Source organism: Carettochelys insculpta, unplaced genomic scaffold (assembly GCF_033958435.1).
Source record: "Carettochelys insculpta isolate YL-2023 unplaced genomic scaffold, ASM3395843v1 scaffold_0035, whole genome shotgun sequence".
Lineage (NCBI taxonomy): Eukaryota > Metazoa > Chordata > Testudines > Carettochelyidae > Carettochelys > Carettochelys insculpta.
This window is the reverse complement of record NW_027439072.1, coordinates 338,597-408,352: the sequence shown is the minus strand read 5'-3', so window position 1 is coordinate 408,352 and position 69,756 is coordinate 338,597. Positions and strand designations below refer to the sequence as shown.

Genomic DNA, 69,756 nt, shown 5'->3' with positions numbered 1-69,756 from the left:
ATTGATACTGGCATACATGCATTCCTCCTGAGAAAGGTAGAGTTGCTGTGGTGGGGTTCAGGGGTCCCCATGCACTGCACCCTGGCCGTAGGCAGGAGTGACTCTCACTCAGCAGGTAGAGTAGGAAGTTTATTAGGTGACAGAGGTCCAGTTTCTCACAGAAGAGTCAGTGCAGCAATCAGAGAAAGTCATTCCATCTCATCCTAGGGAAAGAAGCCTGAGGGGTTCCTCTCTGTGGTGTAGCTTCCCCCTTGCCCGGCTGGCTGGCTTCAAGCTCCCTCTCCCCTCCAGCTTCTAACTGCCCCCTCCGATTCAAAGCCAGATCAGCTCCTCCCTCCTCTTTGTTCAGGGCAGAGGTGTTACCTGCCAGCCTAGGTTATAGCCCCAGGGTCATCCATAGCTACTGGGAGTTGCTCTGCTTCTCTCACACACATCCAGCCTGAGTCTCACACATGCACTCCTCCCACTCCATCACACTTGCCTCTACAGCATAACCAAACTTTCACCATTTTCCACTGGTATAGAGTACAGCTTCGTGGTGGAGCATTTGACTGCAGCTGAAAAAGTCCCAGGTGCTCCTTCACAGATGGTTGTCTTAAGGGAAATAGATCTTCATCTCCAGTCCATTTGGGGTTTTCCCTGGATGTTTGAAATAGATTTAAACACTTATCATTTTCCTCTGCCAATGTACCAGCACTGAGCAAACCTATCCTTCAGCTGAGATCAGTTCCCAGCCTGCAAAGCTCAGGGTTCTGATCCATTGAACACACAAGGGTACTGTACATCACAGATATGCAGGGCCCTGCTCACAGTGGCCTGTGCTGGGCAGGAGAACCAGGCCCAAAGCCAGGGGGCTCAGGAATCTAACACACAAAGGCCACTTGGTTCAGACTGAGCTCACAGCACTTTGGCTTCATCACACTCGTCCAGCAGTGTCAGGGCCCACCCCAGGCACAGGAAGAAGCCTGTGTCTTTGACCAAGAAACATTCAAATGGCAGGGGCAGAGCTGCTGGAAGCCCCAGAAAAGAACCCAGCCCAGGACCAGGCAAAGCCCTCCCACAGTGGGGGCTGCAGAAAGGGCCAAAACATCTCAGAAAAGTCACTGACAGTTCCCAGCTGCAGAGCCCCAGGCCTTGGCCCAAAGCCCCCAAAGTGAGACATGAGTGAGCGACGCCAACACCAACCCCACAGCCAGGGGTTACAAACTTCTGTCATGGCTCCTTCCCCACTCTAGCAAGAGAAATGCAGAAGTGGGGCCCAGCAAAAGTACCTCCAAGACCTTATCTACCAGGTTTTGGTATAAACTTCCCTTCAAAAATCCAAAAACCTTAGACTTTGGGGATAAAATTCACTGCCACCAGCCAAGTAATAATAAGGAAACTGGGGAGAGACGACGTGGGAAATCTCAGCCCCAAAAGTGAGAACCAGGACACAAAAAACATTAACCAAAACCAGGTTAATAAAAAGAAAAAGGAAGAACTTTTGTTATTACAACATTTGTGTTGCAAACCTCATGACGAGATGGAAGAGTCACAAAGTAAAACACATGGGGAGTCTCCACCATGGGCCTAGAACTTAGTTACAAGGAGAGGAAAAGAACATTTCTAAAAAGCGCACAGACATCAGACCCCACTTCCCAAACCAGAAAGCAATAAAGCCCAATGGATCTATGTAAACTTTACCCGACTCACAGAAGATTGGAGGGTCTGTTCTTGGAGGGCGACATTCTGTGTCTCTCTCCCTCATGGCTGGAAAGAAGAAGAAGGAAAAAGACAGAGAACAGAGAGGGAGGAGCCAAAATTTAATTCTTACCTCCATTCCTCTTGGCCAACCCCACCTGGCTCAGGAGGTTAACCCTTTCACTCCCAGGCTGCTAGCAAACCCTCATGATCATAACAACTTGCCTTGAGAATGAAAGGATGAGAGGTCCCTGGAGTGACTTCTGCCCCAAAAGGCTCATTTACGAGTTAACCGTGGAGCTCCCACAGAGGCCAGAGTCTGGAGGATGAGGGGTTTCTTACCTGGAACTGAGGCCTGACATGTCCCCGGCTGCTCAGACTGGCCACGAAAAAGATCCTAGATCAAGAGCTGAACACTCAGAGCCACAAAACACACTCAGAGATCAGGAGGTCAGGATTTTCCTGTAGAGTTCTATGGCTTGTTAATTTTGGCACCAAAGCGGAGGGCAAAACTCTGCACAGCTAAGGATGTAGATGTGCGATTGTCGAGGTAGTGAGAATCAGTCAGGTGCCTGTACCCAGCCGTGCTGCAGCTGGAGAGGTTCCTACACTGTTAGAAGACGCAAGGTCAAGTTCTCCACAAGGGGTCTCTTACACAATGCAAAGCAGCACTTTCCCTTGCATGACCTTATTTCCATTTGCTGCATGCAGGACACATGGTAACATTACTCAGGTTTGAGCAAGCTCACGAGCAATCCAGCAGACCACAGGCAGCAGGGTCACACGCCCACCCCAGATATCTGTCAGGGTTCCCATCAGAATGTGCCCAGAAGCAATTTTTGTAATTTGTGTGGGAGGAAAGGACGGGAGCTGCTTCAGGCCACAGCATATGGGGTGGGTTGGAGGGATGACTTGGCCTATGTCTTTGCAGAGCTTTTCATAGAATCATAGAATCATAGAACACTAGGACCGGAAGGGGCCTCGAGAGGCCATCGAGTCCAGTCCCCTGCCCCGACGGCAGGACCGACCACTATCTACACCATCCCTGATAGACATCTATCTAATCTGTTCTTAAATATCTCCAGCGAGGGAGATTCCACAACCTCCCTTGGCAACTTATTCCAGTACTTGACCACCCTGACAGTTAGGAACTTTTTCCTAATGTCCAACCTAAACTTCCCTTGCTGCAGTTTACGTCCATTGCCTCTTGTTCTCTCCTCAGAGGCCAAGAAGAACAAGTTTTCTCCCTCCTCCTTATGACACCCTTTAAGATATCTGAAAACCGCTATCATGTCCCCCCTCAATCTTCTTTTGTCCAAGCTAAACAAGCCCAATTCTTTCAGACTTTCTTCAAAAGACATGTTCTCCAGACCTTTCATCATTCTAGTTGCTCTTCTCTGGACCTTCTCTAATTTCTCCAGAGAGAAATTATCTCTAGACAGTTCCCACTCAGCAGCACTACGGGCATAAAACAGGCTCCCTGCCTGCTCTAGCTCCACGCTGCCCCTAAGGTCGCGTCTACACTAGCAAGTACATTCGAAATTAGAACTGGAAGACCGAGCTCTTTCGAAAGAACCCGCTGAGCGTCCACACGCACCCTGCGCCCTTTCGAAAGTAAATTTGAAAGAACTCCCGTGTTCTTTTGAAGTTGAACCTCCGTTCCCAGGATGGGAAGAGCGCCCTCCTTCGACAGAGATCAAGTGTAGACGCTCCGCGGCCCGCTCATTCAAAAGGGAGGGTCCTCCACGGCGGCAATCAGCCGGCAGGCGGCAGCACCTCTCACAGCACAGACGGAGCTCTATGGTTCTAGTGTCCGACCACGCTTAAGAGGACGCAGGCTCCCAGAAACCCTCAGGCAGGAAGCTGAGAGCGTGGAGTTAGCAGTGAGGCCACACTGCTCTCCAGCTCACCAGCCACCACGACCGACAGCCAGTCCCCCACACCACCCAGACCTATGGCCAGCCACCCAGATCCCCGCCCACCCCAGGGGCCCTCCAAAGACAGCAGGGAGTTGTCCCAGGAGGTGGCCCAGGCCCTGAAGCATCGAGCCCCTTCCTGGACAGAAGCCAAGATCCTGGACCTCCTCTCCCTCTGGAAGGATGAGGAGGTCCTCTAACAAAGGGGGGTCCTTTGCCGCAATGCGGTCACCTTCCAGCGGCTGGCAAAGGGGCTGCTTGGCCATGGCCACCCCACCTGCACACTGGACCAGGTCCGGTCAAATGTAAAAGAACCGCGGCATGGGTATTGCAGGGCCTGGGACGCAGCCAGGCGGTCGGGGGCAGCCCCCACAAGCTGCCCCTTATACAAAGAGCTCCACTGCCTCCTGGGGCTGAAGTAGGCTGGACCTCCCACCATCTTCCTCAACACATCCGTCAGGGACACTGAGCCAGAGACAGCGACCGAGGGCGAGGAGCACCCGGGGTCGTTCGCCAGCACCAGGCGACCACGGACAGCACAGCCACTCGACCCCACCAGCGATGACAAGGGCTCAAGCAAAGGGGTTCTTGTCATTGATCTCCCATCCAGGCCATCCAGCTGGGTCCTGTCTGACTGTGCCTCACCTGCCTTCCTGGAGGGACCCCTAGGTAGGTGCCATGAACACCAGCCTCCCTAGTGCTCAGGGAGGGAGTCTCAGGTCCCACCTGGGGTGGCCACAGGCATCCCACAGGGCCACCAGTCCAGGTGCATGTGGACCCTGGACAGCGATGTTCCCCGGGCTCTCAGGGGGATGATGCGCGGCACTCAGCACCACATAGATGGGACAGCATCAGGGGCTGCCCAGACATGGAGGCAGCAGGGAAACAGCATCCGGGGGGGTGCGTTCCCCCAGGACTGTCAGCCAACTCCACCTCTGCAGAGACCCACCCTGTCACCTCTACCTCTGTGCCCCTCTCCTGAGCTCCCATGGGCAAAGCTGCTCATCATGGACTTCCTCCAGGGCCTGCTCCTTGTGCTTCTGCACCTCACCCCCAAGGGCCCTTCCTCTGCCTTCCCCAGCCCTCTGCCCACCAGAGCAGCGGCTGGGGGACCTGAGTGAAGAAGCAGAACTCAGGCAGGAAGAGGAGCAGGGCAGGCAGGGACTGGCACCACTGGTGAGTTATCTGGGCCTGTGGTGCTGCAGTAGCAGGTGTCCAGGGAGGGAGCCTGTGAGGCCAGAAGGCCTTTGTGGGGAGATGGGGAGCAGAGAAAGCCAATGGAGCTGCTGTAGGGGCTGGTGCCCTTGGCAGAGGGCTCCTGCTACTCCTTCCTGTGGGAGGTGTGTGTTGCAGAGTTGGGAATCTGGGGATCCTCACCTCCCCAAGGCCCACTCTGCAGCCCTTCCCTCTGCCTGGGGTGGTGACTCTGACTTGCTCCCTGCCAGCCTCTCAGCCTGGTTCCTTCAGCTCTTTGGGCCTCCTGCCCAGAGCAGCCACAAGAAGGAAAGCAGAAAAGACCTGCCCATGGCCAGCATGGGGCTTGAACCCACGACCTTGGCGTTATTAGCACCACGCTCTGACCAACTGAGCTAGCCGGCCAGGTGCTAAAAGTCTCACAAGGGGCCTTTTTGGAAATGAGCAACAGGCAGCTGCAGGGCCACTGGACGGAGATTTCCTCCCCTCCCCCACCAGCCTGGCCTCCCCTTTCAGACTCCCTCACCCATCCCCCACTGCTCTGAGCCCAGCTTGGAGTTCCCCCAGCCCCGGCTGCCCCTTGCCAGCTGTCCTGGGCCCTGCAGTGGGTCCCTCACATCCTGTCTCTCCCACCCCTTCCCACTGCCCTGATCCCCTTGTCCCCTTAGACCCTGCCAACCCCCCCACTGCCCTTTTCCCCTCCTCCCTCAGCCACAAGCCCTGCCCGGGTTCCCCTTCACACCTGCCACCTCTCCCCCCTGGAAGCCAAACTCCTCCTCCCTCTGCACTGCAGAGTAACCAGCTGAAACCTTGGGCCCTGCCCAGGGGCTGTGTCACAACGTCTCCCACCTGCACAATTCATGTCCACTGCAGGGGGTTTGCTTCCCAGCAAGGTTAGGAAATGTTGGGGAGGAAGCAAAAGGAAGCTACAAGAGGCACGTCGGCCAGGTTTATTGCCGTATTGGATACAGTAGTAGTTCCCTGTAGATTTCTTAGTCTAAGTCAGGGCATACTACAAATATGCACCCACGGTCAATGGACTCGGCTCGGTCAGTGGCGGGACTTTCCACTGCCCCCTTGGCCGGACCCAGACCACATCCCACGATTACATTCTTATACACAGGTAGAAACAGCTTACTCATCACTCCTGACATATTGAGGTACAGCCCTTCTACATAGCCAGGTGCCGCCTCTCACCTTGTACATGGTGGTTTGAACAAAACTCTATCCATCATATTACCCTTTTGCCCCTGTCATTGGGATGGGTCAGCCTGTTCTTTCTGATCTGTGGAATGTTCCAGGGTCAGGTGTTCTAGTACCATGTTCCTCTTTGAACACACCAAGTAGACAGGTTTCTGCAACATCAACCCTCTTCTTGCCCACTTCTGAGAGCACTGCCTTCCTTTTGCTTACAGATGCACTTTGCTTTCTGTTAGCAAAGATTTGACCATTACTTTGGTTCAGGACTAAACCGGGCCTGTACTTACTACAGATACTTCACCCCAGGTGGGATTTGAACCCACAATCCTTGGCTTAGAAGGCCAGTGCCTTATCCATTAGGCCACTGGGTTACACAAGCAAAGGGAAGCAATGAGGGATAAAATTCTCTCTCAAAAAAGTACATTTCTCACCTTGGAAGACAAAAAATTTGCTCTTTCTTTGTCTTTGTTCTTTCTTTGTTCTGAATCTGAGAAATGCCCACGCACTAACTCTGCAGTAGCAACAAAGGAGTGACCCACACCCAGCTAGATGTTAAGTTACCATCCCTGGCCATTCACCAGGAAGGGACATGTAGGCAACAGGTTCACAATGGCCATGAAAGGCAGCTGCTCAATGGGCTTGACACCATGAGCTGCTTGGCTCTGACACACACCGAGGATCTTTCTGGCACCCAGATGAGCGTGTAAAGAAAGGGACATTGACAGGATCATTTCTCCTTTCCTCCTGTACCTACACTGAAGGCAGCAACAATGTTGGAAAGACAAAGAAACTTTTGATGTGGCCTAACTGGAAAAGCATCCCAGGAAGCACAAACTGCTAGAAGTTTTGGGGAAGGGAAACCTTCCAATCTGGCTCAGCATGAGCACATTTAGGAATTAGACTGGAATTTCTCTTTTCTTTCTCTTGTAACAGTTCTGGACTCCTGCAACAATACCACCTGGAAACACATGCAACTGATCTTTTTGTGGGGAATAAATGCTTTTTAATGTTTCATCGAAGCTGCTGCAGTTTTGATTGACGTTTGGGGAGTCTATGAAAGGAAATGTGCAGGAAACTGGGCCTGTTGACCTCATCAGGTCCCTTCCACTTCCAGTACTCTATGAAAGAGACTGGAGGATAGTCACCCCTTTGATTTACTGAGGAACTCATGAAGGAGCTCAGTCTGATAAGAGGATCTACAGCTGTGTAGTGTAAGCCTTTCATCTGAATAAAACACCAGCAACCATGGCCTGTTTCAAAATCTAGGGGTCCCTTTTTCATTTATCTCACATAGAACTGGCTCAAGCTCCCACCCAGGAGCCTGGGAAATTTGCACAGCCCTGGGTGCCTCGCAGGGGCAATGCTTCCCCACTCACAAGCACAGACTCTGAGTGTAGGAAATGAGCTTTTCATGAAAGAGGCAGAAAAGTCATATGGCATAAGCTTGGGAAAATACCACACCCAGAGTTCACAACCAAGCCTCAAGTAAGTGTCCCCGCTCAAGCAGATGGAGCAGTGCCCTTTGCCTCTCAGGCTCAGCCGTCCTATACTAGAAAGAGCCAATCCACACACCCAAACATTCTCCCTACCCGCTTCAAAAGCCCCTTCTTACAAGTCTTCCCAGTCTGTGCAGGCCCTGACACATCACTTCAGACTTGTCTACACTCGCCCCTTCATAAAACTTGAGCATATGAGCAGACAGGAATAAGGGGACTTCGAAGGAGCCGGGGTCCTTTGGAAAAGGATCCCTGTCTGGATGAGTCGCGCAGCCGCGAGCCGCGTCATTGTCGAAGTGCCACAGACGCCCGCATGCTAATGAGGTGCTGAATATGTAGTTCAAAACAAGACAGGCAGAGCAGCAGCTGCTCAGAAGACACCCAGCACTGCAGGTCAGGCGGTCACTCATCAGCACCGCAGTGAAGGGGTATTAGGAATGGTAATGGAGTGAAGGGAATAAAGGGCAGAGACCCTCCCAGCAAAGCATAGTGAAGCCTCCTGCTAGGTTTCACCTCAGACTCTGCCTATCCCCTCCCTCTTCTGCCGTGAGCAGGGCACACGGCCGATGTTCCCTGGCAGGGGGTAACACCATCTCCACATTCTGCAACGTGCTTCTGACGGAGGGACCCCAGTCTGCTGCCTGCTCCTGAGCTCAGCTGCTCCCAGCTCACCCAGAGCACATGGCCTTGGAGCAGCAGCTGCCCTGGCTGCTCTCCTACCACAGACACAGAGCCCACAGGAGTCACCCCAGCTCCAGAACCTTCTGCCTGCTAAACCTGCCCACCGAAAGTGATGCAGACACAACTCCCCCCCGTCCCCTCCAGGGGTGTCTCCCTGTCAGGTGCATGGGTCACATGTGCATCACCACGTTCTCTCACCAGAGGCAGCCCAGCCTTGTGGGAGGGCTCTATGGGCATCACTGCCTGCATCACAATGCCACTGCCTGGTGCTGCTGGGGTCTGGCAGCCTGGCTTTGCAGTGCCTGCTGACCTCTGAACAGCTGCTGCTGGCTGGGTCACCTCCCTGCATCCAGAGTTTTGCTGAGCTGCATGGGCAGTCTCACCAGATCACACCAGCATGAGCCCTCTAGGGATCTCTGGGCACACCGCCTAGTTCTTCAGCACCAACCAATTGCACCAACCCCTCCAGCCAGCTCAGCCAAAGACCTAGATCCAGCAGGCATCATGAGTCACCTCACTTTCTCTCTCACATTGGATGAGAGAGGGAAGCAGCACAGAGCCCCAACTAAATCACCCCAGTCAGGGTCTGTTCAAGCCAGGACTGGAAAACCTCTAGGGATGAAGATTGCAACACCTGTCTAGGTAAAGCATTGCAGTATTTCACCATCCTCCTGGTGAAATAAAAGCAGCACTACTCAAATACTGGACTGTTACTGCTGTGACCTGCATTTGAAACCAGGTTGCTGCAGCCACAATGCAGAGTACGAACCCCTGTTCGATCACAGCAGGCTGCAGAAGGCCAGGATGGTGCTTTCTTTAACTTTCTCAGGTTTCACCTGACAGTCTGGGACCCAGCACATGGCCCCAGGCATGGGCAGGGTTCTTGGGTTCCTGATGCACAAGGCAAGGTGAATGCAGCTTTCCCAGCCTGGGACTCAAACCCTGAAACCTCCAAATAAGGTCCTAACCCTGAGAGAGCTGGGCAGGTCACTGAAATAATATAGGAATAACAGACAGCTTTTTGCAAGGCAGTAAACCTCATTCTCCTCCAACGGTGCCAATTCCAAAACAGAGATTTTGGAATGGGGCTGCATAGGCAGGTAATTGGGGCTATTAAAAAATAAGTTATTCAAAAACAGCGTATTCCAAAACTACTCTGCTATGCAGTGATATCCCCAGCATGGCCTCCAGGGTCTCTACTCACAAACAGGCTCTGTTTGTGCATGGAGGAGCCATTTTGAAATATGTTTTCTTTATTCTGGGGCTGCCTTGTTGCGTGAAGGCGTCATTGTGAACTAGATTATTTTGGAGGAATAATTCTGGAATAAACTCTTCTGAAATAACTCTGCACCTCTCTGCTCACTGCCTGTCAGCATCACGTAAAGCACCAGAATGTCCACTGTGGCCTGTGATAGCTGCACTGGGGAGGCTGGTGCCAGTGCTGGAAGCTCCTGAGGAGTGGGAGGGGATCTGGTTTGCTTGGCCTGTTCCCTCTGAGACCACCTGTGCTCCTCCTCCCATTTCACCTCTTCCTATCCCACCTCTGCCTCTTCCCCTGAGCTCTGCTGCCAGCTGCCTGCTGCTCTCTCCTCTCCTCCCCACAGGCCTCTCCCCGTTCCCCAAGGGCTGCCAGCCAACCCCACCTCTGCAGAGACCCACCCACCCATCCTGTCACCTCTACCTCTCTGCCCCTCTCCTGAGCTCCCATGGCCAAAGCTGCTCATCATGGACTTCCTCCAGGGCCTGCTCCTTGTGCTTCTGCACCCCACCCCCAAGGGCCCTTCCTGCGCCTTCCCCAGCCCTCTGCCCCCCAGAGCAGCAGCTGGGGGACCTGAGTGAAGAAGCAGAACTCAGGCAGGAAGAGGAGCAGGGCAGGCAGGGACTGGCACCACTGGTGAGTTACCTGGGCCTGTGGTGCTGCAGTAGCAGGTGTCCAGGGAGGGAGCCTGTGAGGCCGGAAGGCCTTTGTGGGGAGATGGGGAGCAGAGAAAGCCAATGGAGCTGCTGGCAGGGGCTGGTGCCCTTGGCAGAGGGCTCCTGCTGCCCCTTCCTGTGGGAGGTGTGTGTTGCAGAGTTGGGAATCTGGGGATCCTCACCTCACACAGGCCCACTCTGCAGCCCTTCCCTCTGCCTGGGGTGGTGACTCTGACTTGCTCCCTGCCAACCTGTCAGCCTGGTTCCTTCAGCTCTTTTGGGCTTGTGTCCAGAGCAGCCACATCAAGGCCAGCAGAAAAGACCTGCCCATGGCCAGCATGGGGCTTGAACCCACGACCTTGGCGTTATTCACACCACACTCTGACCAACTGAACTAACCAGCCAGTTGCAAAGGGTCTCACAAGGGGCCTTTTTGGAAATGAGCAACAGGCAGCTGCAGGGCCACTGGACTGGGATTTCCTCCCCTCCCCCACCAGCCTGGCCTCCCCTTTCAGACTCTCTCACCCATCCCCCACTGCTCGGAGCCCAGCTGGGGGTTCCCCCAGCCCCGGCTGCCCCTTGCCAGCTGTCCTGGGCCCTGCAGTGGGTCCCTCAGATCCTGCCTCTCCCACCCCTCCGCAGTGCCCTGATCCCCTTGTCCCCTCAGACCCTGCCAACCCCCCCCCCCACTGCCCTTTTCCCCTCCTCCCTCAGCCACAAGCCCTGCCCGGGTTCCCCTTCACACCTCCCACCTCTCCCCTGGCACCCAAACTCCTCCTCCCTCTGCACTGCAGAGTAACCAGCTGAAACCTTGGGCCCTGCCCAGGGGCTGTGTCAGAACGTCTCCCACCTGCACAATTCATGTCCACTGCAGGGGTTTTGCTTCCCAGCAAGGTTAGGAAATGTTGGTGAGGAAGCAGAAGGAAGCTACAAGAGGGATCTCAGGTGTGTCAGGTCAGCACTGGCGACAGCTGGGTTGAGAGGTGAATTACCACGGGGGTGGGGGCAGAGCTGGGTGTGCCTGGGAGTGAGACGCTCCGTGTCATGCACTAGTGTGTGCACAGACGGGGCTGGGGGGTGTCTCTGCAGCGGCAGGGCTGGGGCAGGAGCTGCTCCCGCAGACAGGGAAGAACAGAGCTCCTGCCGACAGGGAATTGTGTCTGTGTTACAAACGTGCTGAAGGAGCTGGCTGGCACAGGCAGCCCCCAGAACCACAAAGCTGTGAGGCACAGACTCTCTTCTGGCAGCCACAGCAGCACCTTCCCCACACCAATCACAACTGCCTTTTCCCGAGCTCCAGGCTGTGACTAGATTCTTTCCAACGTTCCTTTTCCATCAGCCTTTACCTTCCCCAGCAGGGAGAGAGATTGCCAAGGGAGGACATACAACAGGGAACCACTGGGCATCTCCTGTTTATGGGGCAGGTATGTTAGCCAGCTAAGCCACAATCGTCTCCTTGTTATCTTACTGCTTCCTGATAGGAAGGTAACTGTGTTCGTCTGTGTCTTAAACCAAAAAACAGCCCTGTAGCACTTGAAAGAAATGTGTTTTTGTGGGGCCAACCCACACGGCTGGACTGCCCACAACAACCCCACCTTCCCATTCCCCAGCACAGACATTGTGCCGGAGGGAAGCTGGAGTTGCTGCCCAGAGGACATTGAGGACGGGAAGAGTTAAAATGCCCCTTTCACTTTTTGTGCCCTCTGGAATGCACAGGTCAGAAACCACCAATCTCCCCTCCTCTCTCCCCACCTGCCCCAGTGCCAGGATCCCACAGGACACTGAGGATGGGAGGAGTTCGGGTTTTTGTGTTTTTTATGTGTCTTTCATGTTCCAGACCCTTGGGGTGCGTTTGCAGAGGGGGCTGCCAGGGGCAGGATATGAGCCCTGCAGGGCACTGGTGGGTGTGTCTGTGACATCACAAGGGCCTTTGGAAGAACCTCAGGGTTTGTTCTGTTTGAGACCTCCTGAGGCCCCTTCCAGTTCTATGACATGTGTATACTCATATGTATAAATAAATATATATATATATATATATATATATATATATATATATATAAACTCTGTAGTGTCGACACACCCGAAATAATCCCACACTGTGACTGGTTGTAATCAGGAATTTGTCTTTACACATTGCCAGTTCACCACCACTGTTATTCCCCAGGGCAGAGGTTTTCCAGGTTTGTCTGCACTACAGAGTTATTTCAGAACAGCTTATTTCACAATTATTCCTCCCAAATAAGCCATTTGATAATAAGGCTTTCACGTGACAAGGAAGCCCCAGAATAAACAAAACCTATTGGAAAACAGCACGTCCCCACACCAGACAGCCTAGCTCAGGTTACAGCCCTTGAAGCACACGGGCGCTATGGCAACACAGCAGCATTATTTCGGAATAAACTATTCTTTGAAAGAGCCCCAGTTACCTGTCCATACAGCCCCCATTCTCTCTTTTGGAATAGGCACTATTTCTCGTACAAAGAGGTTTAAAGACCTCAAAAAAAGCCATCCACTATTTCTAAATTAGTTCAGTAACCTGCCTGGCTGTCTCAGGCTGTGTCTGCACTGTGACTATCCTCCAGTCTCTTTTATGGAGTACTGGAAGTGGAAGGGACCTCACGAGGTCTTTAAACCTCATTCTATGAGAAATAGTGCCTGTTCCAAGAGAGAGAATGGGGGCTGTATGGACAGGTAAGTGGGGCTCTTTCAAAGAATAGTTTATTCCGAAATAATGCTGCTGTGTCGCCATAGCGCCCGTGTGCTTCAAGGACTCTAATCTGAACTAGGCTCTCTTGTGTGTGGACTTGTTGTTTTCCAATAGGTTTTGTTTATGCCGGGGCTTCCTTGGCGCGTGAAGGGGTTCTTATCAAATGGCTTATTTGGGAGGAATAATTCTGAAATAAGCTATTCTGAAATAACTCTGTAGTGCAGGCAAACCTGGAAAACCTCTGCCCTGGGGAATAACAATGGTGGTGAACTGGCAATGTGAAAAGACAAATTCCTTATTATAACCAGTCACAGTGTGGGATTATTTCGGGTGTGTCGACACTACAGAGTTTATATGGGAACTTCTCAAATTGGAGACTTTCTGTCTCCTTCTGCCCTTCAGTCCCACTTGTGCAACTCTACACAACCCCTTTGGTTTATTATCTGCCATTAATAATTATCTGCCATTCAGCGCAGAGCCGGTGCAGTCAGTAGAACACTTTACAAGCAATTGACTAACCCGCCAGTGCTTCAAAGTGCCTGGGCTACTTCAAAGGAATGGCAGCTTAGCCGTGGCTGCACACAAGCTGCTAACAAGGTGCTGAGCCTGATTAAAGACGGCCCAGCCCTGCCCCAGAGCCAGGGCTGCTACACAGACTGTGTGTGCCCTGCTCTGCCGTAGGGGTTGAGCCTGACTCATGAACTGTGGCCCTGCCCTTACACCTTGACTACCTATGTGGGACGTGGCCAATCCTGCCCCAGGGCCAGGGTCCATCGCCAAAGTCCCTTGAGTCCTCAAAGTTTGGAGGAGTTTAACACTTTGAAGTTGCCGGGAGCGGGGGAGAATTAGCTGAATGAGGTGCTGCGTATGCAGCACAGCACTTCATTGATGACGTCCTCACGCCCTGCTTACCAGCCTCCCTTTGAAGGAGGGCAGTGGTGGAGACAGACCCATTTGCCCCAGACTCCTAAATGGCTCCCCTCAAGGGCTGAGCTCACCCCCCGGGTTTAACAGGCCAATGCTCAAGGCACTGAGCTCGCCGGCCTGCAGAGCAGGACCTCCCAAGGGGGCTTTTTGGAAATGAGCAACAGGCAGCTGCAGGGCCCCTGGCCACTGAATGAGATTTCCTCCCCTCCCCCACCAGCCTGGCCTCCCCTTTCAGACTCTCTCACCCATCCCCCACTGCTCTGAGCCCAGCTGGGGGTTCCCGCAGACCCGGCTGCCCCTTGCCAGCTGTCCTGGGCCCCACAGTGGGTCCCCTCAGATCCTGACTCTCCCACCCCTCCGCAGAGCCCTGATCCCCTTGTCCCCTCAGACCCTGCCAACCCCCCCACTGCCCTTTTCCCCTCCTCCCTCAGCCACAAGCCCTGGCCGGGTTCCCCTTCACACCTGCCACCCGTCCTCCCTGGCACCCGGCCTCCTCCTCCCTCTGCACTGTTTGTCACCCACTGAGGTCTTGGGCCCTGCCACAGGCTGTGTCAGAACAGAGACAGCCCGTGGGTGCAGCCCCTGCCTGGAGAGATCCTGCTTCTGTGTCTTCACGTGCCGCTTCTTCCAGAAGTGACGTGGTAATGAGCTGTCCTGGAGATGTGGGTAATGTGGGTAAGTGTAAGGTAATGCACATTGGAAAAAATAACCCAAATTACACGTACAACATGATGGGGTCAAATTTAGCTACGACAGATCAGGAAAGGGATCTTGGAGTTATAGTGGATAGTTCTCTGAAGACATCCACGCAGTGTGCAGCGGCAGTTAGTAAGGCAAATAGGATGTTAGGAATTATTAAAAAAGGGATAGATAATAAGACAAAAGATATCATACTTCCCCTATATAAAACTATGGTATGCCCACATCTTGAGTACTGCATGCAGATGTGGTCTCCTCACCTCAAAAAAGATATATTGGCATTTGAAAAGGTTCAGAAAAGGGCAACTAAGATGATTAGGGGTTTGGAATGGGTCCCATATGGGGAGAGGCTAGAGAGACTGGGACTTTTCAGTCTGGAAAAGAGGCGATTGAGGGGCGATATGGTAGAGGTATATAAAATCATGAATGGTGTGGAGAAAGTGAATATAGAAAAATTATTTACCTTTTCCCATAATACAAGAACTAGGGGACACCAAATGAAATTGATGGGTAGTAGGTTCAAAACTAACAAAAGGAAATTTTTCTTCACACAGCACCCAGTCAACCTGTGGAACTCCTTGCCGGAAGAGGCTGTGAAGGTCAGGACTCTATTAGGGTTTAAAAAAGAGCTTGATAAATTTTTGCAGGTTAGGTCCATAAATGGCTATTAGCCAGGGGTAAAGTATGGTGCCCCAGCCTTCAGTACAAGGGCAGGAGATGGATGGCAGGAGATAAATCACTTGATCATTGTCTTCTGTTCTCCTTCTCTGGGGCACCTGGCATTGGCCACTGTCGGCAGACGGGATACTGGGCTGGATGGACCTTTGGTCTGACCCAGTATGGCCATTCTTATGCTCTTATGATGCAAATGAGGCATGGATGGAAATGTTCTGTACCTCATTAGCATATGGGCGCATTATGTGGAGTCCAGAAAAAGCTCTTCCAGACTCCAAAATACACGTTCAGACGTGCAGGGCACGGGGATCTTACAGAAGGAAACGCTCCTTCCAGAAGCCCCCTCTTCCTCAGTTTTTCTTTCCTTTTTTATTCATTAATTTTTAGTCATTTCATTTTTTAATTCCTCATGAGGGCTGTTCAGTATTTTCACATTATTGATGCATTTGGGGACAAAATTCTTTGAGACAAGATTCCAACATTTAATCTCCTCCTCATAATGCCATACCAAAACTAATTATTTTCTCCAGGTCAGACTGGGGGAGGTCTCGGGGGGGGGCGAGCTATTTTGTAGCATCACAAAGCAAGCAGTTCTGTCACACCTTAAAGATGAACACATTCCTGTATGAGGGAAAGAGCTAAGTGGTAGTTTCATTCATGGTCACAGTTAGATTATTGCTTTGGTAAGGGGACTGATAATAGGAAGATGGGTCCTCGAGCCTGAAGGTGTGTGGCCACCACCAGAAGAACTGTGGAACATGCAGCAGGGCCAAGGGATGGGAGGGAAGCTGGAACATGCATGGAACGAACTGTGATCTTCCCTTTCCTTTCAGAGATGGGGGTTCATGATGTCCTCATGCCACAATGTCTGGCTGTGTGTTTTCTTTTAATCATTCTCAGTTCTCCATATTTCCTTACACACATTGCTGGTTAGGAAACTTTCTCCGCTATTAATCTTTGTGCCTATATATGCTGTATGGTACTTCTATCTTTCCCAAATCCCATGTGCTTGTCTGCTAGATGTTCTTTTAGCAGTGATCTCAATCGCTCCATCAGTATCATCATCAGCACCTTGCCTTGATGATTCATTAGTGCAATAGTTCTGTGCACTTCCTTTCTTCTGTGTTGTCACTAGCACAGACCTTCTCCATTCCTTAGTGGCCTTTCCTTCTTTCCTTGCGACGCTACAGAGTTGGTGTATTTCCTGAATCACACTGAATCATACTTTCTGTGCTCTATTTGATCATCTCTCCCATGAGCTTATCATTTCCAGGGCTTTTGTTTTTCTTTAGTCGTCTCACTGCTCTTTCTACGTCCTCCTTCTAAATATCAGATGTAGCTCTGCTATCTGCACACTCCTGACCCCTGCAGGCCCCAACTCTTGGGCCTGACCAGCTTTGATGGAGTTTGGATCTTGTAATGCATGGGAGGAAGCTGAGCTTGTTCTGGGTGGAGTCACATGGACCAGGCAGGTAAAGGCCGTGTTTACACTAGTCCCAAACTTCAAAATGGCCACGCAAATGGCCATTTCGAAGTTTACTAATGAAGCACTGAAATGCTGAAATGCATGAGCAGATGGGAATAAGGGGACTTTGAAGTAGGTGGGTTCTTTTCAAAAAGGAGCCCCATCTGGATGAGCCACGCAGCAGCAAGCCACGTCAATTTTGAAGTGCGGCGGCTGCCCGCATGCTAATGAAGAGCTGAATATGCATTTCAGTGCTTCATAAGTAAACTTCAAAATGGACATTTGCGTGGCAATTTCAAAGTTTGGGGCTAGTGTAGACATGGCCAAAGAGTGGTGAAGGACTAAGCCCAGCCGCACCAGCACCCTGAGATCATGAATCTCACTCCAACCAGGAGGGACTGTGGGGAAGTCCTTGGCAAGGTGAAGTCAGGTGCAGCTGGTGTGTGGGGCTGTTTGGTTTACTTTTGTCTAAAATTGTGAGAAGTGACATTTGCTTTTTCTCAGAAGATGGGTTTGTTTTGCAAGGCCATCTGTTGCTCAGGGAGCAAGAAGTCTTGAGTTGAACTCCCTGATGCTCCCTCCAAAGAGTGTGTTCGTTGCTGTCCCTGACCTTGCGTTGCCAACATTTTTCTTACCCACAGTGTGGTTTGTGAACTGTCCTGAGTGTGTAGTTGGTTTCTTGCTTCAAAGCTGGGAGGAGAGGTTGGAAATGACCTTGGAAAGGTGAAGTTAAGTGTAGGATTTATCAGAGCACTGGGGGTTTATTGAAACCTGATTCTGTGGAAAGCCCAGTGCTTCATTTACAAGAAGGGCTTGTTGGTCTAGGGGTATGATTCTCCCTTAGGGTGGGAGAGGTCCTGGGTTCAAATCCCAGACAAGCCCTTGTTCTACCATTGTCTTATAGCTGACCCAGACAGCTCAGGGACTCATCTCATCTTGCATGATTTTCCTCTGTTCATTTGCTCAGTGTAATGGAACAGCTAATTGCTTCTGGGTGGCTCAGCTCTATCAAGATATGGTTCTGCCAGTGACTCCACCTCTCCTGTTCAGTGTGGCAGCCCCTCTTGCTGGTAGAAGCTGCAACTATCCAGCTTCTGACTCACCCTTTTGTCTGGATGACTTGGCCTTTCTCCCTTCTGAGCTACAGTCCTTCATTTCTCTGGCACTCCCAGTCACCCAGACAATCCTCTCATTCCCCGCCACAAGCCTCATCTATGCCCTCAGTGGAGTTGGTGGAACCCAGGCGCACCCTCCCTCTGGTTGCAGCTCAGCAGGGACCCTACACTGACCGCTTCTGAGCTTTTTCCTCCCACCTCTCCCTGCTCCTTCCCTGGACTGCTTCCTAGAACTCCCACTTCACTTCTCTGCACTGGCTATGAACCCTCAGCCGTAGCAGTGTTAGGAATGTGCCAGCAGGAACTCAATGCTGCTGAAGCAGCAATGAAGGGTCCTGTGGTACCTTATAGACTAACAGAAAAATTTAGAGCATGAGCTTTCGTGAGTTAACTCACTTCTTCAGATGCTGGTCCTGGAAATCTGCAAGGCCAGGTATAAATAGGCCAGAGCAAGGCTGGGGATAACGAGGTTAGCTCAGTCAGGAAGGCTGAGTTGTATTGTCATCAGTAGATCTGGAGGTGTGAACTCCAAGAGAGGGGAAGCTGCTTCTGTATTTAGCCAGCTATTCACAGTCTTTGTTTAATCCTGAGCTGAGGGTATTGAATTTGCAGATGAATTGTAGCTCAGCAATTTCTCTTTGGAGTCTGGTCTTGAAATTTCTTTGCTGTAGGATGGCTACTTCTAAATCTGCTACTGTGTCCTGGGAGATTGAAGTGCTCTCCTATGGGTTTTTGTATATTGCCATTTCTGATGTCTGAGTTGTGTGCATTTATTCTTTTAGGTAGAGACTGTCCAGTTTGTCTGATGTATATGGCAGAGGGGCATTGCTGGCACATGATGGCATAAATTACATTGGTAGATGTGCAGGTGAACAAACCCACGATGGTGTGGCTGATCCAGTTAGGTCCTGTAATGATGTTGCTGGTGTGTATATGTGGGCAGAGCTGGCAACGAGGTTTGTTGCATGGATGGGTCCCTGAGATAGAGTGACTTTGGTGCGGTGTATAGTTGCTTGTTAGGATTTGTTTTAGGTTGGCAGGTTGTCTGTGAGCAATGATAGGTCTGCCTCCCAAGGCCTGTGAAAGTGTGGGATCGTTGTCCAGGATGGGTTGTAGATCCCTGATGATGTGCTATAGAGGTTTTAGCTGAGGACTGTAGGTGATGGCTAGTGGTGTTCTGTTGGTTTCTCTCTTGGGCTTGTCCTGTAGCAGGAGGCTTCATGGCACACGTCTGGCTCTGTTGATTTGTCTTCTCACTTCCTCAGGTGGGTATTGCAGTCTCAAGAATGCTTGGTGCAGATGCTGTAGGTGTTTGTCTCTGTCGGAGGGGTTGGAACAAATGCGGTTATATCTAAGTGCTTGGCTGTAAATGATGGATCGTGTGGTGTGTCTGGGATGGAAGCTGGAGGCATGAAGGTAGGCGTAGCGGTCAGTGGGTGTACGGTACAGGGTGGTACTGATGTGTCCATTGGGTCCATTGATGTGTCCAATGCTGCTGAAGGCTGGGAGGAATGTGTCTCCCAGAGATCATTTGCATGAGCGTATAAAGGGGTGCATATGTGATACCTTGCAAACAAAGGCTGATGGGTAGCAAGGAAGCAATGAGAATTGTCTATTTTAAACACATTCTTGTAAAATCACAATTTATGCTCACACTTAGCATAACAATTGTGAAATCTCACCAATGCTCCAAGTTGTTGAGGGGGACAGGGCAGTCATCGTAACTGCACAAGACATGGATTGCACAGGGCTCCCCTGCTTTAAAACATTATAAAAGAAAAAGTAGAGAAGTATGGATTGAGCTAGTTATCTGAATGCTTTTGTCATATTGTTCTAAACCTGATAAAGAAATTAGTGAAAACTAGTGTTTTAAGGGTAGTTAAAGTCACCAAGAGCTGTAATTATTGGACTGAGTCTCAGGGGAAATTTTTAGCAAATAGACTGACTAGCAGTTGGTTATTAGCTCCAGAAGTGGATGGGTGCAGCAGCTGAAAGGGAGCAAACTGAATGCTGGACCAGTGCAAAGATGGCTTTGGCTCAGGTTCGATGAGGGAATGCATCAGTGTGATGTGTGGAGTCTGCATAAAATACATACTTGATGGGTCACTTTTCAACCTTTGTCATCTGAAAGCTAAAACCAAGATGCTTGAGAGGCTCATCCTTGAAGCCTTTTTTGCTGATGACTGTGCACTTGTGACACACAAGGAATCTGATCTCCAGCTCATTGTCAACAAGTTTGCTGATGCCCCTTGCTTCTTTGGTTTGACCATCAGCCTAGGAGAGACTCAGGTACTGTTTCAACCAGCTCCAGGATCTGTTGCTCTTCCCTCACTTCAAACTTAACTAAAGGAACAGAGAGTTAGGAACAGTAGAGGAGTTCAAGGACCTTAACAGGCAGTGATGTCTCTCTTCACAAACAAATCCATGCAAGAATCTGCAAGGCCACCCAAGCAATTAAGACATGTTTTCAGAGGCTTTTCTACAGAGCATCAGACAGTCTTGACACCTCCAGTTCTACAGCCCCTTCTACTTGGAGTTCTGCTGAAGCCTGGGATTGAACCAAGGACCTTTAGAATTTCAATCTAACACTCTCCCTACGGAGTTACTTCAGCCACTCCTCCAGCTGTTGTGAGGCCATTCCATGTCAGTTGGGGATAATTTGATCAGCCATCCCCAGCAAGAAATAAGTGATGGCAAGTGGCCATGCCTGCTTCCCTCAGCTTGACTCTCTTCATTGTCCTTTCCTACTTTATTTCCCACATTGACCCAATGGTCACAGGGGACTGCAGCACATTGATGGTGGGGAAGCAGCTGGGATGTGACATGACACCCTAGAGCCAAAAGGATCCGACTGCCTTCTGCTAACAGGATCCTGGCGTGACCTGCTGGTGGCCAAGCTTTCGGGGAGGGGAAGGAAATTGGCAGGGCTACTCTTGTGTGAAAGGGCTAAGAGTTACAAAGATGAAGCGGGTGTTTGCCGATGAAAGTTTATGCCCCACAATATCTCTCAATCTGAAAGATTCTTCAGGACTTCTTGTTGTTTTACTGAAACAAAGCACCCCCGAGATGATCCTTTGAAGAAGTGACCTGTAGGAATGAAGGACCCAATTCTGAGACTGCCTGAGGGAAGTTGGGAGAGACTAATTTCCCAGAGGAAGGTGAAATCTCAAACAACCAGCTGGTTTGATCTTCTAAAAGTGAAGGTCTCTGCCAGACTCTCAGCCTGTTTCCTTCACCTCTTTTGGCCTCCCTGACTTTTGCAGTTAGGTAACTAAAAGCAGGGAATCACCTGAAAATTGGCTTCACCCCATGACTTTAGCATTGTGAGCACCACGTTCAAAGCAGCAGAGCTAGCTAATTGACTCACGCACAGCCGATAGCCTGTATTTTCATTGGTGGTGCCGATCCGCACATGCTTCGGTACTCATTGTCTGTTTGTCCCATCCCTCCCCTTGGAAGGCCAGGTCATTTCTACAGGGCTCATTCCTGCCCCCACACTCTGCTGTCTCTGCTCATGGCCTCTCGCCTTCACGCTGCTCTGAACATGCTCTCCAAGTGCCAGGCCTTGGGGTATGGTGGAGACAGGCTCCTGAGTGTCGCTGTCCATCCTGTCGGGGTGCAGATGGACATGGGGAATAGCAGCTCCATCCAGGTTGGTACCTCCCTGGAAAAGGCCAGAGGCAGCCAAGTGTAGCCCCATGAGGCGGATGTCCTCTCTTCCTGCCAGAAAGGTGGGCATGAGGGAACACACCAGCGAGGCTTTTGACATCACCATTATCATCAATCATGGGCTCAGCACCCATTGGTCTCCAATGCCTCCATCACTATTTCCTTGGTGTCGGTAGATGAGCTCCACGCCAATTTACGATATCATCTTCCCATTTTCTCTGGGCTCTGCCTCTCCTATTCAAACCGACCATTATGCCGAATATCAGGGTCTTGATTTTCAATTCATTGTTCCTTTGGATAATAAGCCCGAATAGCTGTAACTTCCATTGTGGAACCTTCTAGGGCAGGTTCTCTTTGGTTGTGTCGTCCGATGGAATACCTCATTGTTGACCTTCTCCGTCTATCAAAGCTGCAGCCTGTGGTTGAGGAGGTGGAAAAGTGGGAGCCTGTGGAGGCTACAAAGACAGGGGAACTGTATGAGCTGCAGGCCAGGACAATGCTCATCACAGTCACCTCCTGGATGGGTGAGGGTTGGGAAAGTGGCACTTGGCTGGGCCAGAAAAAAGGCAGTGGCCAGGAGGAAGAGGCTGGCAGGAAGGGTTTTACCTGGGGTGGGTCAGAGAAGAGGCAGTTCCCTTCATTCCGAGCCAGTGTTGGGTGAGACGTGGCACTCATGTCTCTCTGTTACAGGGTTGTGATCTAAGCAGAGGCAGGGGAAGAGGGAGCTTTGCTCCAGGCCTTACCCCAGGTCCATGCCTTAGGGTTTTCCTTTTGACCGTGCAGAGGCAATGGCTGAAAGGGTTTAAGGGACAGCACGGTCCCTGTGTGCCCCACCCCTGAGAATGACTGGAACAGCTCCCCCTCTCTGAACTCTCCAGCACAGCCCAGTGGTTCTGCAAAGCAGGTGAGAGGCTGCCAGAAATATTTGGCCAGGCACCACTGACTGCTGCTTCCCTAACATCCATTTCCCTGGCAGGCACAGGGCCAGGGGAGCCACAGTGCCTTGCTGGGATGTTTCTCCTAACTTATGTGGGTGTTGTCTATGACAAAGGGACATGAGGGGAGAGTATCTCTTCTTGTCCTGCCTTGCCCCACAGGCAGAGGTTGCCACGTTCCCAAGGCCTGTCACAGCTGCCTTTCTCCAAACCCCAGGTTGTGGTTGGATTCTTTCCAACACTCCTCTCCCATCATCCTTTTCCTTCCACATCAATGACTGGGCTCGCCCAGGAAGGTCCCCTCTGTTCCACAGGCAGACACAGGAAATCTTTAAGAGAGACGTATGGCAAGGAACCCCTGGGAGTTGAACTCCAGATCACCTGTGAACTAGCAGGTGTGTTAAAGCAGCTAAGACACAGTGTTTCTCTGAGAAAAGCTCTCTTTGGTGTCAGGGGAGTAGCTGTGTTAGTCTGTATCTTAACAATCAGAAAACAGTCCTGGGTTCTTAACACCACTGCCACCCTGTCATAGCTCCTTCCCCATCTAACAAGATAAATGCAGAAGTGGGGGCCAGCAAAAGTACCTCCAAAACCTTATCTACTAGGTTTTGGTATAAACTGCCCCCCAAAAATCCTAAAAACCTTAGATTTGGGGTATAAAATTTGCTGCCACCACTCAAGTAAGAATAAGGAAACCAGGGAGAGACTACTTGGGAAATCTCAGCCCCAAAAGTAAAAACCAGGACACAAACATTAACCAATACCAGGTTAATAAAAAGAAAAAAGAAAGAACTTTTATTATTACAATATTTGTGTTGCAAGCCTCATGACTAGATGGAAGAGTCACAAAGTAAAACAGATGGGGAGTCTCCACCATGGGCCTAGAACTTAGTTACAAGGAGAGTAAAGGAACATTTCTAAAAAGTGCACAGACATCAGATCCCACTTCCCAAACCAGAAAACAATAAAGCCTAATGGATCTATCGAAACTTTGCCCTACTTACAGAAGATGGGAGGGCCTGTTCTTGGAGGGAGATACCCTCATGGCTGGAAAGAAGAAGAAAGAACAGAGAACAGAAGTTGGAGGAGCCGAAATTCAATTCTTACCTACATTCCTTTTGGCCAACCCCACCTGGGTGAGGAGGTTAACCCTTTTACTCCCAGGCTGCTGGCTAACCCTCATGATCATAACAGGCACTTTAAAGACTAATGAAATAATTGATGAAGTGATGAGCTTTAGTGGGACTGACCACCACGGACTGCCCACAACAACACTTTCCAAGTCCCCAGCACAGACATGAGGGGAGCTGGAGTTGCAGCCTGGAGGACACTGAGGATGGGAGGAGTTGTTGGGTGTTTTATGTGCCTTTTTTGCTCCAGAGCCTGAGAGTGTGTTTACACAAGGGGCTGTCAGGGGCAGGACAGGAGCCCTGAAGGGCAGGGGTGGTTGCGGCAGTGACATCACAAGTGCCTTTTGAAGAACCTTAGCTGATGGGTGAAAAGAGGCTGTGAAGCTGTGACCTCAGACAGTGCAGAACAATGGATGGACGGGACAGTCTGCAGGACAGGGTCCATCTCAGAGACACCCCCCTCCCCGGCTTTGTCCCAGGGAGTCTCCTTCTTGAGAGCTCTGCCCTGGAGGCTGGAGGGAGAATTCAGGATGAGGAACATGAGCACGAGGAGGAGCCTTTTTGGCATCTTCTCCTTTCCCACCACGAACTGCGCTGGACGGCAGACGTCTGTGTGGGGAAGGTCAGAGTCTGATCCAGCTGGTGCTGGGCAAAGCGAAGGCAGGGAAAACACTCGGTTACGGTTCTGCAGTCCCCAATGATACTAAATAGCAGAAGTGAATGAGGGTCCTCCTTCCAGCTCCCTTGGCCTAGTGCTGTTCAGTACAACAGTCTGTGAGCCACTAATGTCCCTTGCTCTGGAGAGGAGCAAACAGGCCCAAACAGAACACATACCACACAAAGCTCTCTTCAAAAGTGCAGTGTAGCCAGCAGGTGCCTCTGACCTTCAACTTGGGCTGCAAGAAACAGACCCCTGAATGGTGGCCTGCACCACTCCCCAAATGCTACTGACATCTTTGGATAGGCTGACATTGCACGCTGGGCACCTCTCACCCTCAGCTGGCAGCAGCACTCTGCCCTCATTGCTTCTCTGCAGCTGCTCTTTCTCCCACAGCTCCTTTTCTCCATCCTGGGCTTCCTGAGCATGTGCCCCACGGCACTTCCCCCAGCCAGAGACTGAGCTGTCCAGGCCCATTCCTGTGGAGATGAGATGAGAATCACGGAATCCTGGGGCTTGGAGGGACTTCAGGAGGTCATCCAGTCCAGCCCCCAGCCTAAAGCAGGACAAACCCCAACTAAATCATCCCAGTCAGGGCCTGTTCAAGCCAGGACTAGAAAACTTCCAGGGATGAAGATTGCACCACCTCTCTAGGTAAAGCATTGCAGTGTTTCACCATCCTCCTGGTGAAATAAAAGCAGCGCGACCCAAACACTGGACTATTACTGCTGTGACTTGGATTTCAAACCAGGTTGCTGTAGCCGCAATGCAGCGTACGAACCTCTGTATGATTACAGCACGCTAGAGAAGGCCGGTATTGGGCTTTTTTACTTTCTCGGGTTTCACCTGATAGTCTGGGACCCAGCACGTGGCCCCAGGCATGGGCAGGGTTCTTGGGTTCCTGATGCACAAGGCAAGGTGAATGCAGCTTTCCCAGCCTGGGCCTCAAACCCTGAAACCTCCAAATAAGGTCCTAACCCTGAGAGAGCTGGGCAGGTTCCTGAAATAATTCAGAAATAACAGACAGATTTTTGCAAGGTGCGAAACCTCATTCTCCTCGTCATAGTGCAGATTCCAAAACAGATTTTGGAATGGGGCTGCATAGCGTGTTCCAAAACTACTCTGCTGTGCAGTGATATCCCCAGCATGCCCCCAGGGTCGCTATTCACAGACAGTCTCTGCTGTGCATGGAGGTGCCATTTTGAAATATACTTTGTTTATTATGGGGCTTCCTTGCAGCGTGAAGGCTTTATTGTGAACTAGATTATTTTGGAGGAATAATTCTGGAATAAACTCTTCTGAAATAACTCTGCACCTCTCTGGTCAGTGCCTGTCAGCATCATGTAAAGCACCAGAATGTCCACTGTGGCCTATGACAGCTGCACTGGGGAGGCTGGTGCCACTGCTGGAAGGTCCTGAGGAGTGGGAGGGGATCTTGTTTGCTTGGCCTGCTCCCTCTGAGGCCACCTGTGCTCCTCCTCCCATCTCACCTCTTCCTATCCCAGCTCTACCTCTTCCCCTGAGCTCTGCCACCAGCTGCCTGCTGCTCTCTCCTCTCCTCCCCACAGGCCTCCCCCCATTCCCCAAGGGCTGCCAGCCAACCCCTCCTCTGCAGACACCCACCCATCCAATCCACCCTGTCACCTGTACCTCTCTGCCCCTCTCCTGAGCTCCCGTGGGCAAAGCTGCTCATCATGGACTTCCTCCAGCGCCTGCTCCTTGTGCTTCTGCACCCCACCCCCAAGGGCCCTTCCTGTGCCTTCCCCAGCCCTCTGCCCACCAGAGCAGCAGCTGGGGGACCTGAGTGAAGAAGCAGAACTCAGGCGGGAAGAGGAGCAGGGCAGGCAGGGACTGGCACCACTGGTGAGTTACCTGGGCCTGTGGTGCTGCAGTAGCAGGTGTCCAGGGAGGGAGCCTGTGAGGTCAGAAGGCCTTTGTGGGGGGAGATGGGGAGCAGAGAAAGCCACTGGAGCTGCTGTAGGGGCTGGTGCCCTTGGCAGAGGGCTCCTGCTGCTCCTTCCTGTGGGAGGTGTGTTGCAGAGTTGGGAATCTGGGGATCCTCACCTCACACAGGCCCACTCTGCAGCCCTTCCCTCTGCCTGGGGTGGTGACTCTGACTTGCTCCCTGCCAGCCTCTCAGCCTGGTTCCTTCAGCTCTTTTGGCCTCCTGCTCAGAGCAGCCACAAGAAGGAAAGCAGAAAAGACCTGCCCATGGCCAGCATGGGGCTTGAACCCATGACCTTGGCGTTATTAGCACCACGCTCTCACCAACTGAGCTAGCCGGCCAATTGCAAAAAGGCTCACAAGGGGCCTTTTTGGAAATAAGCAACAAGCAGCTGCAGGGCCACTGGACTGAGATTTCCTCCCCTCCCCCACCAGCCTGGCCTCCCCTTTCAGACTCTCTCACCCATCCCCCACTGCTCAGAGCCCAGCTTGGAGTTCCCCCAGCCCCGGCTGCCCCTTGCCAGCTGTCCTGGGCCCTGCAGTGCGTCCCTCAGATCCTGTCTCTCCCACCCCTCCCCACTGCCCTGATCCCCTTGTCCTCTCAGGCCCTGCCAACCCCCCCACTGCCCTTTTCCCCTCCTTCCTCAGCCACAAGCCCTGCCCGGGTTCCCCTTCACACCTGCCACCTCTCCCCGCTGGCAGCCGAACTCCTCCTCCCTCTGCACTGCACAGTCACCAGCTGAAACCTTGGGCCCTGCCCAGGGGCTGTGTCAGAACGTCTCCCACCTGCACAATTCATGTCCACTGCAGGGGTTTTGCTTCCCAGCAGGGTTAGGAAATGTTGGTGAGGAAGCAAAAGGAACTACAAGAGGGATCTCAGGTGTGTCAGGTCAGCACTGGGGACAGCTGGGGTGAGAGGTGAATTACCACTGGGGTGGGGGCACAGCTGGGTGTGCCTGGGAGTGAGATGCCCCCAGTCACTCACTAGTGTGTGCACATGGTGTGCAGGGACAGGGCTGGGGGGTGTCTCTGCAGAGGCAGGTCGAGGGCAGGAGCTGCTCCCGCAGACAGGGCAGAACAGAGCTCCTGCCGACAGGGAATTGTGTCTGTGTTACAAACGTGCTGGAGGAGCTGGCTGGCACAGGCCTCCCCAGAACCACAAAGCTGTGAGGCACAGACTCTCTTCTGGCAGCCACAGCAGCACCTTTCCCACACCCATCACAACTGCCTTTTCCCGAGCTCCAGGCTGTGACTAGATTCTTTCCAACGCTCCTTTTCCATCAGCCTTTACCTTCCCCAGCAGGGAGAGAGATTGCCAGGGGAGGTCTTCTCTGCTCCCCAGACAGACATAGGGAAACATTAAGAAAGACATACAACAGGGCAGCACTGGGAGCTGAATCCATGATCTCCTGTTTATTAGTCAGGTATGTTAGCCAGCTAAGCCACCTTATTATGTCACTGCTTGCTGATAGGGAGGTGACTGTGTTAGTCTGTATCTTAAACCAAAAAAATGGTCTTGTTGCACTTTAAAGAAATATGTCTTTGTGGGGCCAACCCACACGGTTGGACTGCCCACAACAACACCTTCCCATTCCCCAGCACAGACATTGTGCCAGAGGGAAGCTGGAGTTGCTGCCCAGAGGACATTGAGGATGGGGGGAGTTAAAATGCTCCTTTCACTTATTGTGCCGTCTGCAGTGGACAGGTCAGAATCCACCAGTCTCCCCTCCTCTCTCCCCACCTGCCCCAGTGCCAGGATCCCACAGGACACTGAGGATGGGAGGAGTTTGGGTTTTCGTGGTTTTTATGTGCCTTTTTTGTTCCAGACCCTTGGGGTGCGTTTGCAGAGGGGGCTGCCAGGGGCAGGACATGAGCCCTGCAGGGCACTGGTGGGTGTGTCTGTGACATCACAAGGGCCTTTGGAAGAACCTCAGATGATTGGTTAAAGGAGGTGGGGAGGTGGTGACCTCACAGACAGTCCAGCACAATGGCCAGGTGGGACAGGCTGCAGGGCCGGGGCCATCTCAGAGACCCCCCAGGGCTTTGCTCAGGGAGTCTCCTTCTTGAGAGCTCTGCCCTGGAGGCTGGGGAGAGAATTCATGGTGAGGAACGTGAGCGCAAGGAGGATCCTCTTTGGCCCATTCTCCTTTCCCACAACTAACTGCGCTGGACGGCAGCGTCTGTGTGGGGAGGGTCAGAGTCCGATCCAGACGATTGGTTAAAGGAGGTTCACTCTAGGTAATATTACTGTGGGTGCATGAAGTGTTTGGGAGAACTGCAGCACCAGTGAGTGGCAAGACCAAGATTTCCTTCTACTGCATCTACACACAGGAAGCTAATTTCAGATGCAGCCAATGGACACACTATGGCTTATTTCAAACTTGGTTTTACCCCTGTCTTTGCAGCCCGTTTCCACATAGCTGCTATTACTTGTACTTGTACTTGTACTTGTACAAGGAGGTTTACCCATTTCAAAGTAAGCCGTCCCCTATTTATTTCTGAATTATTTCAAAGCAGCGGTTGCCTTGTGTAGATGCTGGGATGGTTATTTTTAAATAACTTTGTTGTGTAGAACCTCCTTATAAATCCAGGGCTGTGACAGGCACAGCAGCAGCTGCTCAGAAGATAACAAGCCCTGCAGGTCAGGTTGTCACTCATCAGCACCCCAGTGAAGGCACATTCGGAAGGGTAATGGAGTGAAAAGAATAAAGGGCAGGGATCCTCCCTGCAAAGCAGAGTGAAGCCTCCTGAGCAAGACTCTTGTCTGGTCTCCAGAAGCCACTCAACTTCCTTCATGTCTTTGGACATTGGTGCCTATAGCAGTCCAGCAAAGGGTAACAGAGCAACACCCTGCACTTGTCTACTGGCTAGCAAGGGCTCGACCCCTTGGTTTTATGAGCACCATGCGCTACCCACCTCAACTATCCAAGCTACAGAGAAACAGCTCACAAGGGCCCTTTTGGAAAGGAGCAACAGGCAGCTGTAGGTACAGTTTGGTTCCTGGCGTGAGATTGCTGTCCCTCCCCCACTGCTCAGCATCCCACCCAGGCATCACCACAGCCCCTCCCCCACCACCCTGAACCTCAACCTGGAATCTCCCCCTCTTAGACTGTGTCTCCCTTTCCCCACTGCCCTGAGCCCTGGCTAGGAATTCCCTCAGACCCTGCTGCCCCTCACCCTATGTCTTGGGCCCCTGCCGGGTGTCAACTCACACCCTGCCTGTCCCCTCCCTCTCTTCCCCTGAGCATGACATTAACATGGCCCATGTTCCCTGGCAGAGGGGTAACACCATCACCACCTGCTGCAATGTCCTTCCTTTAGAGGGACCCCAGTCTGCTGCCTGCTCCTGAGCTCAGCTGCTCCCAGCTCACCCACAGCACATGGCCTTGGAGCAACAGCTGCCCTGGCTGCTCTCTTACCACAGACACAGAGCCCACAGGAGCAGACCCCACAGCTGTCACCCCAACTCCAGAACCTTCTGCAGGTGCGGTGTGAATCCTGCCCACCAAAATGACCCACCTGCTATTCGTTCCCACCTGCTCCAGGGGTATCTCCCTCATCAGTACACAGCTCACCTGTGCATCACCACTTTCTCTCACCTGAGGCAGCCCATGGCCCTGACTTCCTTTTTCAAATCCAGCCTGCACGTGAGAGCACTTCCTCTTCCCACCAGCTGGGAGACAAGATGTTGATAGTGCTCTCTTGTGCCATTGCACATCCTTCAACACAGAGAGCCCCAAACCCCCATGTACATTGTGAGCTTCCTTGTGCAGGGGGGGCAAAAGCAGCTCTCCTTCATTTCTTGGACAGGAAATTTCAAGGATGTCAGTTTCATTGGAGAATGTGGGTATCGATCCCACTGCCTCTTACATGCTAAGCAAGCGCTCTACCATTTGAGCTAATTCCCCACCTCTTTGTTGATTTCCTTTGTCCCAGAAGCTCCCCTGGTTCCTTTCCAAAGATGACCCTTGTTAGCCCAGTTCCTACCAGCTGGCTGGCTGAGCTCTTTAGACACACCTGCTAAAAATGCCATGGTGACAGTTTCAAGCTCTACGTGAACCCTTGGGGCATCTTGACTAAGTGGCCTGGCTGCTATGGACAGGGAAGCTCCAGCACAGACAGAGAGCTGTGCAGTGCCAGGCTTGTGGGAGGGCTGTGTGGGAATCCCTGCCTGCATCACAATGCCACTGCCTGGGGCTGCTGGTGCCTGGCAGCCTGGCTTTGCACTGCCTGGTGTTCTCTGAACAGGTTCCTCTGCCTGTGTCACCTCCCTGGGCTCAGAGTTTCACTGATCTACATGGGCAGGTGATATACATGCAACAGGGGTGGCTCTGTGAGCTGCAGAGGTCTGTCACATGCAGTGCTTTGGCAGATGCTTCATTTCTGAGAGCAGCTGCTGATAAAAAATCAGCCACTCCCCAAGAGGGGCCTCTTAACTGTGGGGCTCCTTTCAGCTGTGGGGCAGCAGATAAGTCCCAAAAAGGCTTTTCCCCAGCTGCTGAGAAGCACAGAAGAACTCAGGGCCTGCACAGGGTGATGCACTTGAATGAATTGTTGTTCCAAAGGCTCCTTTACAAAGGGATGGCTCCATCAGCTGCTTGTTGTGAGCCTACTCATGCCCTGGTTATGGGTTCAACTCCTGGGATGCCTTTGCTAGGTGTCCTACCTGCTCTGGCCAGGGGCTCTCTCCCATGCTCAGGGCATTGTGCAGGGCCAGCCTGGTGGGTGGAGTCCCTGGGCATCACTGCTGACACAATCATAACAATTCCAAATGCCCCTGTGCTGGGGTGCTGGGGATTGGCAGCCTGGTGTCACAGCTCTGGGTCTCCTCTGCGCTGCTCTGCCTGTCCCCTCCCTGCTCTCACAGGTTTGCTCAGCTCCATGGGCAGGTACACCAGGGATGGTTTTGTGAACTGCAAAAGTCTGTGTCTGATGAGTGTTTTGGTGGATTCTCCATTTTGTGAGAGCAGCCGCAGTGGACACGTAGTTGTCTCTGGCAGAAGCAGTTTAAATTGGGGCTCTGGAAGATTTCTATGCTTCTGTTTATGCTCACTAACCTGTGCTCTGCAGGGGCTGTGGTCCCAGGACTCTGGCCTCTCTGGAAGCCCCAAGGTTAATTAATAAAGAGCCTTGTCTGCAGGAGTCCCTCCAAGGGCATCTCATCCTTTCTTCTCAGGGGGACTTACTGACTCCTGGTTCTGGAGTGGCATTTGTCTGGCTAACTGTTGTCTTGCTTTGGGAGCTCCAGGCCAATGCATGTGGCTTGGCAGCTCTGAGCCATCAGGTTCTTTTCTCTCTGGTATTGGTCCTTCCTGCAGCCCCCACTCAGGAAGGGCTCTGCCTGGCTCTGGGCTCAGGGCCTTTCTGGGACTCCTGGCAGCTCTGCCCCCTGCCTGATGACTAAATTCCTGCTCAGAGCCATGAGCTTATTCCTGGGTGAAGGGCAGGCTCCACTGTGGCTGACTGTGTGTGACAGAGCCAAGGTGCTGTGAGCTCAGCCTGCACCAAGGGCATTTCTGTGTCAGACTCCTGAGAGCCCTGGCTGTGGGTCTGGTTCTCCTGCCCAGTGCAGCCCATGGCCAGCAGGGCCCTGCACATGTGCATTGAATTGTACCTTTGTGTGATCAATGGGAACAGAAACCTGAGCCTCGGAGGCTGGGAGGTGAGGCAGCCGAGGGACAGGTTTGCTTGGTGTTGGTACATTTGCAGAGGAAAATGTTAAGAGTTTAAATTCTTCTCAAGCATCTAGTGCAACCCCCCAACATACTGGGACAAGAGATGAAAACTGATTTCTGTTCAGAAAACCACCCAAACGGGAGCACCTGGGATATCTTCATCAGCATCAAGTGTTCCACCACTGAGCTGGGCTCTCTTTATGGCTGGAAAATGGGGAGAGATTTGTTACTGTGGAGAGGCCACTCTGCTTTCCTAGTAGGAACATGGATATGACTATGAGACTGGGAAAAAGATTGTTGGAAATTCTGCTGTGAGACCAGTTTAAAATGTGTGTGACACTGATCAGTGAGGTCCAAATTGCACTGGTTTCTGTGTTGGGTCTGAACAGTTTTTCTGCCTCATAATACAGTTCGGCGAGGTCATTCATTGCTATTTACACGATTGCCTCAGCTGTCAGTTATTGATCTGTTATTGGTTCTGTTATTTCTTGTCCTTTAACCCTGCATATTTGTTTAACCACATCTCAGCATGCAAGATAGGTGCATGTTGTGCCCTTCCTCTTATCTCTATCTACAAATTGACCTGCTACAATGCCACCACTCACCATGTTTGGTAGTTTTTGCCCAGAGGCTTGCTCCTGGTTCATTAGATAAGGGGTTGGGGGTGGGGGGGTGCAGGCTTCACCATCCCTAAACTTTCATGAACAAAGTTTTTCCCCAATTGATCACTGCAGGATTTAAGTCCAAACTCTAAATGGACTAATGGGTTACATTTCACTGGAACTCTACTGGGGACTATCCAACAGGTCACAGCACCTTCTTACTGAAAACATATTGACATTGTCACTAGGTCTGACATTTTAGCACAGTTGAAGCTCCTTTATTCAGCAACCCCAAGGAAGCTGCAGGATCATCAAAAGTGCCAGATAAAGAAGTTACTGCCAGTGATTGCAAACTCAGCAGCATCTGATTGATTTGTGGGTGTCCTTCAGTAGGTTCTCTTTATAATTATTCATGATGCTCCAAGCAGATGAGAGAGAGCTGCCCCACATATGCTGGTAAGCTGTCTCCCTAAGTGGTGGTAGCTCTGTTTGTGGGAGAAACCAGGTGAGCGGAGGATGAGCTGTAATATGTGCATAGAGAAACAAAGCTTAATCAAACCCCATTTGTAAAACCACTGTGAGCTGGGGAAGGGACAGAAGCTGGGGGAAACAGTGTTTGTCCTGCGGGGGGGATGAAGATGAAGGAATCCAAGGGGCACTCTTTGTGTGGTGGTCTAGTTCAGTGGTAGACTGTCTAAATACAGTTTAAGAGATTTTTTGTTCAAATCTAAAGTCCTCCCTTTTCCCATCACATTCTGGATTTCTATTCTATGTGTATTTGTCATATGGAGATGAACCCTCAACATGTGCTACTGCCAATGCATATAACCCTAGCAAACCCTTCCCTCAGCTGACATTAGAGAGTGGTGTGAACAAAGAGGTGCTCATTGAGAGTCTATAAAATGTATCACATTCAGTAACATGTATCTGCGCACTTTTAAATGTGTTCTGGTCTGGCTCTGGTCTGAAGGAGGGAGTCTGTCCCACGAAAGCTCACCTAATAAACTATTTTTCTAGTCTTTAAAGTGCTACTTGACTGTTTTTTTGTTCTGATAGTGTATAGACTAGCACGGCTTCCTCTCTGTTACTATTTTAAATGTGTGTGAATTCAGAGCCAGGGTTATTCACCCAGATATTCCTCAACAGTCACCACCTGCCTTTCCAGTCTCTGCTTCTCCATTAGTTCTCTCCAGGCTGGTTACTTTAAAAGAATAATGAACCTGTCTAGTCTCTCTGGGCTTAGCAGAGAGAAGGGCAGGGATTGATGTCTGGGGGAGGACACCATCAGAGATGTGGCAGGAAGCAGTGTCCTGAGAGGAGAAACAGCTGGAGGGTGGCAAGCGCTACAAGGTGCCAGCCCAAAAAGAGTTACTGGAGCTGAGAAAAAAACAAAGGGGAGGTCCTATGGTGTAATGGTCAGCACTCAGGACTTTGAATCTTGTGATCTGAGTTCAAATCTCAGTGGGACCTTCTGGTTCTTCACTGTAAACCCCTTTCTTGTCTGTCAGATAAAGGGGATTCTTTATGCATGTGAGTGAGGATTTCCTTCTCCTGGTTGATGAATGAGGCACCCTGGAGCTAGGTCTCTTGTTGGGCTGGTTCACAAATATACCTGCAATAACTTTGACCTCTATAGCTACGTCTACACTTGCACGCAACATCGAAATAGCTTATTTCGTTGTAGCGACATCGAAATAGGCTATTTCGCTGAGTAACGTCTACACGTCCTCCAGGGCTGGCAAGGTCGACGTTGAGCAGCACCACATCGAAATGGGCGCTGCGAGGGAACGTCTACATGCCAAAGTAGCACACATCGAAATAAGGGTGCCAGGCACAGCTGCAGACAGGGTCACAGGGCGGACTAGCACTTCCGGGGCAACAGCTAGCCGCTCCCTTAAAGGGCCCCTCCCAGACACACGCAGCCTGCACAGCACATGGTCTTCAGAGCCACAGGCACGCACACCTCGAGCGACGCAGTCATGGACCCCCAGCAGCAGCAGCAGCAGCAGCAGCAGCCAGAGGTCCACCCAGCCGCCCCTGCAGGAGCAGTGCTCGCCCTGATCCATGCCATGTGGGAGGCAGCTGAGCACCTCCTTGCCACACCGGAGGAGAAGCAGCCTGCAGGAGAGCAGGACTCAATCCCCAACCATGCAGCACCCTGACCCCACCCCCCCGCCTCACACACCGCCGCCTGTGGAGCTACCCCACCAGCACCAACTGGTGGGAGCGGCTGGTGCTCAGAGAGTGGGACGATGACCGCTGGCTCAGGAACTTTAGGATGAGCCGGCAGACATTTATGGAGCTGTGCCAGTGGCTCACCCCCACACTCAGGCACCAGGACACCGCCATGCGGCATGCCCTCCCAGTGGAGAAACGGGTCGGCATCGCTGTCTGGAAGCTGGCCACTCCCGACAGCTACCGATCCGTGGGACAGCAGTTTGGCATCAGCAAGGCCACCGTCGGGGCTGTCCTCATGTAGGTAAGAGGACCCACGGGGGGAGGGGGAGGCAGCTCTGGGAGGGCAGGGGAGGGGAGGGCAGGAGAGGGGAGGGGGGCCCTGGCAGGGGAGGGCCACACACACCCTGCTCACCCCTCATTGGTGCTCTCCTATGTGCTTCCCCTGCAAGTCGTCCGCGCCATCAATGCCCTGCTCCTCCACAGGCTCGTGAGGCTGGGGGACCCGGATGCCCCCATCGCGGGCTTTGCCACCCTGGGCTTCCCCAATTGCTTCGGGGCTCTGGATGTGACCCACATCCCCACCCGCGCCCCGGAGCACAGTGGAGGACGCTACGTAAACAGGAAGGGCTACCACTCAGTGGTCCTCCAGGCCTTGGTGGACAGCCGGGGCCATTTCCAGGACGTTTATGTGGGCTGGCCTGGCAGCACCCACGACATCCGGGTATTCCGGAACTTGGGCCTGTGCCGCCGGCTGCAGGCGGGGACCTACATCCCCCAGCGGGAGATCCCTGTGGGGGACACCACCATGCCCCTCTGCGTCATCGCAGATGCGGCATACCCCCTCCGGCCCTGGCTCGTGCATGCGTACATGGGCCATCTGTCTGCCAGCCAGGAGTGCTTCAACCAGCGCCTGAACCACGCGCGCCAGGCGGTGGAGCGCTCATTTGGCCGCCTCAAAGGGCGCTGGAGGTGTCTCCTCACCTGCCTGGATTCAGGCCCCACCAACATCCCCCAGATTGTGGGTGCATGCAGCGCCCTACAGAACCTGGTGGAGAGCAAGGGGGAGGCCTTCTTTCACGGCTGGGCTGTGGAGGCTGGCAGGGCCGATGTGCAGCCATCCGCTGCCCCCAGTCATCAGGTGGACCCCGAAGGGACCCGGGTCTGGGAGGCCCTGCGGGCCCAGTTCAACAAGGCCGCGGGGTGAACGCTGGCATGCCCCCCCACCCTCCACAATACTCCCTGCCCCTACACCCATACCACAGAGCACCCAAGAGCACCCCCCCCACTTTTCTTGTAAAAATAAAAGCAGAGAGTTGTTTGTCAAATCAAACATCTTTTGAACTCTTATTATAACAGAAATTCTAACTTATATATGTATATATTATAAAAACAGGGATAATATGAAAGGGGAAGTCAAGGAAGGGGAGAACTATTTACATGGGGCGGGGAAGGATCAGCATTGGAAAACGGGGGTCACAAATACAAACTATTTAAAGCAAAAAAAGACTTAAAAGTGGGGGGAATATATACAAAGGGGGGGCCACGTCCTGGGCCCCAGGCCCCTACAGTCCAGCGCTGGGGGTGGGCGGCCGGGATCCCTGCCTCGGCCTCAGCCCTGGCCAGGGCTGGCTGGGGGCCAGGTGGACCAGGAGATACGGCCGGCGAGTGTCAGCTGGCCCCAGGTCCCCCTCGGTGGAATGGCCCTCGGTGGCAGGTGGCGGTGCAACGTCGGACAGCGCGGCAGCTGGAGCAGTGGGTGGTGCAGCGGGTGCAGCTGTGGGTGGATCACTCAGGGCGGGCGCAGCGGCAGCCGGCATGGCATGGGGGGGCCAGGTAGTCCGCAATGCGGTTGAAAGTCTGCATGTAGGCCCCCAATGCCTCCTGGCACCAGGCCAGCACCCACTCCTGCAGGTGGAGGCGGCGTTGCTTCACCCGCAGCCGCTGCTCGGCGACCTCCACCTGCCGGCGGTGGATGGCCAGCAGCTGGGGGTCCGTCGCCGGCAGCTGCTGGTGCTGGGTCTGCCATCTTGCCCGCCGTGGGGCCGGTCGGTCCTCTGCCGAGGGCCTGGCCTGGAGTGATGGCCCTGGAGGGCTTTCTGGGACCACTGACGCCTCGCCGGTGCTCTCCGGTCCTTCGGAGGGTGCAGCTGCGGAACACAGGAGGAGGGGAAGAAGATTGGAGACAGCCATTAGTGTGGACCCCGAGCCGTGGCCCTTGTCCCCCCACCCCTCTGCTGCAGGTTCCCCATCCCCGTCCCCGGGAGATGCTGCTGTGATGGGGTTCAGGGGTTCCCCTGCACTGCACCACGTCCGCTGGCAGGAGCGACTCTCACTCAGCAGGTATGACAGGAGAGGTTTATTATGCAACAGATGCCCAGTTTCTCCCAGAAGCGACAGTACAGCAGTCAGAGACGGTCCTTCCAACCCGTCCTGGGGAGAAGGCCCCAAGGGGTGCCCCTCTGGAGTGCAGCTTTCCCCCTCCTCAGGCTGGCTGCCTTCTAGCTCTCCCTTCCCCTAGCCTCTACCTGCCACCCCCGATTCAAAGCCAGCTCGGCTCCTCCCTCCTCTTTGCTCAGGGCAGAGGTGTCACCTGCCAGTTGTAGCCCCAGGATCATCCTTTGCCCCTGGGAGCTATTCGGCTCTTGCTGCTCATATCTAGCCTGAGTCTCGCATTTGCACTCGCCCCACTCCATCACATGCTGCTGCTGCTGCTGCTGCTGCTGCGGGGTGTCCCACCCCCTTCTCCCGGGGGACCCTCGAGATTCCGCTCCCTCTGCCCCGGGGATGGGGCATGGCGCTGTAGTGCGGGGGGCGGGCAGGGGCTGATGCACTCCTGTGAGGGACATGGCCCTGCTGTCCTTGGGGCCATGGCCATGTGGGCCGCATCCCAGGCTCGGGCGTAACCCTGCTGCAGCTCCTTCACCTTACTCCTGACGTGGTCAGGAGTGCGGGCAGGGTGACCCCGGGTGGCCAGGCCCTTGGCCAGCCAAGCGAATGCATCCGCGTTCCGCCTCTTGCTCCCCATTACCTGGAGCACCTCCTCCTCGCCCCAGAGCCCCAGCAGGTCCCAAAGCTCGGCCTCCGTCCAGGAGGGGCCCCGCTGCCGCTTCCCCGCCTTGCTGCTGGGCTGTGAGCCCTGGCTCCCCTTGGGGGGGTCCCCTGGGGGCGCTGGGGGGGCTGCCATGCGACCATCACAGCTGGGGTGCGTGTCTGTGGCACTCAGAGACGTGCAGGCTGGCCGAGTGTCTGGGCTGCCGCCTGCGCGTTCTCTCAGCTTCCTGCACAGAAAGGGAGGGGGGCGAGGAGCTTTAAGGGGCCGCTCCACGCGGCCACCATCGAGCTCAGGGGCTGGAGAGAGCGTCTCTCAACACCTCAGCTGATGGTCACCATGGAGGACCCCGCAATTTCGATGTTGCGGGACGCGCAACGACTACACGGTCCCTACTTTGATGTTGAACGTCGAAGTAGGGCGCTATTCCCATCCCCTCATGGGGTTAGCGGCTTCGAAGTCTCGCCGCCTAACGTTGATGGAAACTTCGAAATAGCGCCCGACACGTGTAGCTGTGACGGGCGCTATTTCGAAGTTAGTGCCGTTACTTCGAAGTAGCGTGCACGTGTAGACATGGCTCAGGGGCCCAGAGGCAGGGCCTATTTAAGCCCTTGGCCCATCTGGATTTCTCTTCAACTTTTCCCTCCCAGGCGTCGTGAATTTTCTTATGTCTCCCAAGGCAGAGGGAAGAGCAATACACAGCTGACGTGTGACACCTCACCTTCACCCTGGTGCACACAACACAATTCATGTGGTGGGAGTGGGACCATGGGGTCTGAGTGGGGGACGGGCTCCTGGCTGGGGGAGAGGGTTGGGGTACAGGAGTGTGAGGGCTCTGGCTGGGAGTTCGGGCTTTAGGGAGCTGCTGGAAATTAGGGAATTGTGCTGCCAGAAGGGAGCTCTGGGTGTGGAAGGTGCCTAAGACTCGGGGGTGGGTGTGAAAATGGGGGTCCAGGCTCTGGGCTGGTGTTCTGGAGTGGGTTTAAGCTGTTGGTCGGGAGTGGGATGTAGAAGGGGTCAAGGGTCCAGGCTGGGAATTGGGCTTTGGGGTACATGAGGATACTGGGTGGAGATCACAGATATGACCCCCATGGAAGTACCTGTGAGCTGGTGCCCATGACAACCAACTCCCCCTCTCCAGCTCCTCACAGCAGAAGCTCAGCTCACCTTCACTCTAGGATGCCAGCAGCTTGAGGAACCAAGCAAGCGGCAGCAGGAGGTTGGAAGCCCAGGGCACAGCACTGAATCCCTGAGGGCATCTGAGTGGGACACGATCCCTCCGTGCAGGGCAGAGGTGGAGGGCAGGATGGGTTCCAGCATAACCATTACCCATACAATGAAGATCTGCCCCAACATGTGGCTACCACTGGCCTCTTTCAGCGAGGTACCGACCCAGACGGAGCTGAAATTCCCCACGTCTGTCTGCACCCAGCCAAGATTGACAGCGATACTCAGGATCCCGTCCCCGCCGTACCCCAAGACCTGTCACTTGATGAGCATGTTCAGAGCAGCCTGTGGGTGAGATGCAAAAGGCAGAGACAGCAGAGTGTGGGGAAGGGAGTGAGCCTCATAGGAAATGATTTGCCCTTCCCAGGGGTGGGATGGGGTGGGACAGGCAGACAAGGAAATGAGAGCAGCCTTCATTTTAATTTTGTCTTTCCATGTGGAGAGAAAATTTTATGTGCACCGAGGCAAGTGCAGATGGGAACTGCCAATAAAAGCGCCAGCTGCTGACTGTGTGTGCACCATTCCTGCCTCCCTTCTCCCTTAGGAAATCAAGCAAAGGAGGCCAGCAGGTAGAGGAGGCCTCCAAAGACCAACCACCGAGGGCAGGGGGATCCAAACCACAAGCCTCCTGAAAGTGACCGGTCTAACACTTGAAGCTTCCCCACACTGAGAGCAAAGGGGATGCTCAGCTGATGTCACCACCTTCTGTCACCCAGGAGTCAGACTTATTGGAGCCTTTGGCTAGGGCACAAGGAGATGAGCCATCCAGTGTAAAAGGGAGATACAGTAATGGAAAATTTGATGCTTCTGCCTGGTTTTGAACCAGGGACCTTTTGCGTGTTAGGCAAATGTGATAACCACTACACTACAGAAGCCCTTGTCAAACACCTTTCCCATCCCCACAGTTCCATCCACGAGGAACCAATTGCCCTGGCACACACGGCTGGAGAACCTTCGAGAAATGGGGGGAGCCCCTCACACACTCAGCTGCTCCAGCAGAGGGTTGCAGCTGCACCCAGGAATTATGCCTTGGACTTCAAGGGGCGTGTGACGTACTAGAGCTGGGAAGAGCAACTAGTAAGTCCCATCTCCCTGCTGTGTGTGTCAGGGGGATCTGGCACAGAAAGCAGCCCAGAGAGAGAGCAGCAAAGAGTCAGGAGCTGCTGAAAGTCATTTTCATCTCGACATCTGACAATCCTCAATGCACAGGAAATGTTAAGAAATGAAATAAGCTGTGGGTTGTGAGGCAGCAGCTGTGAGCTGGACAGAGCCAGAGACAAGGGAGGTGAGCAACACCTGGTGGGTGTTGCTGAACAGACATTACGATTGTTAAACAGGGGAGCCACAACTCACCTGCATGAGCCCAGCCCAGCAGAATGGCTTAACTTTGCCTGGAGACTTCACAATGCCCCCAGATGTGCCTGGCCTTCTGTTCTCCAAGCACACGTGCAGTTTGCAGATGAGATCAAGCTGGGAGGGTTTGCAACTGTTTTGGAGGAGAGGCTCAGAATTCATAATAATCTGCACCAAGTGGGGACATGGTCTGAGGTAAACAGCTGCTAACCAGGCAGCAGGAGAAAACAGTGCGTTGAAGAGACTTTCTCTGGGCCTCGCTGAGCAGGGGCCCCAGGGTGACTCATCCACATGGAGACCTGCTTTGGGCCCTGTGGCTGGTGCTGCAGGCTGATCTCTTGCCCCCAGTGTCAGAGAGAGGGGAATGTGACATTCATCCCCCCTGGGCAAGTGTCTACACCTTTCCCAGCTGTGCGCTGCACAGCCCAGCCCAGCCTAGCAGCTGGGAGAGACCAGAGCCCCTGAGCCAGCCTTGGGAATGGGCCCTTCCCTCAGAGGCAGCTGCCCATGTCACTGGCTGCAGCTGAGACAGGGCTGCCCCCACTTGTTCCCATGTCTGACTGCAGCAATGCACCCTGGTTGTGTCTGGGGCCCTGATCTCCCCAGCAAGCCGCACTACAGGGGACAGAAATAAAAGTAGCATTGGTGGGCCAAACCAGCCCATCCTATGTGCCCAGCCAGCCAGCGAGTGGCAGGAAGGTTCCTGGCAGGACTGACTTTGGTGGATATGAAAACCCACCATGCACGTGGGGTTATTTAGCTGAGTGGTGAAGGTGATGTTTGCTAATCCCTTGTACTTGGCAGGAATGGGTTCAAATCCCATCTTCAGGGTTGGAACTGCTTTTGTTGAGCCCCAGCCCCAAGGGGAGGCTGCCAGTGGAGGGGTGAGATGATTTCATTTACCCTGACAGGGCCCAACCTGTCTGCAAAGGCAGCCGAATTGTGTGCTGCTCTCTGGGGCTTAGCAGGGCCCCAAACTCAGCCAGGGGTGTGGTGCCTTTGCAAGGAGGGGGCAGCCTGTGAAATGGGCAGCTGCCTCTGAGGGAAGGGCCTGTCCCCAAGGCTGGCTCAGGGTCTCTGCTCCCTCCCAGCAGTGGGCCGGGCAGTGCCCATCTGGGAAAGGAGACTTGCTCAGGGGGAATGAATGTTTCTCTGCCCTTAACAGCAATAGATGCAGCTACAGCTTGGGCCTGGGGCAGGTCTCCATTCAAACGTCCCACTCAGGGTTCTTCTGCACTTCTTGGCAGCCAGGGAAAAGCTTCTTTGGGACATACCTTCTGGCCTGCAGTTAAGGAGCCCCAGCTGGGGATTGGCTGATTTCCTACCACCTTGTGATGATGGCATCAGCACACATGCTGCTTTGGGGGTGGCATTAGTGAGGGTTGGGGGGAGCAGCCAGGCTCAGGGGTCTTTATGGAAGTCCTCTGGCTGCATGTAGCCATGGTCCTCCCCTTCTCTTGCACTGTTCTCGGGTGCTCAGTGGCATTTGAGCCATCCCACAGAGGTTCAGTACCAGCAGTCCCACCTCCAGGGGCCCAGAAGAACAAAGGTGAGCTGGCCTCCAGCCTGGGACTCTTCCTCTCACCTTCTGTCCCCTGATATTTTAGCCTGATCTTCATGCTCCTTCCTTTAAGTGCCATGCCTGCAATAGAAATAGCCTGGCAGCTCCAGGTACAGGCACCACCACCAATCATGTAGACAAAAGAGAAGCTATGGGAAACACAACCTCAGACATCTCAACACAGACTGAGGAGTTCTAGAGCCCCAACCTGTTACAGGCATGTGGGTGAGTCAGCCCAACCAGAGGCTTAGCTCCAGTGGGCCTCACTCATTAAGCAGGATGAGGAGCTGTAACTCAGATACACCCGTGTGCAAAAAAGCCCAGCCCTTGGAGGGAGGGAGATTTAGAACAAACCACAGACATTTGAATTCAGATTTCAGAATCCTGTGTGCTGTCTTTTACACAATGTGATTGGCAAATTTTGGCTCTTTTGGGCACCTCTGAGATTTTTGTAAGCTGGCACCCTACACTCTATGCCACCCTCCAGCTGTTTCACTTCTCAGGACACTCCTTCCTACCCCATCTCTACCCCTCTTCTCCCTCAGACATTGAGCCCGTACCGTCTTGCTGCCCACTCCACTTGGCTGGAGACTGACTTTCTCTGAAACCCCCAGAGTTTTGAAACAGGTGCATTTTTATTTTATAATAACCAGCCTGCAGAAAATTAACAGAAATACACATATGGGGAAGGATGTTGGTGCTTGTGTATAAATATCAAGCTGAGGAAGCACATAATGGCCCTGGCTGTGAATTCCTACAAAATTGACATCCTCTGTACACACACATTTACAAAATGTGCAGCTACTTCATTGCCGAATGTGATCCATTTGATAGACTCTGAATGAGAACCTCTTTAGAGAAATGAGACCCAAAATTCCTCATATCAGTGTCAACTGTCAGTTGCCCTGTTTAGCCAGATTTCAACTGAGGGAGGGATTTACTTGGTATATATGCAATGGCTCTGGCAAACAATGAGGGTTGCTCTCCATTTTAACCCCCGCCCCATACAATACAAATCCAGAGTGTGTAGGGAAAGGTGAGACAGCTGGAGTCATACAAGGAGCTGCCTTTTAAAGGAGGGGCTCGGACTTGAAACAAGACATCTTGATCTACAGTCAAACACCGTAACCCTGACCTACCCCCACATTTCACTCTAGCTTGTGCCACTGATCTTCCGGCCCCTTTGAACAAACCCTTCTTCCCCAGGTTCCCTTTTCTGTCCCAACCCTCAGGGGTTTTACAAATGGGGCTTTATTAAAATTTCTCTCTCCCGGTGCACACCACAGCTTCCCCCTACTGCCCTGGCTTCTCCCACTCACAGAGCTGCCCTCACTCAGGGAGGCTGGTTTCACGTGAGTGGGGGACAGCTCTCCCATCCACTTGGGCTGCGGCCACACTTGGCCACAACTTTGAAATGCCCATGCAGATGGCCATTTTGAAGATTTCTGATGAAGTGCTGAGTTGAATATTCAGCACTTCATTAGCATTAGGACGCTTCCAGCTGCGGTACTTTGACAGCGCTGCTTTCGAAAGCACGTGGCTCGGCACGGCTACATGGGGGTCCTTTTGGAAAGGACCCCGCTCCTTTCTAAATCCCCTTATTCCTCTCAGCGGAGGAGCCCTTTTAGTGCCTTATGCACAGCAGCTGTGTGGAATAGCAGAAGCACAAGCTGGAGTTGGAGGAGAGGCAGCCAAGGGGGCTGAGTGGGGGTAAGTGGGGATGGGCCCCAAGCTGCTGCCCCAGTGTAAAGAGGGGGGAGGATCCTGATGCCATGTCACAGCCTTGGAGAGGGTTTGTGATCTGCCCCACACTGGCCCCCCAGACAGGTTCTGCTCTGTGACTCCCCCACTGGGTCCCAAGGCCATAGCGGCATTTGGCAACATGGATGCGATGGAGGTGAGGGGCTGTGACCTGTCGAAACAGGTCCTGCTGCTGAAATATGACTTGACCCCCAAGTCATATGGGTCCTCTTTAAAAACACAGCTCCAGTGGCGCAATGGGTTAGCACACAGTACTTATAGAGCAGTACTGCCCTAGACATGCTGAGGTTGTGAGTTCAAACCTCACCTGGAGCATTGCTTTTTCACCTGGTTGGCTCTGAATCATCAAATACTTTGACTGGAAGGGACCTCAAGAGGCCAGCGAGTCCAGGCTGCTGCGCTCATGGCAGGACCAAATACTGTCTACACCATCCCTGATAGACATTTCTCTAACCTGTTCTTAAATATCTCCAGAGATGGAGATTCCACAACCTCCCTTGGCAATTTATTCCACTGTTTGACCACCCTGACAGTTGGGATCTTTTTCCTAATGTCCAACCTAAACCTTCCTTCCTGCAGTTTAAGTCCATTGCCTCTTGTTCTATCCTCAGAGGCCAAAAAGAACAAGTTTTCTCCCTCCTCCTTATGACACGCCTTCAGATATCTGAAAACCACTATCAAATTCCCCCTCAGTCTTCTCTTTTCCAAACTAAACAAGCCCAATTCTTTCAGCCTGTCTTCATAGGTCACATTCTCTAACCCTCTAATCATTCTTGTCGCTCTTTTCTGGACCTCTCTAATTTCTTCACATCTCTCTTGAAGTGAATTGCCCAGAACCGGACACACTACTCCAGCTGAGGCCTAACCAGCGCAGAGTAGAGCGGAAGAATGACTTCTCTGTCTTGTTCACAACACACCTGTGAACGCATCCCACAGTCATGTTTGCTTTTTTTGGAACAGTATCACACTGTTGACTCCTATTTAGATTGTGGTGCACTGGGACTGCTAGATCCCTTTCTGCTGTAGTCGTTCCTAGACAGTCTCTCCCCATTCTGTGTGTGTGAAACTGCTTGTTCCTTCCTAAGTGGGGCACTTTGCATTTGTCCTCATTAACTTCATCCTGTTTACCTCAGAGCATTTCTCCAATTTTTCCAGATCATTTTGAATTATGATCCTATCCTCAAAAGCAGTTGCAACCCTCCCAGCTTGGTATCATCTGCAAACTTAAGAAGCGAACTTTCTATGTCAATATCTAAATTGGTGACCAAGATATTGAACAGAACCGGTCCTAAACCAGACCCTGAGGAACCCCACTTGTTCTACTTTTCCAGCAGGATTGAGAACCATTAAGAACTACTCGCTGAGTATGATTATCCAGCCAGTTATGCACCCACCATATCGTAGCCTCATCTAAATTGTATTTGCCTAGTTTTTTTTATAAGAATATCATACCAGACCATATTAAATGCTTTACTCGAGTCTAGGTATATCTCATCTACTGCTTCTCCCCTATCCACAAAGCTCATTATCCTATCAAAGAAAGCTATCACATTGGTTTGACATAATTTGTTCTTTACAAACGCATGCTGGCTGTTCCCTGTCACTTTAACACCTTCCAAGGGCTTGCAGATGATTTCTTTAATTGTCTGATCCATTATTTTTCCTGGCACAGAAGTTCAGCTGACTGGTCTGTAGTTTCCTGGGTTATTCTTATTTCTCTTTTGATAGATGGGCACTAGATTTGCCCTTTCCCGGTCTTCTGGAATCTCAAATGTCTCCCATGATTTTCCAAACATGGTAGCTAAAGGTCAGATACCTCCTCAATCAGCTCCTTGAGTATTCCAGGATGCATTTCATCAGGCTGTGGTGACTTGCAGACATCTACTTTTTCCTCAGTGATTTTTAACTTGTTCTTTTTTTATTTCAAGGTCTAACCCACCCCCTTTCCCCCAAGCAGTCACTTTGTTGGGCATTCCTTCATCAGACTTGTCAGTGAAGACCAAAACAAAGAAGTCATTAAGCAGCTCTGCCATTTCCAAGTTCTCTGTTACTGTTTTTCCCTCTTCGCTGAACAGTGGCCTTACCCTGTCCCTGGTCTTCCTCTTCTTTCCAATGTATTGATAAAAAGTCTTCTTGTTTCCCTTTATTCCTGTCGCTTGTTTGAGCTCACTTTGTGCCTTAGCTTTTCTTGCTCCGACATTCTTGTGCTATTTGCCCATATACATCCTTGGTAATTTGTCCTTCTTTCCATTTTTTATATGATTCCTTTTTTATTTAGAGATCCTGCCAGATGCGCTGGTTAAGCCAAGCCACTCTTTTGTCATATTTTTATCTTTCCTACGCAGCGGGATTGCTTGCTTTTGGGCCTTAAATAAAGTCCCTTTGAAAAACTGCCAACTCTCCTCAGCTGTTTTTCCCCTCCGTTTTGCGTCCCATGGGACCTTACCTACCAGCTCTCTGAGTTTACCCAAATCTGCCCTCCTCAAATCCATTATCTCTATTTTGCTGTTTTCTCTTGCTCCCTTCCTTCGAATTGTGAACTCTATGATTCCATGGTCACTTTCATCCAAGCTGCTTTCCACTTTCAAGTTCTCCCAATTCTTTCCAATTGGTTAAAATCAAATCAAGAACAGACTCCCCCGGTAGCTTTTTCAACCTTTTGGAAAAAAAAATTGTCTCCAATTTTATCCAAGAATTTACTGGATAGTCTGTGACCTGCTGTATTAATTTCCCAACATATATCTGAAAAGTTCAAGTCCCCCATCACCACCAAATCTGGGGCCCTGCATGACTTTGTTAGTTGTTTAAATAAAGCTTCATCCACTTCTTCCACCTGGGTAAGGGACCAGGAGTAGACTCCCAACAGGACATCACCCTTGTTTTTTACCCCTCTTAGTCTAATCCAGAGATTCTCAACACGTCCATCTCCACCTCAGTCCAAGTGTGTACATTTTTAATATATAAGGCAACACCTCCCCCTTTCTTCCCTGTCTATCCTTTCTAAGCAGGCTGTACGCATCCATACCAGCCTTCCAATCATGTGTGTTATCCCACCAAGTTTCCGTGATGCCAACCAAGTCATAGTTGTATTTATATATTCGCACTTCCAGTTCTTCCTGCTTATTACCCACACTTGTTGCATTTGTATATTGACATCTAAGATATTGATTGGATCTTCCCTCCCTGTTTTGCCATGACCCTCTGTTTACTCTGCCATTGTCACCCATGCTGCCTCCCACTTCTGACCCATCTCCCAGGTTTTCATGTTCTCTATTTACCTGTGGGCTTTGCTCCCCCACCCCTGTCGAACCTAGTTTAAAGCCCTCCTCACTAGGTAAGCCAGTCTGTGTCCAAATACGGTCTTTCCCCTCCTCGAAAGGTGAACACCATCTCTGCCCAGCAGTCCTTCCTGGAATAGCATCCCGTGGTTAAGGAAGCCAAAGCCTTCCTGGCGACACCATTTCAAAGCCAGACATTCACCTCTAGGCTGCACCTGTCTTTGTCTGGGCCCCGACCACTGACAGGCAGGATTGAGGAGAATACCCCCTGTGCCCCAAACTCCCTCACCCGTGCCCCCCGAGCCCTGACATCACTCTTGACCTGCTCAGCGCCACACCTCACACTATCATTTTTGCCCACATGAATGAGAAGCATGGGGTAGTAGTCAGAGGGCCGGATAATCCTCAACAACATCTCCATAACAACTCGGATACGGGCCCCCGGCAGGCAGCTTATGTCCCAAGATGAAATGTCAGGGTGACAGATGGGCGCCTCCGTCCCCCTCAGAAGAGAGTCCAGGACCACCCCTACTCTCCATTTCCTCCTCGCAGTGGTGGCAGCAGACGTCCCAGCCTTGGGGGCTCGAGGCTTCTCCTCTGCTGTGTGGGGCGATTCTTCGTCTCCTGTATCAAGTCCAGCGTAACGGTTACCTTGTACCACGGCGGGAGGGTCCTGAGCAGGGTTGTAACACTGCCTGCTGCCAGCAGTAACCAGCTGCCCGTGTCCACCCTGATCTCTCTCCTCCTCCACCAGTGGTTTATCAGCCGTCCTGTGTCCTGGGACAGTTACCTCAGCTGTCTCAACATGAATACTGCCCAGGAGCTGCTCGTGGAGTCGGATACTCCTCAACCTGGCCACATCCTCCTGTAGCTCCTCCACCTGCAGCCTGAGAGATTCCACCAGCAGGCACCTTTCACACCGGATGGTCCCCCAGCCTGGATATCAGTGAGTGGGAATTGCAAGCCACAGTCCCTGCAAAGCCACACCAGGGTCTGGGCAGAGGCGTCCAGGGTCAGGCAGTGTGTGTGGCTTCAAGTACAGGTGAAGGAGACTGCAGTTGTGCTGTGGGTCTTCCTAACCATCATCGGCCCCTCTCTGTCAATCTCCTGCTCAAACTCTCCTGTCTGCAGCTCCCTGTCCACGTCGCTCCCCTGGTCACACTTGCCTCTGGCTTTTAAAGCCTCCTGCTCTGGGTCTGGCCCTCCCCCCTGTGAGTCACACAGGAGAAGGCTAATCAAGGGAACACGGGTCAGGCACAGAACCTAACTACCACTGAAACTGAAACTGAAACTCACCCACCTGAAATCAAAACGGCAGTTCAAATTCAAACAGTTAAGCTCACTCACTCACTCACTCACTCACCCACCCCAGAAGCCAGCGCTCTCACCTGGTAGCTTCTGCACCGGCAGGATCACTTGCTCTCCCTCTTAAACTCCCAGGTCTGCAGCTCCCTGTCTTGCTTTAGGGGGCTCGGGGCCAATGCCGGCAGCTCAGCAACGATGTCCTTTTCTTCTGCTGCATTGGTCACTTCTGCAGTTTCCTCTCTCGTAAGGCTTTGCTGCTCCTGGGCCTTTCCTGGCAGCTCTGCCCCGGCCTGGTGAATATTGCCTGCTGAGAGTCACAGTCTTGTTCCTGTGCCTGGGCCACACCCCACTGCTGCTGGCTGACTGTCATGAGCCAAACAGCTGTGAGCTTGTCCCGCATCAAGAGGTCTTTGTGCATCAGAATCCTGAGTCCCCCGGATGAGGGTCTTCTTCTCCTGCCCAGCACAGAACATGGCGAGCAGAGCCTGCATGTGCCTGTCACACTGTACCTCTGTGTGATGGATGGAACATAAACCTGAACCCCGGAGTTTGTGAACTGACTGCAGGTGAGGGCTGGGTTTGCTCAGGGCTGGTGCATTTGCAGAGGAAAATGTTAAATTTTTAAATCCATTTCAAACATCTAGTGCAACCCCCAACATACTGGAGAGGGAGATGAAAAGATATTTCCTTTAAGGAAACCCTGTGAAAAGGAGCTTTTGGGACCTCTTCAGCTGCAGCCAAATGCTCCAGCACTTTGCTATTCACCAGTAGAAAATGGTGAGACAGTTGTAGAAGCAACTTGACCTTTCTCTGAAGGAATGTGCACGTGACAGTCTGGCTAGCCAAGCAGTACATGGTGCTGGCCTCCCAAGACTGTCCAGAAAAGGGTTAAATTGCAGGTTGCCTGGTGTAATGGGCAACACTCAGCATTCTTAACTGTGCAGTCTGAGTTGAAATTTCAGTGGGACCTCCTGGCACAGTGAGTGTTGGCTGTAAATATCTGTCTGTTCAAGGACTGGGCCTTTTTTAGCCAGAGGGACGCCTGAGTGTGGGACTTTTCCTCACGCTGTATGAATGAGGCCCTCTGGAGCTTCACCAACAGTATCTCAACTTCAGAGGAACCGTCCGGAAATTGGCCCATGTCCCCCACTGGTTCAAAGCCCTCCCCACGGACCCAGCCAAAGGGGAATTGGTTGCTGTGTTTAGCTCAGCTGCTCTGAGGGAGGCTGTGGCTGAAACCCTCCTGCAATCTCCTCCCACTCAGCCAGCCACTGTTTTCCTGAGAGAGGGGCCCCTCCTAATCTCCACTACCTCCCCTCCACCAGCAGCCACCACAAACCTGGCACTGCACTTAGTTAGCTGGAGTAAATGCAAGTCGTTGTCATGCCACCATTTCCCATTGGTGTGGTCTGTCCCCTGGCTCAGCCACCCACCAGCCTGGCCCACTCTCCTCCTCAGCCAGCAGTGGAAAGCTGAAAACCAGCAAAGCAGACCCCACAAACCAACCTGCTCTTTCTTGTTCCTTCCACTGTACCAACTGATCTGTTAACAGAAGGGAAGGAAGAAACTCTGGCATTGAACGCAGACCACCTGCTCGGAAGACAACCGGGCTAACACTTACACCACACCCTCTTTGCCCTGCTTGTAACACCCAGAAATAGGGATCACTGAGAACCTGTCTTCATCCCCGGTGTAGCCACAGCACCTCTGGTGCAGTTCAGTTGTCTTCTCCGCTGGATATTAACTTTCTCTGAGAGGCGCGGGGCCTGGCTCCAAGCATAGTGCTCTGGTTTGGCTGCCACTTGCTGCGTGGACAGTCTCAGGTGGGACTTTGACAGGGACTCTGCACCAGTCACACGTAACGTAGGTGTCATATGGCCAGCTGCGTTCTGCTCTGTAGGGACTATTTTGGGATTGGCAACAAACAAGGAAGAGGAAAGGCCCTGAAAGGCTGAGCGGTTGTAACTGAGAGAAAGGCTGCAGGTGCATCTCAAAATAACTTACACAGTTTGCATATTCGGAGATACCTTTTTTTGAACTTGGGGCCTATTTCGAAGGTTCCATTAGCCCTCTCGTGATCAGGGGAAGTGGAACTGGAATACCACACTCAAAGTATCTGTATCTCTGTGTGATGAGCTGGCAGCTTCAGCCTACTGTTGGGAGTGAGGGAACTTGGATGTTCGGCAGGTACTTCGAAGCGCCTGCTGCTACACTGCCTGTCAGTGCTTCAGATTCAGCCGCTTTGAGGTTCCCAAGGTGGCCATTACGCTTATGAAGAGCTACATATGCGTCACAGCACCTCATTAGTCTTCTCCGATATGCCTGCTTAGCACGCCCCATTGGAAGGAGGGGGCTTGTATGGAAGCACCCAGAGAGGAGTTACTGACACTGAATGCAGACCCAGCAATACCTGTTGAATAACATGGTATCCGTAACTTGTTTCTCCCCCACTTCTTTGTAATCACTGCTGAGGCTCGAGGAAGATGGGAGAAAGCTGCCCTACATGCAGAAACCATCTGCCTCCCTTAGCTGCGGTAGCTCTGTGGGTGGGAGAAGCCTGGTCTGTGGAGGCAGCTGTAGGGTGCCCCGGAGGTAGAAAATAACAGAGAGAAAGCCATGCTAGTCTGTTTACTATCCAAACAAAAAAGCAGTGAAGTAGAACTTTAAAGACTAACGAAATAATTTATCAGGTGAGCGTTTGTGGGACAGACCCATTTCTTCAGACCAGAGCCAGACCGGAACAGACTCAGTATTTAAGGCACAGAGAACCAAAAATAGTAATCAAAGTTGACAACTTCAAACTTTCTTAGACAAAGAGTTAATGGGCACAAAACAGACATGAAAAGATTCCTGATTCACAGACCAGTTACTCTACATTTTAATGGAGTGGGCCAGTCTGTTAATGACAAGAATTTGCATCTTCTTGAAGAAAAATTTTCAGTCTCCTTTGGAAAAAGAGACTGCTGAACTCTCGTTCATATTCAAATGCGACACGTTAACGTGTGGTTTGAACCAGGATGCAAATTTTCTGAGATACTATAGGGGCTCTTTTGCATACTTGCCTTCATCTAACTCTTGACTCTGACCCCCCCCCACCACCATCCCACCACATTACTCTCTGATTTGATGACCTTGATAATATTTTTTTTCTGATTTGTCAATGTTGATGACTATTTTTGGTTCTCTGTGCCTTAAATATTGAGTGTGTTCTGCTATGGCTCTGGTCTGAAGAAGTGGGTCTGTCCCACGAAAGCTCACCTAATAAGTTATTTTGTTAGTCTTTAAAGTGCTGCTTTACTGCTTTTTTGTTCAAGAGAGAGAAAGTTTAATTAAACTCCATTTGTAAAACCACTCTGGACATGGGGAGGAAAAGGAACTGTGGAAGCCGGGTTTGTCCTGCAGGGGACTGAAGAACAATGACTCAGAAGAGAGTGTCACTTGCGTACAGAGGAACGGCAAAGCCGAGGGCCGGAAGAGGAGAGTGCTTGTGCTGCCAGCGGGAGAGAGAGAGCTCACTCCATCAGTCTCCTCAGGCTGAAGGCAGGTGGTAACAGGAGACTCCTGGATACCCACAGCTTTGAGTCTCTTCCTTTCCCACAGTGGCCCATTTTCAGGATCTGCTTCTTCTCAAGCAACCCCTTTCTCCTTCTCCACAACCCAGCTTCTGTCTGATACACGCAGGATGTGGCCACACGAGCCTCCCTTTTGCAGGGGCTGTGGGAGTGCGCCACTTCAGAAGATGCTGTGATGCGGGGGGGTATGTGTGTCTGTGGATGTGAGTGGCTCACAGAGGGTGTGGGGCTCCTGTTGAGGGTAACCTGGTGACCAGGTAACACCTTTGTCCTGCAGACAAAGGGGGAGGTGGAGCCCAAGGAGTTTAGATTGAAACTGGGAGGTAGGAAGCAGTTAGTCTGGGCTGGGAGGGAGAGAGACAAAGGAGGGAGCAAGGCCCCAGCTCTGGGGGCCCTCAGGGCCTCCTCTCCCCAACATGGATTGGACTGGCTGTCTCTGCCTGCTGTACTGTGTCTTCTGACAGATGCTGTGTCCTGTCAGCTAATAAACCTGCTCTTCTCCTGCTGCTGGATGGGGTGCAGAGCCTGGGGAAGCCTGAAACCCTCCCAGATGTGAATGAGGCAGTGATATGAATATGCAACAACTCATTTGCACAAAGGCAGCCCCATGGACTTCAAAAGCTCCACTGGAGCACACAATTGATCAAGTCATTCTGTCTGATTTTGAAAGGCCCCCCTTTTTGTTTACCTTGACACTACCAGTTGGGAAAGGATGCTGTTGTCAGAGTTGCCACCAGCGTGGTGCTCTGCTCTCTCCAATGTGTCACTCGGCTGCGTGCGTGTGTTCCCTCTGTGTGCTGCCCCAGCTCAGCAGATAGCTGACACAGCAGACTTGAAGAGAACCCCCAATGACCACAGAGTCTAGTAAGGTGCGAAGGCACGTCAGCCAGGTTTATTGCTGTATTGGACACAGTAGTAGTTCCCTGTAGATTTCTTAGTCTAAGTCAGGGCATACTACAAATATGCACCCACGGTCAATGGACTCGGCTCGGTCAGTGGCGGGACTTTCCACTGCCCCCTTGGCCGGACCCAGACCACATCCCAAGATTACATTCTTATACACAGGTACAAACAGCTTACTCATCACTCCTGACGTATTGAGGTACAGCCCTTCTACATAGTCAGGTGCCGCCTCTCACCTTGTACATGGTGGTTTGAACAAAACACTATCCATCATATGCCCCTTTTGCCCCTGTCATTGGGATGGGTCAGCCTGTTCTTTCTGATGTGTGAAACATTCCAGGGTCAGGCATTCTGGTACCATGTTTCTGTTTCAACACAACAAGTAGACAGGTTTCTGCAACATCAACCCTCTTCTTGCCAACTTCTGAGAGCACTGCCTTCCTTTTGCTTACAGATGCACTTTGCTTTCTGTTAGCAAAGTTTTGACCATTACTTTGATTCAGGCTTAAGGCCTCAGACTAGGCCTGTACTTACTACAGATACTTCACCCCAGGTGGGATTTGAACCCACAATCCTTGGCTTAGAAGGCCAATGCCTTATCCATTAGGCCACTGGGGTACAGAAGCAAATGGAAGCAACGAGGGATAAAATTCTCTCTCAAAAATGTATATTTCTCACCAAGGAAGACAAAACATTTGCTCTTTCTTTGTCTTTGTTCTTTCTTTGTTGTGAATCTGAGAAATGCCCACGCACTAACTCTGCAGTAGCAACAAAGGAGTGACCCACACCCAGCTAGATGTTAAGTTACCATCCCTGGCCATTCACCAGGAAGGGACATGTAGGCAACAGGTTCACAATGGCCATGAAAGGCAGCTGCTCAATGGGCTTGACACCATGAGCTGCCTGGCTCTGACACACACCGAGGATATTTCTGGCACCCAGATGAGCATGTAAAGAAAGGGACATTGACATGATCATTTCTCCTCTCCTCCTGTACCTACACTGAAGGCAGCAACAATGTTGGAAAGACAAAGAAACTTTTGATGTGGCCTAACTGGAAAAGCATCCCAGGAAGCACAAACTGCTCGAAGTTATGGGGAAGGGAAACCTTCCAATCTGGCTCAGCCTGAGCACATTTAGGAATTAGACTGGAATTTCTCTTTTCTTTCTCTTGTAACAGTTCTGGACTCCTGCACCAATACCACCTGGAAACACATGCAACTGATCTTTTTGTGGGGAATAAATGCTTTTTAATGTTTCATCGAAGCTGCTGCAGTTTTGATTGACGTTTGGGGAGTCTATGAAAGGAAACGTGCAGGAAACTGGGCCTGTTGACCTCGTGAGGTCCCTTCCACTTCCAGTACTCTATGAAAGAGACTGGAGGATAGTCACCCCTTTGATTTACTGAGGAACTCATGAAGGAGTTCGGTCTGACAAGAGGGTCTACAGCTGTGTAGTGTAAGCCTTTCATCTGAATGAAACAGCAGCAACCAGGGCCTGTTTCAAAATCTAGGGGTCCCTTTTTCATTTATCTCACATAGAACTGGCTCAAGCCCCCACCCAGGAGCCTGGGAAATTCGCACAGCCCTGGGTGCCTCGCAGGGGTAATGCTTCCCCACTCACAAGCACAGACTCTGAGTGTAGAAAATGAGCTTTTCCTGAAAGAGGCAGAAAAGTCATATGGCATAAGCTTGGGAAAATACCACACCCAGAGTTCACAACCAAGCCTCAAGTAAGTGTCCCCGCTCAAGCAGATGGAGCAGTGCACTGTGCCTCTCAGGCTCAGCCGTCCTATACTGGAAAGAGCCAATCAACACACCCAAACGTTCTCCCTAACCCCTTCAAAAGCCCCTTCTAACAAGTCTTCCCAGTCTGTGCAGGCCCTGACACATCACGTCAGACTTGTCTACACTCACCCCTTCATAAAACTTGAGCATATGAGCAGACAGGAATAAGGGGACTTCGAAGTAGCCTAGGTCCTTTGGAAAAGGATCCCTGTCTGGATGAGTCGCGCAGCCGCGAGCCGCATCATTGTCGAAGTGCCACAGAAGCCCACATGCTAATGAGGTGCTGAATATGTAGTTCAAAACAAGACAGGCAGAGCAGCAGCTGCTCAGAAGACACCCAGCACTGCAGGTCAGGCGGTCACTCATCAGCACCGCAGTGAAGGGGTATTAGGAATGGTAATGGAGTGAAGGGAATAAAGGGCAGAGACCCTCCCAGCAAAGCAGAGTGAAGCCTCCTGCTAGGTTTCACCTCAGACCCTGCCTATCCCCTCCCTCTTCAGCTGTGAGCAGGGCACACGGCCCATGTTCCCTGGCAGGGGGTAACACCATCTCCACATTCTGCAACTTGCTTCTGACGGAGGGACCCCAGTCTGCTGCCTGCTCCTGAGCTCAGCTGCTCCCAGGTCACCCAGAGCACATGGCCTTGGATCAGCAGCTGCCCTGTCTGCTCTCCTACCCACAGACACAGAGCCCACAGGAGTCACCCCAACTCCAGAACCTTCTGCCTGCTAAACCTGCCCACCGAAAGTGATGCAGACACAACTCCCCCCGTCCCCTCCAGGGGTGTCTCCCTCTCAGGTGCATGGGTCACATGTGCATCACCACGTTCTCTCACCAGAGGCAGCCCAGCCTTGTGGGAGGGCTCTATGGGCATCACTGCCTGCATCACAATGCCACTGCCTGGTGCTGCTGGGGTCTGGCAGCCTGGCTTTGCAGTGCCTGGTGTCCTCTGGACAGCTGCTGCTGGCTGGGTCACCTCCCTGGACCCAGAGTTTTGCTGAGCTACATGGGCAGTCTCACCAGATCACACCAGCATGAGCCCTCTAGGGATCTCTGGGCACACCGCCTAGTTCTTCAGCACCAACCAATTGCCCCAACCCCTCCAGCCAGCTCAGCCAAAGACCTAGATCCAGCAGGCATCATGAGTCACCTCGCTTTCTCTCTTGCATTGGGTCAGAGAGGGAAGCAGCACAGAGCCCCAACTAAATCATCCCAGCCAGGGTCTGTTCAAGCCAGGACTGGAAAACCTCTAGGGATGAAGATTGCAACACCTGTCTAGGTAAAGCATTGCAGTATTTCACCATCCTCCTGGTGAAATAAAAGCAGCACGACTCAAATACTGGACTATTACTGCTGTGACTTGCATTTGAAACCAGGTTGCTGCAGCCACAATGCAGAGTACGAACCCCTGTTCGATCACAGCAGGCTGCAGAAGGCCAGGATGGTGCTTTCTTTAACTTTCTCAGGTTTCACCTGACAGTCTGGGACCCAGCACGTGGCCCCAGGCATGGGCAGGGTTCTCGGGTTCCTGATGCACAAGGCAAGGTGAATGCAGCTTTCCCAGCCTGGGACTCAAACCCTGAAACCTCCAAATAAGGTCCTAACCCTGAGAGAGCCTGGCAGGTCACTGAAATAATATAGAAATAACAGGCAGCTTTTTGCAAGGCAGTAAACCTCATTCTCCTCCAACGGTGCCAATTCCAAAACAGAGATTTTGGAATTGGGCTGTATAGGCAGGTAATTGGGGCTATTCAAAAATAAGTTATTCAAGAATAGCATGTTCCAAAACTACTCTGCTGTGCAGTGATATCCCCAGCATGGCCTCCAGGGTCTCTACTCACAAACAGGCTCTGCTGTGCATGGAGGTGCCATTTTGAAATATGTTTTCTTTATTCGGGGGCTGCCTTGTGGCGTGAAGGCGTCATTGTGAACTAGATTATTTTGGAGGAATAATTCTGGAATAAACTCTTCTGAAATAACTCTGCACCTCTCTGGTCAGGGCCTGTCAGCATCACGTAAAGCACCAGAATGTCGACTGTGGCCTGTGACAGCTGCACTGGGGAGGCTGGTGCCAGTGCTGGAAGCTCCCGAGGAGCGGGAGGGGATCTGGTTTGCTTGGCCTGTTCCCTCTGAGGCCACCTGTGATGCCTCCTCCCATTTCACCTCCTCCTCTCCCACCTCTGCCTCTTCCCCTGAGCTCTGCTGCCAGCTGCCTGCTGCTCTCTCCTCCCCTCCCCACAGGCCTCTCCCCGTTCCCCAAGGACTCCCAGCCAACCCCACCTCTGCAGAGACCCACCCTGTCACTTGTACCTCTCTGCCCCTCTCCTGAGCTCCCATGGCCAAAGCTGCTCACCATGGATTTTCTCCAGGGCCTGCTCCTTGTGCTTCTGCACCCCACCCCCAAGGGCCCTTCCTGTGCCTTCCCCAGCCCTCTGCCCCCCAAAGCAGCAGCCGGGGCACCTGAGTGAAGAAGGAGAACTCAGGCGGGAAGATGAGCAGGGCAGGCAGGGACTGGCACCACTGGTGAGTTACCTGGGCCTGTGGTGCTGCAGTAGCAGGTGTCCAGGGAGGGAGCCTGTGAGGCCAAAGGCTTTTAGGGAGAGATGGGGAGCAGAGAAAGCCAATGGAGCTGCTGTAGGGGCTGGTGCCCTTGGCAGAGGGCTCCTGCTGCCCCTTCCTGTGGGAGGTGTGTGCTGCAGAGTTGGGAATCTGGGGATCCTCACCTCCCCCAGGCCCACTCTGCAGCCCTTCCCTCTGCCTGGGGTGGTGACTGTGACTTGCTCCCTGCCAACCTGTCAGCCTGGTTCCTTCAGCTCTTTTGGGCTTGTGTCCAGAGCCACCACAAGAAGGAAAGCAGAAAAGACCTGCCCATGGCCAGCATAGGGCTTGAACCCAGAACCTTGGCATTATTCACATCACACTCTGACCAACTGAGCTAAGCGGCTAGTTGCAAAGGGTTTCACACGGGGCCTTTTTGGAAATGAGCAACAGGCAGCTGCAGGGCCACTGGACTGAGATTTCCTCCCCTCCCCCACCAGCGTGGCCTCCGCTTTCAGACTCTCTCACCCATCCCCCACTGCTCGGAGCCCAGCTTGGAGTTCCCCCAGCCCCGGCTGCCCCTTGCCAGCTGTCCTGGGCCCTGCAGTGGGTCCCTCAGATCCTGCCTCTCCCACCCCTCCCCAGTGCCCTGATCCCCTTGTCCCCTCAGACCCTGCCAACCCCCCCCCCACTGCCCTTTTCCCCTCCTCCCTCAGCCACAAGCCCTGCCCGGGTTCCCCTTCACACCTGCCACCTCTTCCCGCTGGCACCCAAACTCCTCCTCCCTCTGCACTGCACAGTCACCAGCTGAAACCTTGGGCCCTGCCCAGGGGCTGTGTCAGAACGTCTCCCACCTGCACAATTCATGTCCACTGCAGGAGTTTTGCTTCCCAGCACAGGTAGGAAATGTTGGTGAGGAAGCAGAAGGAAGCTACAAGAGGGATCTCAGGTGCGTCAGGTCAGCACTGGGGACAGCTGGGGTGAGAGGTGAATTACCACTAGGGAGGGGGCAGAGCTGGGTGGGCCTGGGAGTGAGACGCTCCCTGTCACACACTGAGTGATTGGGCAGCAAAATGGCAAATGAAATTTAATGTGGGTAAGTGTAAGGTGATGCATGTTGGAAGAAATAACCCAAATTACACGTACTACATGATGGGGTCAAATTTAGCTACGACAGATCAGGAAAGGGATGTTGGAGTTATAGTGGATAGTTCTCTGAAGACATCCACGCAGTGTGCAGCGGCAGTTAGTAAGGCAAATAGGATGTTAGGAATTATTAAAAAAGGGATCGATAATAAGACAAAAGATATCATACTTCCCCTATATAAAACTATGGTACGCCCACATCTCGAGTACTGCGTGCAGATGTGGTCTCCTCACCTCAAAAAAGATATATTGGCATTAGAAAAGGTTCAGAAAAGGGCGACTAAGATGATTAGGGGCTTGGAAAGGGTCCCATATGGGGAGAGGCTAGAGAGACTGGGACTTTTCAGTTTGGAAAAGAGGCGATTGAGGGGCGATATGATAGAGGTATATAAAATCATGAATGGTGTGGAGAAAGTGAATATAGAAAAATTATTTACCTTTTCCCATAATACAAGAACTAGGGGACACCAAATGAAATTGATGGGTAGTAGGTTCAAAACTAATAAAAGGAAATTTTTCTTCACACAGCGCACAGTCAACCTGTGGAACTCCTTGCCCGAGGAGGCTGTGAAGGCCAGGACTCTATTAGGGTTTAAAAAAGAGCTTGATAAATTTTTGCAGGTTAGGTCCATAAATGGCTATTAGCCAGGGATAAAGTATGGTGCCCTAGCCTTCAGAACAAGGGCAGGAGATGGATGGCAGGAGATAAATCACTTGATCATTGTCTTCTGTTCTCCTTCTCTGGGGCACCTGGCATTGGCCACCGTTGGCAGATGGGATGCTGGGCTCGATGGACCTTTGGTCTGACCCAGTATGGCCATTATTATGTTCTTATGTTCTTAGTTTGTGCACAGACAGGGCTGGGGGGTGTCTCTGCAGCGGCAGGGCTGGGGCAGGAGCTGCTCCCTCTGACAGGGCAGAACAGAGCTCCTGCCGACAGGGAATTGTGTCTGTGTTACAAACGTGCTGGAGGAGCTGGCTGGCACAGGCCTCCCCAGAACCACAAAGCTGTGAGGCACAGACTCTCTTCTGGCAGCCACAGCAGCACCTTCCCCACACCAATCACAACTGCCTTTTCCTGAGCTCCAGGCTGTGACTAGATTCTTTCCAATGCTCCTTTTCCATCAGCCTTTACCTTCCCCAGCAGGGAGAGACATTGCCAAAGGAGGACATACAACAGGGCACCACTGGGAGCTGATTGATGAACTCCTGTTTATTAGTCAGGTATGTTAGCCAGCGAAGCCACAATAGTCTCCTTGTTATGTTACTGCTTCCTGATAGGAAGGTAACTGTGTTAGTCTGTGTCTTAAACCAAAAAACAGCCCTGTAGTACTTTAAAGAAATGTGTTTTCGTGGGGCCAACCCACACGGTTGGACTGTCCACAACAACACCTTCCCATTCCCCAGCGCAGACATTGTGCCGGAGGGAAGCTGGAGTTGCTGCCCAGAGGACATTGAGGACAGGAGGAGTTAAAATTCTCCTTTCACATATTGTGCCCTCTGCAGTGTACAGGTCAGAGTCCACCAATCTCCCCTCCTCTCTCCCCACCTGCCCCAGTGCAGGATCCCACAGGACACTGAGGATGGGAGGAGTTCGGGTTTTCGTGTTTTTTATGTGCCTTTTTTGTTGCAGACCCTTGGGGTGCGTTTGCAGAGGGGGCTGCCAGGGGCAGTACATGAGCCCTGCAGGGCACTGGTGGGTGTGTCTGTGACATCACAAGGGCCTTTGGAAGAACCTCAGGTGATTGGTTAAAGGAGGTGGGGAGGTGGTGACCTCACAGACAGTCCAGCACAATGGCCAGGTGGGACAGGCTGCAGGGCTGGGGCCATCGCAGAGACCCCCCAGGGCTTTGCCTCAGGGAGTCTCCTTCTTGAGAGCTCTGCCCCGGAGACTGGAGAGAGAATTCATGGTGAGGAACGTGAGCGCAAGGAGGATCCTCTTTGGCCCATTGCTCTATCCCACGACTAACTGCGCTGGACGGCAGCGTCTGTGTGGGGAGGGTCAGAGTCTCATCCAGCTGGTGGGGGACAAAACAGAGACAGGAAAAACACCAGGTTAAGGTTCTGCCCTCGTCAGTGCTAAGTTGTGTCAGCCTTAATGTATTGTGCCAATATTACTGTGGGTGCATGAAGTGTTTGGGAGAACTGCAGCACCAGTGAGTGGCAAGACCAAGATTTCCTAATACCTCATCTACACACAGGAAGCTAATTTCAGATGTAGCCAATGGACACATTATGGCTTATTTCAAATTAGGCTCTAGCCCCTGTGTTAGCAGCCCCTGTTTCCAAATAGCTGCTGTTACTTGTACTTGTACTTATACAAGGAGGTTTGCTTATTTCCAAATAAGCCGTCCCCTATTTATTTCTGCATTATTTCAAAGCAGCGGTTGCCTTGTGCAGAGGCTGCGATAGTTATTTTGAAATAACTTTGTTGTGTAGAACCTCCTAATAAATCCAGGGCTGTGACAGGCACAGCAGCAGCTGCTCAGAAGATAACAAGCCCTGCAGGTCAGGTCATCAGTATCCCAGCACCCCACTCTTTAGCACTCCAGTGAACAGGCATTAGGAAGGGTAATGGAGTAAAGGGAATAAAGGTCAGGGCTCCTCCCAGCAAAGCAGAGTGAAGCCTCCTGAGCAAGACTCTGGTCAGGTCTCCAGAAGCCACTCAGCTTCCTTCATGTCTTTGGACATTGGTGCCTATAGCAGTCCAGCAAAGGGTAACAGAGGAACACCCTGCACTTGTCTACTGGCTAGCAAGGGCTCGACCCCTTGGTTTTGTGAGAACCGTGCGCAACCCACCTAAACTATCCAAGCTACAGAGAAACAGCTCACAAGGGCCCTTTCAGAAAGGAGCAACAGGCAGCTGTAGGTACAGTTTGGTTCCTGGCGTGAGATTGTTGTCCCTCCCCCGCTGCTCAGCATCCCACCCAGGCATCCCCTCAGCCCCTCCCCCAACACCCTGAACCCCAACCTGGAATCCCCCCCTCAGACTGTGTCTCCCATTCCCCACAGCCCTGAGCCCTGGCTCGGAATTCCCTCAGACCCTGCTGCCCCTCACCCGCTGTCCTAGGCCCCTGCCAGGTGTCCCCTCAGACCCTGCCTGTCCCCTCCCTCTCTTCCCCTGAGCACAACATTAACATGGCCCACGTTCCCTGGCAGAGGGGTAACAACATCAGCCCCTGCTGCAATGTGCTTCCTTTGGAGGGACCCCAGTCTGCTGCCTGCTCCTGAGCTCAGCTGCTCCCAGCTCACCCACAGCACATGGCCTTGGAGCAGCAGCTGCTCTGGCTGCTGTCCCACCCGCAGGGAGCTGTGCAGTGCCAGCCTTGTGGGAGGGGTCTATGGGCATCACAGCCTGCATCACACTATCACTGCCTGAGGGTGCTGGTGCCTGGCAGCCTGGCTCTGCACTGCCTGGTGTCCTCTGAACAGGTTACTCTGCCTGTGTCGCTTCCCTGGGCTCAGAGTTTCACTGATCTACATGGGCAGGTGATATACACGCAACAGGGGTGGCTCTGTGAGCTGCAGAGGTGTGGAGCATGTGGTGCTTTGGCAGATGCTTCATTTCTGAGAGCAGCTGCAGAGGAGATCATGGACAGTCAGTGTCTGTGGGAGGAGGGGTTCACATTGGGGCTCTGGGGCATATTTTTATGCTTCTAATTACTGGCCATGTGAGTGATTTATTTCTAGAGCTGTTTTTGGAGCACCCCATCTGGGTGTGTTTACTAGCCAGAGCTGTTAGAAAGCACCCGCCAGCACCCCCAGGCAGTGGCATTGTGATGCAGGCAGGGATTCCCATAGAGCCCTCCCACAAGGCTGGACCTGCACAGCTCCCTGTGCGTGCTGGATCCTCCCCATCCATAGCAGCCAGGCCACTTAGTCAACAGACCCCAAGGGCTCAGCTCCATCTTGAAACCATCACCATGGCATTATTATCACCACTGTCGAAACCGCTCAGCCACCCAGCTGACAGGAACTGGTTTTACAAGTGTCATCTCAGGAAAGGAGTCAGGGGAGCCGCAGGGACATATGGACTCAACAATGAGGTGGCTGGGGAAGAGCATGTTGTTGCTCAGAGGGGAATTAGCTCCAATGGTAGAACGCTTGCTTAGCATGCAAGAGGTAGTGGGATCAATACCCACATTCTCCATTGCTGGCTTTTCTTCCAAGGCAATGGGAGACCCCTCCCTGCTTCCTTCTTCTTGGCTGCTCCCCAGGAAGCTCTCCATGGAGAGGGGCCATTTGGAGGTGTCTGTGCTCAGCTGTGTGCAAGGGCACAAAAGAGCACTTGGACCATCTTCTCTCCCACCTGCTGTGGGGATTCTGAGCAGTGGGGGAGGGGTCGCAAGCTAATTCCAGAGGCCCCCAGTGACCCTGCAGCTGCCTCTTGCTCCTTTCTGAAAGGGCCCTTGTGAGCTGTCACTGTGCAGGCTGGTTAGCTCAGTTGGTCTGAGTATGATTCTCCTCACACCAAGAGTGGGGTCCCAGTAAAAGGGAGGGCCAGAGCTGACAAGGTCTATTCTGTCCAGGTGGAAATGGCCCATGAACAGTAGTTTGTATCAAAAGAGTTAAAAACAAGTCAGATCACAGAGGGGGATGTGGCCCATTGTCAGAGTCTTATGTGGAGCTGTTAACACCCAGGGCAAAGAAGCTGGTTTTGGAAGGAACCAGCCACTCCCAGTCTCTGTTTAATCCTTGGTTGATGGAGTTAAATTTGCAAATAAATTGCAGCTCAGAGATTTCTCTCTCTACTTGATTTTTAAAATGTCTTTGTTGGAGGACTGCTACTTTTAAATCTGTTGCTGAGTGTCCAGGGAGATTGAAGTGCTCTCCCACAGATTTGTTTCCATTACCCTTTCTGATGTCTGGTTTATGTCCATTTAGGTTTTTACATAGAGACTGTCCAGTTTGGCCAAAGTAAATATTGCAGTGGGGTATTGCTGGTGCACGATGGTATCTATTATATTAGTAGATGTGCAGGTAAAGGAGCCCCTGTTGGTATGGTTGCTGTAAGGTCCTGTGATAATATTCATGGTGTAGATATGTGAGCACAACTGGCAGTAAGGTTTGTTGCAGGGCTTGGTTCCCGGTTTAGAGTTACTGTGTTGTGATCTTCAGTTGGTGGTGAGGAGTTGTTTCAGGTTGGCAGGCTGTCTGTAGGTGAGGACAGGCCTGCCTCTCAAGGGCTGTGAGAGTGAAGAATCATTCTCCAGGATGGTTTGCAGATCACGGAAGATGTGTTGGAGAGGTCTAAAGTAGTGGCTGAACGTGAGATGGCCAGTGGTGTTCTCTTGTTTTCCTTGTGAGACCTGTCTTGCAGCAGGTGGCTTCTGGGTAGCCATCTGGCTCTGTCAATCTGTTTCCTCACTTCCTTCGGTGGGTATTGCAGTTTGAGGAAAGCTTGGTAAAGGTCTTGTAGATGTTTGTCTCTGATGGCTCAGAGCAAATATGGTTGTGCCTTAGTGCCTGGCTGTCTACAATGGATCATGTAGTCTGCTCTGGATGGAATCTGGAGGCATGCGGGTAAGCAAAGAGGTCTGTGGGTTTTCGGTATAGGGTGGTATTTAAGTGACCATCGCTCATCTGCACAGTTGTAGTCATGTGCAGGAAGTGGATCACTCTTGTGGACAGGTCCAGACTAAGGTTGATGGTGGGGTGGAAACTGTTGAAATTCTGGTGGAACTCTTCAAGAGCCTCCTTCCCAATCAATGAAGCAGTTGCAGATGTCCTTGTTCTTTCAGCGAGCTTTCTCTGCTATTAATCTTAGTGTCTATATTTGCTGTATGGTCCTTTTATCTTTCCCAAATCCCACTTGCTTGCCTGTTAGATGTTCTTTTCTTTTTGATCTCAATCTCTCTATCAGTATCAGCAGCAGTAGCTTGCCTAGATGACTTGTTAGGGCAATCCTTCTGTGCACTGCCTGTCTTGTGTATTGTCACGAGCGCGGTTGTTGTCCATTCCTCAGTGGACTTTCCTTCCTTCTCTGTAATCTTATATTGTCGGCGTATTTCCTGACACGTACTTTCTCTGCTGTATTTGATCATCTCTCTCATGAGCTTATCATTTCTCGAGCATTTGTTTTTCTATAGTCATACCACTATTCTTTCTACTTCTTTCCTCAGAATATCAGATAAAGCTCTGCTATGTGCCCACGCCTGACTCCCTGCCAGCCCCAACACTTGGGGCTGCCCAGCTTTGATGGTGTTTGGATCATAAAAGGCACCAGAAGAAGCTCAACTTGTGCTGGGTGGAGTCACACTCACCAGGCAGAGCTGTGAATGACTGAGCCCAGCAGCACCAGCTGAATATCCCTCCAGGCAGGAGGAAGTGTGGGGAAGGCTTTGGCAAGGAGAAGTCAAGTGCAGCTGGTGTGTGTTGGGGGGAGGTGGGCGGGGGTTGGTTTTGCTTTTCTCTAAAACTGTGATATGTAATGTTTGTTTTTCCTCCAAAGATGAGTTTTGCAAGGCTGAGTGTTGCTCAGGGAGCAAGAAGTCTTGAGTTGAACTCCCTGATGCTCCCACCACAGAGTGTGTTTGCTACTCTCCCTGACTTTGTGTTCCCTGTGTTTCTCTTACCAACATGTGCCAACAATGCCCAGATGCTTTGTATATTGGACAGACTTCTAACTCCCTTCAACAAAGGGTTAATGGGCACAAAACAGACATCAAAACACTCTAGATCCATAAAACAGTTTGTCAACATTTTAATGGAGTCACCATTCTATTAATGACTTAAGAGTATGCATGTTACTGAAAAAAAAAATTCCCACCGCTATTCAAAGGGAAACAGCTGAGCTGTCTTTTCTACTTAATTTCGGCACATTAACACATCGTTTGAACTGGGATGGGGATTTTCTGATTCACTAAAGGGGCTTATTTGCATACTTGGCTTAATCTAATTCTTGACCTCCCCCCCGCCCCGGCTTCCAGCCCTCTACTCTGTGATTTGCTCACCTTGCTCATTTTTTTCTGAATTGTCCTCCTTGATTACCGTTTTAGGTTCTCTGTGCCTTTAATATCGAGTCTGTTCTGGTATGGCTATGGTCTGCAGAAGTGGGTCTGTCCCATCAAAGTTTGCCTCATAAATTCTTTTGCTTGTCCTTAAAGCGCTACTTGACTGATTTTTGTTTTGACAGAGTGGTTTGTGACCTGTTCCTAGTGGGAAGTTGGTTTCTTCCTTCAGGACTGTGAAGAGAGCTTGGAAATGACCTTGGAAAGGTGAAGTTAGGTGCAGTTCTTATAAGAGCACTGCCTGTGTGTTCCAGGCTGGTTCTGGAGTATGCCCAGTGCCTCCATTCTGATGGTGGCTTGTTCCTCAAGGGGTGGGAGAGCTCCGGGGCTCAAGTCCCAGACAAGCCCTTCTTCTGCCTTTCTCTGATATCTTATCCAGACATCTGGGGGGACTGATGTCTCTTTGCATGTTTTTCCTCTGTTCATTGGTCAGTATAATGAAGCAGCCTTTTGCTGCTGGATGGCTCAGCTCAGGCATTAGCTCTGCTAAGATGTTGTCCTCCCAGCGTTTATGTCCCTCCTTGTCACTGGGGCAGCACCACTTGCTGGTGGAAGCCGCATATGTCCAGCTTCCGGCTTTGCCTTTTTCCTGGATAACTTGGCATTTCCCCCTTTCTAGGCTACAGTCCTTTAATTCACTGTCACTCTCACAGTGACCCAGGCACTCCTCTTGTTCCCTGCCACAAGCCACATCTGTGCCACACCCTCAGTGGCTGTTGGGGAAATCCCTCCTTCTGGCTGCAGCTCAGCATGGACTCCACATCTGGCACTTCTGCGCTTTCCCTTCTCAGCTTCCACTTCTCCTTCCCTGGACTGCTTCCTGCAACTCCCCTTCATTTGGCTGTGCTGGCTATGACCCCTCAGCCCTACAAGGGGCTGCCCTTTACCTGAAGCCTCTGTCTTACCAGCTTCCATCCCTGATTTCTAGTCCCATCTGCTCCTGCTGACAATCTCTGCTCCCAGCCTCTTCCTGCAGGTGCAGCCTGGGCAGTGATTCAGCCAGACACTTAGACACTTGAATGTCACTGAAGAGGATTTCCAGAGTTCCACAACAACCTCTGCAGAAGTGCTGGGGACCATGGCTGGCTGGGGCAGTGATCTCCTGTGTTTATCACTTCCCTGATTCCTGGAGCTTTGAGGCCAGCAGAACTGGGGAGGAAACGGAGAGAAAAGAAAACCACTGGAACTGCTGAGGAGGGCAGGTGCCACTTGGCAGGTGCTCCTGCTGCCCCTTCCTGTGGGAGGTGTGTGGTGCAGTGTGAGCTTATGGGGGGCTGGCTTTGTGCTTTGGGAGTCTGGGTCCAGGCAAGCCCCAGCCTCACCTGGCCCAGACCCATGAGGAAGCCTGTCCCTTATGTAAAGGTAGTGACTATTAAGCCTTCTTCTGAGACATGGGCTGGAGACCCTGCCCCTGGGTGGGTGTATTTGGACAGTAAGAATTTTTGCCATCAGGTCAACACAATGAGGACAGGACAAGACCCCTGTGATGAAGAACATCTCCTGGGATGGGGAAAGACTGGCCAGGCTGTGTCCAGGGCCCAAGTCCTTCTCAGTCAGGTGAAGTAAGTAGCCAAGCAAGAGGAGGGATGGAAATGGCCAAAGCCCCTTTCCAACAGGCTGGCCAGCCTCACCACATGTGCATGCTGGAATCTCCTCCCATCAGGGCTCTAGATTGCTCCCTGCCAGCAAAATAGACAGTGGCAGGGCCTTCCTTACCCAAATACTGACTGCACAGCTGCATAGGGCACCTCAGCATTTCCCATTTCATTGCATTCATTGCAATGGGAGCTGGGCACCTGAGACCCCAGCCTCAGCCCTGTGTTCCTTCTGTGCTGTGTGGGCCAGGCTGCCAGGGAGATGCCAGAACTGCCCTGACAGGAAATATTTCCTAATGTCCAACCTCCTTTGCTGCAATTAAAGGGGAATTCAATTTAAGTAAAATTAAAGGGGAGGATTTTATGATTTGTAGCTGTATTCTCAATTTGATAGATTGATTGATTGATGTTTGGAATCTATCTAACTGTCTACCTATTGGTCATTACACTGGCCAGATTAGGGATTGGAGAACTCAGTGCTCAAAGAATTAAATTTAAACTTGAGAGAGAAATAAAATTGTGGAATGTGCAGACCTGAGCACAGAGTTGTTCTGCACGTGAATTATGATACAGACCCACAAGTTGGAACTTTGGGTCCTTTCCCTTCCTGTCACTGCATTAATGTCCTCCAAACACCCCAGAGGTGTGGGGCTTTCTCTAGCCCTGGGCTCCTTCCAGTGCAGAGCAAGTGCCTGTCTGGTGTGCGCTTTGGTGCCACACTCCCGACTGCACCATACAGGAGGCCTGTGATCTGCAGGGGCGTCGGATGAGATGATCTCTGCAAAGAGCCTGTGGCACAGAGCAGCCTCTGGTGTTCCCATGTGCAGCCGGCTAGAGCCCCAGAATGTCCCTGAGAGAGTGGGGGTGACACAGGGGTAGCAGCTCAGCCATGCAAAGGGGCTGCCAGGGGCAGGACATGAGCCCTGCTGGCCAGGGGCAGGTGTGGGAGTGACATCACAAGGGCCTTTTACAGCACCTCAGCCGATTGGTTAAAAGAAGTGGGAAGGTGATGACCTCATAGAGAGTCCCTGACACCAGCCATGTGGGACAGGCTGCAGGGCTGGGGCCATCTCAGACACCCCCGGGGCTTCCCCACAGGGAGTCTCCTTCCTCCGCTCTGCCCATGAGGCTGGAGAGGAATCAGGGTGAGGAAAATGAGCATGAGAAGGAGCCTCTTTGTCCCGTTCTAGTTCCCTCTTGACTAACTGCGCTGGACGACCGACGTTCACCTGGGGCAGGTCAGAGCCTGACCCAGCTGATGCTGAGCAAATTGAAGGCAGGGAAAACACTCGGTTAAGGTGCTGCCCTCCCCAGTGGAACTGAAGAGTGAATGAATCAGGGTCCTCCTTTCTCGTCCCATCGCCCATTGTTGTGAAGCACAACAGTCTGTGAGCCACTAACTCCCCTTTCTCTGGAGAGTCACTAACAGGCAATTTCCCACAGAAAACTCTCTGCAAATCTGTGTTCAGTCTGTATGAAAAAGAAACGTTTTCTACTGACTGCACCGGCTCTGCGCTGAGATCAATGGTGTCAGCATTCATTTGTTGTGCAGAAATTGCCGTAGGTGTGTGAGGTGTTCGGGAGATGTAGCAGCACCAGTGAGAGGCTTGGCCAAGATTCACTCCAACAGTCTGTTTTCTTTGCATCTCACCTCCTGCAGCCCAGATAACAAAGACTGGAGTCCGGCCCTTGTGAGCACTTTGCCCCACACGTTTGACTTTTACTCAGCTGACAGGCACATTTGACTCTTTCTCCTCTGCGATAGGCTGTATGGAGCCTTGCTTTCTGTGGCCTGGCTAGCTCAGTTGGTAGCGCATGAGACTTTTAATCTCAGGGTCAGGGATTCAAGCCCCATGCTGGGCACTCCCTTTCTTGCACTCATGTTCTCAGCCTGCCTAACAATTCTCAAACCCTCTCCTTTGCAACTGTCACAGGCCACCGGTGTGCTGAGTCTGCACTGCCCAATCACCACCACCACCAGCAGTGCCGTGGCAAAAGCTGTCTGGTTGGCAGGGCACTATCTGCACCAGGGGTAGGTCAGTGTCCCTCTTACTCAGGAGGGGGTGTGGGTTTTACAGCCCTGAGTCACACAGTGACACTGACCTAGTAATCTAGGCTGTGCAATGAGTCACCCCCCTTTGGGAGTAAAACTGCTCCAGCCTCTGCCTGACAGGATCCAAACAGCACTGAAGCCAGGCAGGCCCTGGGGTGGGCTGGCAGGAGTCAGGTGTGGGCAGATGGCAGAGCTTAACTAGAGCAGGCACCATGGCCTGGTTGGTAAAGAAGCTGCCTAGTAAAGGGGAGATCCTTTGTTCAACTCCCAGTGGTACCTGCCTGCTGGCTTCAGGAACACGTGGTGTTGCCCCTCCCAGAGGACAGGACACTGGGCCAGACAGACCTTTGGCCTGACCCACAATGGACATTTGGATGCTTTACATGATGCTGACAGGCACTGACCATAGAGGTGCCTGTCTTCATTGCAGTGTGAGTGCCCTGGGGTGGCACACTGTGCTCCAAGCACCACCCAGAGTCACCACTGCCACGTGGCATGAGACGTGTGACCTGGGCTTCCCAATGTGCTGGAAATTCCCAGAAATCCTCTGGCAAGGACCAAGGGCTGAGAGCAGAAGCCTGGCACTGCAAGCAAGGGGTTTGGGGTGAGTTTGAGGGACAAAGACACGAGCGGGATTGCCCTGGGTAGGTTCATATCCTGCCAGCTACAGAAACGCTGAAGTCCTGGTGGCCACCACTTGTGTGCTGAGCAGGTTTGTTACCAAACAAAGCCCCAGGTTGTCTTGTTATTACCCTCTTGATACTTAAATGCTCCAGTCTCACTGCACTTCTTCAAGGAGTTCCCTCACGCACCACCTGGGCTTTGTTGAGAGCCACCCTTGCACCTCTCTGCCTGGGCACATGGGGATGGAGGAACTGCGGGTGAGATGCCATGAGCAGAGACAGCAGAGAGTGGGGGAGGGAATGAACCCTGTAGGAAATGACCCACACTGCTGAAGGGAGGGATGGGACAGACAGACAAAGGGGTGAGAGCAGCGTTCCTTTTAATTTCATCTTTCCATGTGCAGAATAAATCGTATGTGCACCAAAGCATGTGCGGATGGGCACCACCAATAAAAACACTCGCTGCCAGCTGTGGGAGCTCTGCTAATCAGTTGGGCAGCATTTGAAGTGTCTGCTCCATGACCACTAAAGCGCT

General features: G+C 52.1%; 10 non-coding genes across 10 annotated transcripts; 4 read left to right on the top strand and 6 right to left on the bottom strand.

The window, feature by feature from the left end:
* Nucleotides 1–5,121: 5,121 nt before the first annotated feature.
* On the bottom strand, nt 5,122–5,195 carry TRNAI-AAU (transfer RNA isoleucine (anticodon AAU)). The gene has a single exon. It is a non-coding gene; the product is annotated as a tRNA-Ile (tRNA).
* A 5,216-nt stretch (nt 5,196–10,411) lies between these two features.
* On the bottom strand, nt 10,412–10,485 carry TRNAI-AAU (transfer RNA isoleucine (anticodon AAU)). Its single transcript has one exon. It is a non-coding gene; the product is annotated as a tRNA-Ile (tRNA).
* Nucleotides 10,486–17,364: 6,879 nt separating this feature from the next.
* On the top strand, nt 17,365–17,436 carry TRNAP-AGG (transfer RNA proline (anticodon AGG)). The gene has a single exon. It is a non-coding gene; the product is annotated as a tRNA-Pro (tRNA).
* An 8,837-nt stretch (nt 17,437–26,273) lies between these two features.
* On the bottom strand, nt 26,274–26,347 carry TRNAI-AAU (transfer RNA isoleucine (anticodon AAU)). The gene has a single exon. It is a non-coding gene; the product is annotated as a tRNA-Ile (tRNA).
* A 3,493-nt stretch (nt 26,348–29,840) lies between these two features.
* TRNAA-AGC (transfer RNA alanine (anticodon AGC)) lies at nt 29,841–29,913 on the bottom strand. The gene has a single exon. It is a non-coding gene; the product is annotated as a tRNA-Ala (tRNA).
* A 3,767-nt stretch (nt 29,914–33,680) lies between these two features.
* Nucleotides 33,681–33,752, top strand: TRNAQ-UUG (transfer RNA glutamine (anticodon UUG)). The gene has a single exon. It is a non-coding gene; the product is annotated as a tRNA-Gln (tRNA).
* Nucleotides 33,753–39,538: 5,786 nt separating this feature from the next.
* TRNAV-AAC (transfer RNA valine (anticodon AAC)) lies at nt 39,539–39,611 on the bottom strand. Its single transcript has one exon. It is a non-coding gene; the product is annotated as a tRNA-Val (tRNA).
* Nucleotides 39,612–43,633: 4,022 nt separating this feature from the next.
* Nucleotides 43,634–43,726, top strand: TRNAI-UAU (transfer RNA isoleucine (anticodon UAU)). Its single transcript is given in 2 exon segments — nt 43,634–43,671; nt 43,691–43,726. It is a non-coding gene; the product is annotated as a tRNA-Ile (tRNA).
* Nucleotides 43,727–53,014: 9,288 nt separating this feature from the next.
* On the bottom strand, nt 53,015–53,087 carry TRNAR-UCU (transfer RNA arginine (anticodon UCU)). Its single transcript has one exon. It is a non-coding gene; the product is annotated as a tRNA-Arg (tRNA).
* A 15,248-nt stretch (nt 53,088–68,335) lies between these two features.
* Nucleotides 68,336–68,408, top strand: TRNAK-UUU (transfer RNA lysine (anticodon UUU)). Its single transcript has one exon. It is a non-coding gene; the product is annotated as a tRNA-Lys (tRNA).
* Nucleotides 68,409–69,756: the final 1,348 nt, after the last annotated feature.